The sequence below is a fragment of the Gadus macrocephalus genome, chromosome 11, assembly GCF_031168955.1.
Source record: "Gadus macrocephalus chromosome 11, ASM3116895v1".
Classification (NCBI taxonomy): Eukaryota; Metazoa; Chordata; class Actinopteri; order Gadiformes; family Gadidae; genus Gadus; species Gadus macrocephalus.
Genome location: NC_082392.1, coordinates 10,421,328 through 10,478,913, shown reverse-complemented (window position 1 = coordinate 10,478,913; position 57,586 = coordinate 10,421,328). Strand labels below are relative to the sequence as shown.

At 43.6% G+C, this 57,586-nt stretch overlaps 4 protein-coding genes across 7 annotated transcripts; 2 read left to right on the top strand and 2 right to left on the bottom strand.

Annotated features, from left to right (window-relative positions):
* Positions 1–12,222: 12,222 nt before the first annotated feature.
* On the bottom strand, positions 12,223–30,667 carry LOC132467127 (uncharacterized). 2 transcript variants are annotated; one of them, XM_060064227.1, is made up of 10 exons: positions 30,056–30,667; positions 19,531–19,893; positions 17,222–17,593; positions 16,768–16,830; positions 16,481–16,544; positions 16,354–16,397; positions 15,706–15,853; positions 15,347–15,460; positions 12,698–12,729; positions 12,223–12,429 (listed from the first exon to the last, which is right to left on the bottom strand). In XM_060064227.1, exons 1-10 carry the CDS (start codon positions 30,473–30,475, stop codon positions 12,406–12,408), a joined length of 1,644 nt encoding a protein of 547 aa, XP_059920210.1. In that variant the 5' UTR covers positions 30,476–30,667; the 3' UTR covers positions 12,223–12,405. The 2 variants fall into 2 exon arrangements, with proteins under 2 accessions (XP_059920210.1, XP_059920209.1); XM_060064226.1 differs by having other exon boundaries at positions 16,777–16,830; positions 30,056–30,597.
* A 163-nt stretch (positions 30,668–30,830) lies between these two features.
* Positions 30,831–36,743, bottom strand: sri (sorcin). 2 transcript variants are annotated; one of them, XM_060064233.1, is made up of 8 exons: positions 36,579–36,743; positions 34,166–34,216; positions 33,425–33,494; positions 33,266–33,309; positions 32,769–32,916; positions 32,232–32,345; positions 31,501–31,559; positions 30,831–31,251 (listed from the first exon to the last, which is right to left on the bottom strand). In XM_060064233.1, the coding sequence occupies exons 1-8, from the start codon at positions 36,627–36,629 to the stop codon at positions 31,225–31,227; spliced, it is 564 nt and encodes a 187-aa protein (XP_059920216.1). In that variant the 5' UTR covers positions 36,630–36,743; the 3' UTR covers positions 30,831–31,224. The 2 variants fall into 2 exon arrangements, with proteins under 2 accessions (XP_059920216.1, XP_059920215.1); XM_060064232.1 differs by having other exon boundaries at positions 34,166–34,213; positions 36,579–36,742.
* A 514-nt stretch (positions 36,744–37,257) lies between these two features.
* On the top strand, positions 37,258–41,645 carry snrnp48 (small nuclear ribonucleoprotein 48 (U11/U12)). Of its 2 annotated transcripts, XM_060064230.1 has the most exons (9): positions 37,258–37,527; positions 37,888–38,001; positions 38,275–38,335; positions 38,608–38,688; positions 39,171–39,350; positions 39,604–39,725; positions 40,501–40,658; positions 41,037–41,153; positions 41,282–41,645. In XM_060064230.1, exons 2-9 carry the CDS (start codon positions 37,894–37,896, stop codon positions 41,361–41,363), a joined length of 909 nt encoding a protein of 302 aa, XP_059920213.1. In that variant the 5' UTR covers positions 37,258–37,527; positions 37,888–37,893; the 3' UTR covers positions 41,364–41,645. The 2 variants fall into 2 exon arrangements, with proteins under 2 accessions (XP_059920213.1, XP_059920214.1); XM_060064231.1 differs by lacking the exon at positions 37,888–38,001.
* Positions 41,646–42,996: 1,351 nt separating this feature from the next.
* zgc:113232 (uncharacterized protein LOC541546 homolog) lies at positions 42,997–57,139 on the top strand. Its single transcript, XM_060064938.1, has 26 exons — positions 42,997–43,344; positions 44,877–44,955; positions 45,308–45,373; positions 46,019–46,185; positions 46,484–46,600; positions 46,780–46,833; positions 47,156–47,209; positions 47,398–47,451; positions 47,770–47,823; positions 48,323–48,376; positions 49,044–49,097; positions 49,243–49,296; positions 49,563–49,616; positions 50,042–50,086; positions 50,812–50,865; positions 50,998–51,051; positions 51,609–51,662; positions 52,633–52,704; positions 52,880–52,915; positions 53,718–53,762; positions 53,869–53,901; positions 54,221–54,367; positions 54,624–54,800; positions 55,324–55,414; positions 55,732–55,809; positions 56,256–57,139. Exons 1-26 carry the CDS (start codon positions 43,324–43,326, stop codon positions 56,462–56,464), a joined length of 1,977 nt encoding a protein of 658 aa, XP_059920921.1. The 5' UTR covers positions 42,997–43,323; the 3' UTR covers positions 56,465–57,139.
* Positions 57,140–57,586: the final 447 nt, after the last annotated feature.

Genomic DNA, 57,586 nt, shown 5'->3' with positions numbered 1-57,586 from the left:
ATCATGCACACACTCTTAATCCTTAATTAAGAGCAGTAATGAGTGCTCTGTCTTTGAGACGTGTATGTGTGTGTGTCCGTATTGTGTGTGTGTCTCAGATCTATTTCAGCTAAATGTATTGCTAAAGATTGAGACACAGGAAAATCCTACCTCTGTTTGAATATTAATAGTGTAAATGGGTTTGAATGAAGTGTGTTTTCATTTAAATTAAGTGTGTGTATTTGTGTGTGTGTATCGTGTGTTTGTGTTCGGGGGTTTGTTTGAAGCAAGTACGTGACCTTTACCAGGTAAGAACGAATAAATAAATAAATAAAAATTGCTTGTGTGTGATTTTGCACGTGTGCACAGTGCTGCACGGATGTTTTGTGTTCGTCAATGCCTTGTTCCTGGCAGCATGTCGCCACCTAGTGGCCGAAATTCTTTACTGTTGCCCTCCAATGTCATGGAACTCACCTCTTGGCTATGATGAAAAATAAGGATTAATGAACGATGAAAAACAACAATGAAAACCATACAAATCCTGTAAAAAAAACCTTTACATTCCACATAATCACAGGCTGTTATGTTGTGTTTCTTTCAGTTACCGGTCATTAACTTTCAATGACACTTTCCTCTGAAAAAACGTAATCAGTTCAAATTAGAGAGGTAAAAGCAGTTCATTCCAAGAATAGCTTTTGGCATAATGTTTTGTACGACTGCATGTTTGTTTCGTTTGGGTACCTACACGGAATGTGTCTGAGAATGCGCAAGTGTGCATGACCCTTTTAATTGAATTATGAGTACGTCTGTTTTATTTTGGGGTTTTTCCAAATAAAGAAGAAGAAAAGAGATGATAGGGACGGATTCCAGTCAACGTGATGTCACTGTTGGGAATCTGGGGAGCGCTGAGTTGCATGGCTCTCCAAGACATAACAATGATAGGAGGCCTAATGGTGAAAATGTGTAACTAACAAGAACAGCAAAACAAGTAATGGGGGGAAAACAAGAGGACTCACACTCCTGGTATGTTAGCACACCTGCTCTGCTTGACATAGCTCTATATTATTATATATATATTATATTATTCTGGCCCATGGGCCTTTTTATTTAACCTTTTAAATTATCATACTACACTATCATACGCTACGCATAAAATCTACTATCTAAAAACCCCAAAAAGCATATTTTTAAGAGAAGCAATCATATACAACTACATCTTTGATCCTTTATTTGCATGAGTGACTGAGAGGCATAACAACTAAGGGCAGATCCCCCAGCTCTGTGGAGGTGGCTTGAGACAAGTCATAGTGAGTTTCCAGTTGCATCCAGTCCTTGTAACTGGGGGTTATTTGTATGAATATGAGTTAATATGAGTTAATTTATTTTAACTTTAAAAGATGGGTTTGGGTTTGACTCAGTAAGTTTAGAAAATGTTTTACTGAAATTACATAATTCAGTGTTTGATTAGAGCTGAGTTCCCAAGTAAACCTAATGACTTCCAGACTGTTTCCACAGAAATGGCAAAAAGAAAAATAAATGTACAAACTAACTAATCTACTGTATTTAAGGAACAATCTCAAAAAAGAACTTGGCTACAGTAAATGGCATGATTCAGAGTTCCAGAAAAGACTGATAAAAAAAAAAAACACCACCACTATCCCCACCATCACCTCCGTCACCATGGACACTGCTGTGCCAAAGCTCCCAGAAACCAACCTTCCCATCCAAGCACTGATCCACTGAACCTGACACTAAGCTAAAACATACCGTTTATGGTCCAAAGTGATGCCTGTTTTCTACGGTCTCCAGCTAAACCCTTGTTACCTTTGTGTTTGTCTATTTGCATGCTTTCACCCTCATTCACTTCTTCTTTCCTCTCCTTTGTCTGCCTCCTATCTCTCTGCCTCCCTGTCGCTCCCGCCTTCCTCTTTGTCATAATTCCATAACAAACATAGGGTCCATTATGTGCACTGCCGGGGTTACCAACTGGTCAGTGCAGGGGCCTATCAGTGTGGTCATACATCAAGTCTTTATTAGGAGGAAGTCATTACGTTGCCACTGGGACCCAGCCTTGACCCCCCGCGGGTTAGATTAAACCGCAGCCTCTGAGGTCAGGCAAAGGGGGGCGGGGCATCGCAAAGTTCAACCAATTAGATACTGGTTGTGGAAAACCAACAAGCACTTTGGGACAAGATCCAAGGTTTTTGTAAGGGTGTGTATGTGTGTGTGTGTGTGTGTGTGTGTGTGTGTGTGTGTGTGTGTGTGTGTGTGTGTGTGTGTGTGTGTGTGTCCGATCATGTGGGTGGTGCTAACTTAAGAGTGTGCGCAGAGTGCCATTTGTGTGAGTTTCTGCAGAATATTTAGGCATAAAATGCAGGTAAGAGTGACCCAGGGTGCTTCACTAATGAATTGTTCCATTACACCCATCAGGGGGAATCATGTGAAACGGCATCTGTGAATGATTTCCTAAATTAAAAGTAATAAACTTTCCACTGAGAGAGGGATGGAGGGGAGAGGAGAGAAGGAGAGAGAGTGAAGGAGTCGGAGAGAGAAGGCGCTGGCGAGAGCAAGAGAGGAAGAAAGAAAGGAAGAGAACGTGAGATGAAGAGAAAGAGAGGATTGGAATGAGTGAGACGGACAAAGAGATATAGAGAGTATGAGATCAGTTATTACAGAAATAGACTGAATCTTTTCTTGCTGCTTTTCACAATCATTATTGTAAATATTAATATTGCTCACATTATTATTATTATTATTATTACAATGAATATTATAAAAATAACAATTATTATTAATATGGATTTATTTATTATTATATTCCATGCCATTGCATTAAATTGCAATAAATTGCATTGGACATTGCTAATTTGCAATGAAGACGAAGCCTGTGAGCCCTTACAGTGCACGGCCAGGTCACACAGCCCAGAGGCGTGGCTAACACACAGGTGGTCACACCGGACCGAACAGCGCCAGATAGAACGGTGGCATGGCTCTGGGTTTGGCCCTGGGGAGTGGGGGGGGGCGAGCGACGTGGCCCGTTGAGTGACAGGAGACATAATGCTGGCGCCGTGTGCCCCTTTACACTCTGGCTCCCCTCTTCACCTCTCCACTCAGCCTCCCCTGACCAGATCCCCTTTCTGGGGTGAAGGGTCGATCATTAGGATACCCCCCATCACTGATAATACGCGGGATTGCACACTCACCAACACACACACACACACACACACACATACACACACACACGCAAACAGACACGCACACACACACACACACACAAACACACGCATACACAAACACTCGCACACAGACACGCACACACACACACACGCACACAGACAGGCACACAAGCACACACAGAGACACAAACACACACAAACACACACACACACACACACACACACACACACACCCAAGCAGACACACAGAGACACAAACACACACACACACACAAGCACACACACAGAGATACAAACACACACACACAAATACACACACAGAGGGTCATCGTGCAGGGGTAGAAAATTGACAGACACATCAGTCTTGAATGCCCCCATAACATCTCTTCTTCTCTGACACACCCAGTCACACACACACACACACCCCTGGGGGTATTAGTCTACCCACTTTCCTCTGTAAGGGCCCTGCCTTCCAAGTTGATGAATCACTTGTTAACTATGGTCCCCAAGCGCAGGGCTAACCTGGTTTAGCAGGGCCCCAGGGGCCCCTGTGTTGGGGACATGAATGAGTGTCTTTATACAATGGACTTAATACTCTTATTATCAGAGATCACATATATATACTTACCCAGGCTCTCATAAGTCGCTCAAGTATTATCCTCCCTGTGATTTAGTGGTCTGTGCAGCTTCAGGGGCCCAACCATGACTCTAAGCCAGGGGCCCCTCCTGTTGTTGATGTGAATGGATGGTCTGCTTGTTGTGGCCTGACAGGCCATTGTAGTTTGATCAACTGGAACTACAACTACCATACATATCATTCTACAATGTGATATCAACATATTACTATTGGCATGAAAATGATGAACATCTGAATAAGATTCAGGAACCTGTGTGACGTTTCCTCTGTTTCGTCCAATCTGAAATAGTTGACCTTGTGTAATGTCTTCCCGCCATACGTACAGGGCGCAGTGACATCATTTCCTTTGACGCTCATTAAATAGAATTGACCAACTTTACTTAATGGGTTGGATGGCGAAACAGTATGATTTGTTGTTCCTTGACCGATCTTCAGTTGTGAACAACCAAGCATACGCAAGCGTCTGGTAGCTGTGTTTTTTAACAATGAGTTGGCAATAGTAAATCAGAGTAAGTCTGAAAAACTGTTAGCCAAAAAAGAAAAGTGAGTAAAGGATGTAATGCTTGTTTGGAATGTGTTTGTTGCTCGGAAAACAGATTTTTTTTCAGTGAGTTTAATGTTGTCGTGCTGGGATCGCAGACTCAGAGGCACATGCATGGCCGGGATTCTAAACTGTTTATGTTTTGCTCAATTTCACCCAATAAACAGTTCATTCTTGACTACACAGACGCAGGGGAACACTCAAACACTCACAAGCACACTCTTACGTTCACACACACAAAGACTCACACACGCACGCACGCACGCACGCACGCACGCACGCACGCACGCACACACACACACACACACACACACACACACACACACACACACACACACACACACACACACACACACACACACACACACACACACACACACACACACACACACACACACAGTCATCTACTAATGGTGATGATGGCACTTCTCAGCCAGTGTTATTAAATTGAGCAATCAACAAATTTCCAGGAATCATAGAATAATGCACGGCTGTTTTTAGGATCTCCCAGACAATATGTGCAGAGTTAGGGTTAGGGTTACCTTTATGACTCCTGGAGCCTAGGTTGGTTAACCCCTAACCTGGTCCCTAATGACTGGTTACCATTCACTATGTAAAACTTTACGCTAGAGTACAATAAAATACGACACCTCACTTGTAATATATAACTGGTTAACCCTAACATATGAATAGAGTCTTAGTAAACTGGCTAGCCAGGATGCTGAGTAAACCCTCCTTACCCCCCCTGCCCCCCCCACACACACACACACAAACATCCGCACACAACCACACACACACACACACACACACTTGTGTATGTGTATGTGTGTGTATGTGTGTGTGATGTGTGTGTGTGTGTGTGTGTGACGTGTGTGTGTGTGTGTGTGTGTGTGTGTGTGTGTGTGTGTGTCTGTGTGTGTGTGTGTGTGTGTGTGTGTGTGTGTGTGTGTGTGTGTGTGTGTGTGTGTGTGTGTGTGTGTGTGTGTGTGTGTGTGTGTGTGTGTGTGTGTGTGTGTGGGTGAGAGAGAGAGAACATGTTAATTACAGGACTTCTCTCTACAGGTTTTGTGTCTATTGAGTAATCCTCAGCGATGTCTCATATCCGGCTCTTTAAGTATACTTCTCTAACTCTCTTTCCCTCTCTCTCTCTCTCTCTCTCTCTCTCTCTCTCTCTCTCTCTCTCTCTCTCTCTCTCTCTCTCTCCTTTTCTCTCTTGCTCTCTCTCTCTCTCTCTCTCTCTCCCTCTCTCTCTCTCTCTCTCTCTCTCTCTCCTTTTCTCTCTTGCTCTCTCTCTCTCTCTCTCTCTCTCTCTCTCTCTCTCTCTCTCTCTCTCTCTCTCTCTCTCTCTCTCTCTCTCTCTCTCTCTCTCTCTCTCTCTCTCTCTCTCTCTCCCTCATCTCTTTGTTTAGTAATGGAGTGCTGTGTGTAGAGTCCTGGGCTGGGTGACAGTTTGATGAGGTATTAGTGCATGTAATTTATCTGCAGCACACAGCCCCCCCCCCCCCCCCCCCCAGACTCTCTGTCTCTTGTGGGAAGGACATAATGTTGTCTCAGAGAGAGAGACAGAGGGCTGCACACTCACACATGCATAACAAACACAAACAAATACATAGAAACACACAAACATGATCGCACACACGTACACATGCACATACACACACTCACAGACACACATCACACACATGCACACACACACACACACACACACACATTCACACACCCATGCACGCACAAACCCACACACACACACACACAAACACTAATAAACACACACACGCTATGGAATAATTTGAGACACACAGCTGGTGACACATTGTCGGGTCATGTCATTGCTATATTGTTAGAATAACAGCAGACCGCTCAGGTCTGTAGACATAGCAACACAGAAGGTTACCTGTTAAACACTTACACCAGGTCTGACTGTAGAAGTTACATATTATTATTATTATTAGGTGGGTGTCCCACTTTTTAACAGCATGTAATTGCATGAATTTCCATGGTGCTTGTGTACGGAGCTATGTTACATCACCATGGCATCGCCCATGTGGGTCACCTGGTCTTAGAGGTGATTGAGGTTTGCATGAGTGACATGAAGAGTCTAAGTAAGGCGGGACTCCTGGTGTAAGGCAGGGCCTGGATTGGTGGAGAGGGGCTGGTGTCAGTGATGAATGGATTCGTTGACAGGGGAGTGTCGATTTTTCTACTGGCGGGTGTTTGTGAGTGCTTGTGTATGTGGGGATATGGGTCTGATGTGTGTGTGTGTGTGTGTGTCAGTGTGACTTTTTGTGTATGTGTGTCTATTGGTGTCAGTCGGAAAGTGTATGCGTGCATGTGAGTGAGAGAGAGAGTGACAGAGAGAGAGAGAGAGAGAGAGAGAAAGAGAGAATGTGAGTGTGTTTGTGTGTGTGTGTGTGTGTGTGTGTGTGTGTGTGTGTGTGTGTGTGTGTGTGTGTGTGTGTGTGTGTGTGTGTGTGTGTGTGTGTGTGTGTGTGTGTGTGTGTGTGTGTTTGTGTGTACAGGGGGTCTTGCCAGGGTCAGCAAGGGACACCGGGGTCTTGGCGATGAGAGAAAAGGGGGGGGGGGGGGGAGAGGTCGAAGAAAGCAAGGGAGGGAAAGAGAGAGAGAGGGGGAGAGACGGAGAGATGGGAGTGCCGATGGACAGTGAGAGGCGGCAGAGAGATGGAGGAGAGACAGGGAGTCCCGGGACAGAGGAAGATTAGGGGAGGAACCGAGGGTGCCCCGCACGACCTCTGACCCCTGCTGAGACTACATTTGTGTCAAATAAAGGAAGAGAGAGAGAGAGAGAGAGAGAGAGAGAGAGAGAGAGAGAGAGAGAGAGAGGAAGAGAGAGAGGAAGAGAAAGACAGAGAGAGAGATAAATAAATAGAAAGATTCAAGCTGTGCCTCTGGCTGAGGCTGCAGTCACACACAAAGGTCATGTAAGGTCCCTTCATCTCATCCTTAACTCTGAACTTTAAGCTTGAGTTTAAAACCCATAACTTTTATCCATTGTGTCTCAACTCGACATAAAGAACACACAATACGAGTTAATATATGAGCAGATAACTGGGTCAATAAAACCCTCAACCCACATCCGTTCCATCACTCTTGCGATCGCTTGAGAACAGTTTGTTGAAGAGAGATGTTTAATATGCATGATAATTATCCCATGTTGTTGCCAGTTATTCACTTTACACACTTAATAATAATAATAATAATGATGATAATATTAAAAATATTAATAATAATCTTATTCATAATATTATATTCATAATAATAAGTATAATAGCTGTATTTATAAAGAAACTTTTTAAAACGCAGTGTTTACAGAACAGTATTTATACTGTAAATAGATGCAGGATATACCAATAAGCACACTGGTGAATAGAAAATAAGTGAAAACTATTCGAGTCCTGCATTCGTTTTCACTTCTCTTTCATTTACAAAGTGTATAACAGTAATTATACAACGGGGGGCCTAAATCCAGCGATCTGATTGGTTCCTAATTGTTGTATAATGAGCGTATACATAACTGCTATGACGCCCGATCATTTTGTGAAAGTATCACTCCGCGCCTTGAGGTGGAAACCGTTACAACCGTTCTCTCGGAGGGACGCTAAAGTGTGTTGCATGGCAGCCAGGAGGGACTACTTTTTGGTAGTCTTTAATAAAACGGCTACTTTGACTTTCTTGGTTTCTTTTTAAATGTAGTGTGTCTATGACTTTCGTTTCACCATAACAGTAACCGTTGTATAAAAGCAATAGATCACTTCAGTCAGTGGCATGTGCGCATTATACCACTGTGAAGGGGGTCGCCGGCCCTCCGCTGCGCGTCGGGGCCGGACAACGCCCCTTAACAGTGGTATAATGAGCACATACCACAGCCTGGCGTGATCTATTGCTTAAATATATGAAGGTAACACTAATAAGCACACAGGTCAATAATAGAGAAGTGAAAACAATAAGAATCCTGCATTAGTACAGGAAAATAAAAAATATATATCTGATAACATCTGATCTGTTCAGTGACTCATTTGTGTGTGTGTGAATATTTGAATGTGTGTGTGTATGTTGTTTGTGTGTGTGCATGTGTGTGTGAGTTTGTGTGTGTGCGCGTCTTTCAGTGTGTGTGTGTGTGTGTGTGTGTGTGTGTATACGTGGATGTGTGTGCATGTTACTGTGTTTGTTTGTGTGTATGTGTGTGTGTGCGTGCCTGCGTGGATTTGTGTGTGTGTGTGTTTGTGTGTGTGCTTGTGTGTGTGTATGTGTGTGTGTGTGTGTGTGTGTGTGCTTGTGTATATGGGTGTCTGTGCATGAATGCGTGCGTACATGGAAGTTCCAGTGTGAAGGAGGGCCAAAACAGAAGATGCACGTTCACCTTTGGCTTGAGTCCCCAGCTGCCAGTTCCAGAACACCTGATATGAAACATGGAGAGGGAGCGCAATGAATGCCAGGAGAACCGTTTTGCATTATTGTCACATCTGCACTTGTTGGATAACTGAGAGATCAAATGTGTTTTTATGATCACTTAACCTAGTGTTTTAAGTTCACAGGTGACAGGAAAAGAGATAGGATTGCATGTAGCGTTTTCGCAGAGCCACAGGCTTAAAATATACAACCGTGGAAGTAGACAGCTCTTAATACAATGACACAGTCAAAACTCTCCAAAGCCCCCCTTCCAAAAAAACTTGAGGAGCAGTTATAAAGGAGAAGGCATCTGGCTCAGACCTTTATGTATGCCTGCCTCTGGTACAGGGTCCATTGATTCCCTGCTCCTTAACAAATACACCTGTATCCTAACGACCTCACCTTCTCTGAATGAAGGTGGGAGGTTGGGATGTGCGGGGGGGGAGCCAGGGGGAGTGCCCTGGGGAAGCCAAGGGCCTCATGGGTGTAGGCCCCTCAGGGCAGGCCATAGTGGCCCCCTGGTCGATAAAAGAGGTGAAAGGTAAACATTGACCCTGGTCTCAGAGAGTCTGGATCCATCTTTCAATGGAGAAACCGGGTAAACACTAGAGATCCCCAGATAGCGCTCTTTCACTGCTGATAGTGGTTATGAGTACCGCACATTAAGCTTCACCTGACGACCAGTATCGATCGCCTCTGTTGTGCTAGCAACAAAACATTGACCGTTGTCTTGATTACTTGGCAGCTTGATTAGGAAAAACAGGGTTGTTGTTTTTTCATTGAGTATCCAAATTTCCCAACTGGGTTTATAAATTCATTTAAAGATACTTTTGACTTATCAATGATTCTTCCTCATCCCTTTTCAAACCCTTTGGGTGGTTTACGATCATGTCTGCATGGTTTTCAATGTCAAACATTCACTCTCTTCCTCCGATAATTCCTCAATGTTTTTCCCTAATGATTCTCCAATAGTGGACAGACAGGGAATGTACCATTTTAAGGTAGCAATGCAGCACACAGGCCGTCCATTGTTGGTTGAACAGTGCGGGGCTTTCATGTGCAGGCGTATCGGTGACAGGGAGGGTGTGGGGGGACGAGGAGGAAGAGTGCTTTCAGGAGGCAGGGTTGTAAAAAAAACAAGACTTTTTTTTTTTCTTCAAATCAAACAAGGGAGGTAGGTAATACAAGATGGCCTCTGTGTTAATGGCTAACTGGATTGGTGCGCATGTAGACACACAATCTCGCCTCTCTACACCCACTCCTGCAAACATGTGTATGTAAACACCCATATGTACACACACATACACACACACACACACACCACACAGATACATGCATAAAGACATGCTCTTGAAACACAAAGGCAGGTTCAATTGCACCCACGCATATATGACAACAAATGGGCGCACAAACAGAGGTTTGCGTATCCAACCAAGCATATCCAACACATACACACGCATACACACACACACACACACACACACACACACACACACACACACACACACACACAAACACATACACACTAAAACACACCGATACAGAAGGGATCAGGGTCACCAGTGAGAGTCAGTGAAGTTAAATCTGTTAAATTTTTCAATTAGTTAGTTTTAACGACCCTCTGCTCGTTAAGACTTATCAGAGAGATAATTCACCAGTAAAACCTGTTTCCAGGTTTACCATGACTCAGTCCATAACATCATATCAGTGTGTTATCTATGTATCCATCTGTGCATCTATGTATATATTGTATTTATCCATCTGTCTGTCTATCTATTTATCCATCTGTGTATCTATATATCCATCCATTTATCAATTTGGGTATGTAGGTTTCAACTATTTATCCATATATGTAATTACCTTACCTTACCTTACCTTTATAAGAAGAAGTTTATATTTTTTTTAGCTGCCTACCCCTGAACCCACTGACTTTCCAAAGAACAGAGAGTAGGTAACACAGACCAGATATCAGAGAGTGGACACCAGTACGGCTCAAGCCCTGCGTAAAAGGTGACTAAACTTTACCTCATTAGAGTTTAAGGTTCACTTTATGGCTCTGCTCGTCCCCATGTTGTCACAGTCCCAACAAAAAAAAAAAAACAGGGACGCAAATACACACACATGTTGAAACACACGTGTATATATATGTGTGGGCGTGTTTGTTTTTGCTGTTTGTGTTGAACAAAGCATGGCGCTGTGGTTAGTGAGACCCTTAAGCCTCAAGGGCCAGTGTTATTTGGGTCGTCTCATAGCACTTTATTACAACTCTGACGTCTAAATAGGCCCAATCTATAGAAAACACAATCACCCACCCATCTACCCACACACACACGTATATATATGCACATACACACCTGGATGCATGTACATATTGTATCATACAATAAATCAGCCCCAAAATATATGTGCTCAGGATATTAAGTCTCCTCCCAGCTCATCCTGGTCATAAAGATCGGTTCAGCCTCGCACGATGGTGAGGAAGATGATGATGACGCAGACCTTTAGCGTGTTATGTTTTTGACTCTCTGGATTGATGCCTGTGAGTCCATTTCATCAAATCACAGGTTAATAAAAACATGATTGGTTATAAACTTATGTTAGAAGGGACTCCAGTGTTGCTTGTAAATTTCCATTCCTGGGATTTCCAAGCAACACTGGAGTCCCTTCTAACAGTTTATTGGTCCCTCTTGGTCTTTTCGAAGGTTTGAACCAATCCCTTCAGGTCATGGTGGAGCTGGAAGCCCCCTGGAGGGGAGTACATCAACGTTGAATCATCTTCTATTAAAATCTAAGGAACATACACGGATTATAAAATACAGCGGAAAATATCTTTGATTTGGAGACCCTCTGGAGTTTTTTTTGTTACCAGATTCTTTATAAAATATTGTATATGCAATGCTGGTTGTTCATTATGTAAAGGAAAGTAAGTGTAACTTTTTTCCAATTTTGGTCTCATGTCAAAACCTAACAACACAACCTATGCTTTTGATTGGATTACATTTAATTTGAATGTAATCCACGGATGATATGCAATTTGGTTCGGAGCCATCCGAGGGGCAAAATTAGGTCTCTGGCTCCACCTGTAGGTGAGAAACTACACTGCCTCGGTTTTTGGTTAAATGGGGAAAAAGGTGAGGTCCCTCAATCCTACACAATGGATTATTTAACTTTGATAATTGGGGGCCATATCTGAGGTTATTGTGTGTGTATTAAATATAAATACATGACATGAACGGAAAATTACTATGCAAGCAATGTTATTTGAATTGACATTCAGATGGATTGTTCGTGTTTTGTTTAAATCATTGTGAGCCTTCCAAAAGTTTGACAACACAATTGTAGCCAATGTTCTCGCATTTGATGACAGCAGGCCTACACTAATTACATAAAACATATCGTAATAACTGTGTAACAAGGGAGGTAACCTGTAATATTGTCTAATTAAAATGCTATTGCGTTGTGAGACAAAGACAGGTAAGATGGGTTGTTCAACGTCCACAAAATGTTATTTTATTTGCAAAAGTTGATTATATTGAACGGCTGACCTGTTAGTCAGGTCCGAACAAGTTTCCATGAGCTGATTGAATATTTTTGCTACTCAGAAAACAAATCACACAGCTAAACAAGGTTAAAGAAAGTTCTCTGGGTTGTGGTGGTGGTTGGCTTCACATTATAACGGCCTGGATGAACTGAGGAGAGAGGAGAAACAACATGATCCCTACTGAGCAAGTCAGGTGCAGTTTGTACAGCTATAACAACTACTACACTTTTAGGGTTTATGTACACTTTTAACAAATACGTTAAGGAAAAATACAACACAACAGATAGCTAAACCATTAGGTGAATAATATGCAGTTATTATCTTTTTACATGTGGACAAGGTGAAGGAAGGGCTGTAGTGTGTGGCAACGGGTCAACACAAGTGTGGGGGAGGCTGTTGGATCCCTGTAAACATACCTGATTGAAAGTGAAGCTGGGCTGGTAGTGCTCTGCAAGAGAACAGAGGATAAGTTTACCCCTTCACACTTCACACAATAATAGCAAACACATCAGGGGGAGTTTCCCTTTCGTGATTTCGTCGTCCTTCGACGTGACCACATCGTCACAAACTCGCAATAAAAAAAACACACATGTTCCCCGAAAAAACGGGGAACATAGGACCTTTTTTTTTAAAAAGGGTCCTATGTTCCCCGAGCGGAGAACATTGGACCCGGGGAACATAGGACCCGGGGAACAAAGGGATGACCCCGATCTCGGTTAGCAGGCATGTATCGCGCCTATTTTACACGCGTCACACTTCCGCCCAGGCCAGAGCCTTTTTGTTGCGATCTCTGAAATGAAAAAGGCTTGGATCGTACAACACCGTATTAGCCGCGATTAATTTTTCAGTCTACATTTTGTACAGTCAGACGGAACCAAAAAAGTAGGTAGGAACCAAAGTGCCGGTGTCAGTGTTCCCTGGTATCCACGCAAGAAAAGAGCGTAAATTTTCCGATTGGCTGTCAGTGTTTGGCCGCTGAAACGCGTCATAGTAATTTGCATGAAGTTCAGCCGTCTTCAACTAGCCTCAATGGCGTTACCAGCGAATATTCCGTGTATTGGATGCGTTTTATTAAAACAAATCCAATACCACGGAATGCCCAGCAGGCGCAATTTCGCAACCAAAAACCGTGGTCACCGCCGATATATTACTCAGACTAATGTTAGATTTAAAAAGCAAAGATAGAGACATGTAAGAAGTCAACAACAACATCATTTATTGCAGCAATTAAAAATTCCAAAAATACAAGCGCAGCCGAAATGTACCGATACGTCACAAGGCATATAATAAAATCGAATGATTCCATTGGTCTTATGTGGGAGGTCGCTTTCGAGTTGCACTTGCTGTCATCCTCGGATTTTATTTCAACCATCGTGGTTAAAATGTCCTCAAATTGACCAATGACAGAAGACATAGGCTACTGTAGACTAGACATGCATCATGCTGAGACCAGCGGGTGTTCTGCAGACGTTTTTTGTTGCGATTGTTTGCATTAAGCACTGTAGGTGCTTCGGTGAGGCTGTGATAAGGTTCACTATTTATTGGACCGTGTCTACTCTAAACAGTAACGAACATCACTGACCATTTAATCGCGTTTGTAGTCTACACTCAGACGTGAACTCATTATTGCATTATTCATTCATAAAAAAATTAAAACATTCGGGAGTATGCAATAATACAAATTATTCTAAAGAGGTCAGAGACTCCGTGTGCAGCCCCGCCGTCTCCAGTGAACCAAGAAAGCCTGCGCCGTGATGAACAGGGGATTTGACCCCCTCGGTTTTACACAGGAAACTGGAGATAAGAAGGTGAAATCGCCGGGTGTGCCAAGCTACGACCGAACTGGTTTGGCAGTGTAAAAAGACCTATAGCCTACTTCATCCTGCCCAACAATATGGGCAGGATCTAGACCAAACGCTCCTAATCGGGTCAGCAGTAGCCGTGTGTCAATGGTAGCCTCTGCGTTTGAATTATGGAACGTTGCATTTTCTACAATTATTCTAGAGAGCATGCGCGCCAATCAATGAAACCTTATTTCCTGCTACATTCCTGCGTCTCCCCCTGCGTCATAGCCCGTTTCAGCACCATGTCAGTGGACAGGTACAATCCTACGAACGTCGTGAGTGCAGCGAATGCGCGTTCATGTTCAGAGGAGTTTCGGGAAACGCTCCAAAGAAATGTACGATGGTTCGCAAGATCCATAGTGAGAATGATCGTACGAGCGAAGATCCATCGTTATCGGGAAACTGGACCCTGCAACCAATCAGAGTAACGTAACGGCAGCCATCTTGTTTATGAAAATGCCTAAATGGCCCTCCCATAGGGCACACCTCTAAACCTGACCCATATTAGGTAAGCGGTTGTGATTGGCTCGACCCGGACCGGGTCCGTTTGAAACCTGTCTGAACGACCGAAAGGAAGGACGCATACGGCAGAGAAAAGTTTGCAGATTAGTGGTGGATTTAATGATTCGTTTCCGTGACCCAGTTCGCGTGATTCAGTTCGCCAAGAGGAGTCGTTCGCGAATCGTTCGTTCATTCGTTCAGTCGAGTTTCCGGTAGCACTAACTCCACTGAGTCTGATTGACTCAGCTGAGAACCGTGCAATGGCGTCCATTGGACTCCTCCCAGTTCAGTCGAGTTTCCGGTGAATCGATTCCCCGGAAACTCGGTGGAGGGGTCGTTCGCGAATCATCCTAGTTTCCGGTAGCGGTAGATTGCATCATGGAATGCACGCCTTTGCACGGTTCTCAGCTGAGTCAGTCAGACTCAGTGGAGTTAGTGCTACCGGAAACTCGTTCTTTCGTTCAGTCGAGTTTCCGGTGAATCGAATGGTGAACGAGACGAACGAACGAACGAACGAACGAGAGAGACGAACCGATTCGGTTCGTTCGCACTAAAGACTCGTTCATTCGAACCGGTTCGCGAACGAACGAGCCAACACTATTGCAGATTAGTTCCTAGCATAGCAATGTACCATATTTATATACAAAATTAATTAACTGTTCTCTCTGTTCTCAAACACAATTCATTATTTCACAGCATACGAGACCACATTGTGGCTACCTTTTAGAAGGAGCAGTTTAGTAACCACCTCCATGTAGTTGTCATACATGAGGGCTCCCTTGGAGCCGTAGCGGCGCCACAGAGCCTGGAAGGTCTGCTCATCTACGGCCAGATCTGAAGGACACGTTTAGAACAGTTAGCATGCAACACAAGGGGCTGTACGGTAATACAGAACATCAGTTTATTACTAGTACATAAGCCCTACATCTTGGTTGCACGTTGGGTGTGTGTTTTTCTTATTAAAAGCATGTGTTAAACTTACAATGAGTAAGAATCTGAAATTCCTACTCATTACTGGCCCCTTTCATTGGTAAGTTTACTGCAACCTGCAACCTGTATTATTAAAATAGTCTAATGACCTTTGGCTGCCAGAGTATTATTGAATTGGGCTGAAGAGATGAATCCTAGGTTGGCCTCGGAGCTCTCAGCGAACTCCTTCTTGGTGCCAAGTACATATTTGCTGAGGTTGGAATACTCCAGTATATCAAGGTAGCCAGATTTATCTTTCTTTGGGTTGGTTAAAGCATGTGTACACCAATTTGATTATACACACAAACACACACCGTCTCTCACACATCCATGGGTGCACACTGCACAAGCACACACATTCTCTCTCTCTCTCTCTCTCTCTCTCTCTCTCTCTCTCTCTCTCTCTCTCTCTCTCTCTCTCTCTCTCTCTCTCTCTCTCTCTCTCTCTCTCTCTCTCTCTCTCTCTCTCTCTCTCACACGTACACACACTGACAGTTCTCAGTCACTCAGGGAAATGAATCAGAGAGGTAATATCATACGACTTGTAGGCATATGAATAGTATATAATAGGATCACATACTTAAACAGTATTTCTATATCCTACCTCTGAACATAAAACATTGTATTCCGGCAAAGAAATATCATAATCATATATCTAAAAAATTTACAGTTTGGAATGAAAACATGATACAATAAGTACTAAGTAGAAAGGTATTTATCTGCCTATAACTTAACAATAAATGTACATTCAAGGATACATCTTTGAAGGTCACCAGGAGGTGGGCTGTGTCGAGACTCAGAGCTGTAAGGGAGAACAGGGATTGTTATAGTGACCCCAGGAGGATTATGGGGGACTCTTTCCTGATGAGGGAAGAGAGAGCTCACACTGGCCATGTAGAGCTGACCCCTCCTCCTCCAGCTTGGCCAGCACCTCCTCAGCATTCAGCCTCTGGTGGTAAAACACAGAGACTTCTGTTGAAGTTTGATAGACCACACACATTTGTGTTTGTATACATTGTGGAATGTGTGTCATTAATGGCTGGTTTAAGCAGCCTTGCTTGGCCCGGGTCGGCTTGATTGGCCCCTGGGGCTGGGCGAGGCTGCACCCCTGTGGATCATTAACTAATCAGGGCAAACGGGTTAAACACAGAGAGAGAGAGGCAGCTCATGACAGTATTCACCACCCGCTCAGCAGTGTCTATCAGTGTCCTGGATGTAGGGCTCTGCTCCTCAACCTGAAAAAGAGAAAGCAACCAGATTTAGACATCATTGAGGCCCATGGCTGTTTTTGTTAAAGCTCTACTGTTATTTTCTTAATGAGCACAACCCTGACAAAAGTATGCCGTCTTCAGCTGAACCTGACCAAACAGAGCTTTGGTCCAGACTCTTTATATGGCTACCTCCAAGGTGAAACAAGTTTCCTAGCTCTATATTTGAGCTGAGAATCTTTCCCTAACCTCAAAAGGAATCTGGGGACCTGTCTCAGTTATAAGTACCTTTGGATGAAACTGTCTGCCTGATGACTAAATGCAAATGGATGGTTTACATCTACATCTATGCGGATGGTTGCGGTGCAGTCGCCCCTTTGATTGAGCAATATGTTTACAGTAGTAGTTTAACACTTACGTAACCACAGGACTCCATAGTGAAATTTTCACACTGAAGTGTTATCGGCAATTGAAGGCCAAATTTCTTCATTAGCGGTGTGCAGCCGTCGCGTGCTAGCTCACAGGTAGATAGGCAGGGGGGCCGCGGCCGTCCGTCAACACACTCAGGGGTGTACACAGAGCACAGAAAGCTCCTCAGATGGGCAGAGCATTCAGTTTTGACCAAAGAATCAAATTGATGCATCTCCCGGCCTGCATCCTCCTGGGTGCTGTGGCCCAGAAGGTTTGGATACACTGTTTGATTATATGATACTTCCTTGCACATCGGAACATTGATGGCCTCACATGTTGGCTCTGGCTTTGGCCCTGGCTCTGCTCCCAGATCCACAGGCTGCCAGAGAGAAAAAAACATTATAGAACAGAACAAACAAAGGGTGCCATAAACACTTTTCAGGGTTTTGTCCCCACCTACTATGTTACTTTTCAACCATTCAGTGGAGCCTTTTACATTTTATACTAGACATTGACATTTAATTAGTCTGCTGTTAACACTGCCCATATTCCACCACAGATGGAGAACCCATCTGTTCGGACTTGATTTTGGCCCATAATTTTTTTATCTTATCTTCATTGATGAATACACTTATTTCACTTTGGACAAAGGCGTCAGCAAAGTTGCAAACTTTGAGGCCACCGTAGGTAATGTGGGTGGTCCTGAATGACTTATGGTTCCGGATTCATTATTGTTGCGGCTATTTAAGCGTCCGGACGTCTGCCTGGCACCAAGTTGGGTAGCCGTGCCGGATGGTGTTTGTTTCAGTGCTAGGGAGATTGCAGGGTTGACGGTGGGAGAGCAACGTGAGGGGTACGGCTGGTGGGACTCGAGGTAGGCTACATTGCCAGATCCAAGTTGTAGCCCGTGCTTATTTATGCGACTAAACAGTTGTCTATTCCCCCTTCCCCTAGATCTCGCCACTGGTGCTTTGTTTTGGGTCGTTCTATTTGATTTCCTTTTCTTTTGTGTTTGTTCCTTTTGTCTTTATTTTCTCAAACACTAACCCTGTTTCACCGCTACAGGGGGTTATAGGGCTCCCCATACCACCTATGTGCTGTTCTTTTATTTTGCTTTGTTTGTGTGTATTTTATAGGCCTGGGCGTGTAAAGGGTGAGTAGCCTAGCGAGCTAGCTCCCCCCTCCTGTTCACGGTTGTCGCCACTTGCCAGCCATCTCCTTGGATGACACCTGTTATGACTTGTAACTAAACATAATTGTTTGGGGGAAACTCATCTCTCCGTCTCATTGGCGAAACTGCGTATTTGGGGAACCCAGGTTTAATTTTACACTAAAAACACACTCATTAGTGAGTCCTTGAACATAACATTTTCAAGATGGCGTTGACATCGTTAGTTGCAGCTAAACTCCTTTCCACACCCCGGTTACATAAGTTTGAGAGACATAATATATGTAAAGACTGCTTCCAGTGAAGCACTTATACTCTGTGAAGCTGCGTTTGGATGGCCCTTCTGCGGGCCTCAGACTTTGTCTTCGTGGACACACGCCTTCTTGGGTATTTCATTATGTGTCTATTTTATCTCTCGCGGATGGGGGCTTGTGTCTTTCTATCTAGCCTGGATGGGGGCTTGTGTCTTTTTATCTAGCCTGGATGGGGGCTTGTGTCTTTCTATTTAGCCTGGATGGGAGCTTGTGTCTTTCTATCCAGTCTGGATGATGGGAGTTTGCCTCTTTTTTTCTGAGAGTTGTATTTTGTGCATCTGGGGTGTATCTCCTTATCCCAACATAGCAGCCCATATATAGGACCCCAAGTCGGATATCAAAACCGGGTCCCTAGCGTTTCCCCTTAAGGGTTAGCACTCTAGCAGGTAGAGCAGGGCAACAGGAGAAAAGTATTGGGTACAAGACTGTGCAGCATAACGCGAATCGTACAAGAACTACAATTCCCTTGGTGCACTTCAATCTTACCCTTCTATAGGTTCTGATGATAACCCTAGGTAAATTTAGACAGTGGTGTCTACTGGTTTCTACAAAGGTGATTTCTTTAGTCAATATAAAGTACTGCCTCAATAGTGCTACAGTGCTTTCTAATACGTATATTTCCACAGGCTACAATAGAGTCGCTGTGATGCTTGTTGATAATTTAATGGCGCCAGGAGCTATTCTTCTGTGTCATTGTAGTCCCTGAGTGAATAACAAATGTTCATAATCCCTCGCAATCTCAACAAGTCTTCCTCTGAATTTGAGCAAGGGTACGGGCTATTATATGTGTATTGCTGTACAAAACAGAACAGTAGTTTAACCACAAACACTTACATCACGTTTCTCCATGGTGAATTTTTCACACCGGAGACTTTCCGGCCATTGAAAACCAAATTTATTCATCAGCGTTTCGCAGCCAGCCCGAGCTAGCTCACAGGTAGCTCGGCACGGGGGCCGCGGCCGTCCGTTAACACACTCGGGGGCGAACAAAGAGCACAGAAAGCTCCTCAGATGTGCAGAGCATTCAACTTTGACTAAAGGATAAAATACATGCATCTGAAGGCCTGCATCCTCCTGGTTAGTGTGGCCCAGAAGGTTTGGATACACCGTTTGATTATACGATTCTTCTTTACACATCGGGATATTGATGGCCTCACATGTTGGCTCTGGATTTGGCTGTGCTCCCAGATCCAAAGGCTGCCAGAGAGGAAAACAAACATTTTAGAGAAAAACTGAACAAACCAAGGGTGCAATACAAACTTCATGTTTTGTCCCCACCTCCAACAGACTATATAAGTTTTAAACCATTCAGTGGACCCTTGTACAGTTTATACTGGACAGTGGACATCGACATTTTAGACTGCTGTTAACATGCACTTGTTTGACGTCTTGTACTTTGTACTCTGTTGTCCGTCCAACATGTCTTTGATTCACAATAATCTTGTCCCACACAGACTCTTATCACTTAACGAGAGTCCCACATCAGACTCTTGTTGTACAGTGCATTTAAATACCCCTCCCTCTACTTATTTCCATTGTCTTGTGAATTTTGCATTTGTGTTTCCCGAAAAGCGGTATCGAATTGTGACTCTTAAACCGTGGCTCTGACCACGGTACCCTGTCTCGAAGAAAGCCAACCACCAGCTTAGCTTACTATGTGCTCTCTATAGTACTGCAAAAGTTACTGATGGTAATTCCAGCTCTGAAACAATGATGAATACGCTAGTCCAGCCTTAGCAATGCAACGAGCAAACAGCACGGAGAGAGTGAGTTATCACCTAAACTAAAAACAGTTATCTCTTAGGCAAATTGCTAATCCTCCTGACAAATAATCGCAACATCACACAAGCTGTGTGTGCAGCTTTGGTTTTCAGAACCAATTTAAACTTTGGTGTGGGTCTTCCCATTATTAATTTTAACCTAATAATAAATCAGAAACAATGTCCTCCTCCCTAGCGGTTACGTAACTCACGGTGGCTGCCATCGTGAAGCAAACCAAGTCACGCCCGTAAGCTTATATCTAGTTTATGGATTTGTGACCCTCACAGCGGGCAGAACTTGTCATCAAGTTAGCGACAACAAAGCTCAACCATTTAGAGGGTTGATATGATTGTCATTTGAAATAAGTCACATTGAATTACTACAACTGCAACCAGCAAAATTCTTATGTGCTGACAAAGGGGGTTCTTTCATTTAACCCTTCACGTTACAATACAAATTGAATAGGCCTCTTTGAAGGGTTTATATTCTTTGAAAAAAATATGTTGATGTTGATTGTAAAACAATAACCCTAACCACATTTCACTGAGATATGTGGTGCAAAAGTGTGAGCGTGGGGCATGTGTAATTTGTGAGAAAGAAATGCATTGATACTCTTAGAGAGCGGTTCAAACTGAAAATTGAGGGGATTAGTAAATGAGAGGGGATGAGTAAAATAGGAATTTGTGCACCTGCAATGCATAATTTGAGACGGTGTGTTACTGTGTTGTTTTTTAAAGGATTTTTCTCTGTGACTTCAAATTTACTTATATATAAATTGAAATCATAAATCTAAATGCTAAATCTTGTATCTAAATCTATATCCTAAATACATGCAGCAGATAGTTATCATACTATGGGGTCAGAACAGTCATTAATAATGAATGCACAGAGAAGGATTCACAAATGTATTTTGTGATTTATATATAAATGACTTCTCACAAATACATTTCATACACACACAAATGGATATCGGTATGTATAAATCTAAAATAAATCCATAAACAAAAATAAGTTTCACAAACACAATTCTGATCCACACATAAACGTGTCGTGTTTTAAATATGTAGTATAAATCAATATAATGAATTTAATTTTTTTTTGCAATTTTCATCAAAGAAATATTTGGATGTTGTTACATTTATATACAAACTGTTCAACTTGAATTTATAAGATGCTTTTCATTTGTGAACTTGTTTGCATTTGTCTGAACTGGTCTGTATTTATGTGGTTTTTGACACTCCTGACGTGGCTGGATTCACAAATGCATTTTTTTCAACAAGGAACTCTGTAGCCAATCAGATGCCTCCCTCGGTTTCAACTGGGTTCTTGGATTGTCGGTGCCGTTAAAGTAGTAAACGATTAATAATGCTACTTTAACGGCACAGACAATCCAAAAACCCAGTTGAAACTAGATGGGAAAAGTGTGTAGTTCAAAACATGACAGCTTTTACTTTCTTGCCACCTACAGAGTTTGTTATGTACGATTGGCTGAAAACGAGGGAGGCAACATAAGAGTTGACACTATGCCTCCAGGAAGCAGCCCTTACCAGGAACCGGTGCTTTACCAAGCACACAGGCACTACCCCATGTACAGCACTGACAGGTAAAAAGTGTGATCTAGCCAGGATGCATAAATTCGGGTCAGTGTGCTATGCCTACCAGCAAGACAGCTAGATTCTAGGTGTGAAAGAGGACTTTTTGTAGGACATGACAAGGGAAGTCCCGCCTATCTAGTTTACTATCCCGTTAAAGGGAAGTGCAGAAGCAAAGACTAGTAAAGTTTGTAACCAAGACAACCAGTGAAAACGAGACTGAGCCACAGGAGCTAGGACTAGACCCCAAAGTAGATTGTTACAAGAGAGTAGGGACTCCACAGCCTAGTGTACTTAGCACAGATGTACAGACTGACGGTCCACAGTCAGCACCAGATGATGATGGCGAGAAGCTCCCTAGGGTGACGTCACATGCCTCAGACAGTGGGAGATGTCCCACCAGAGAGCGTCAACCCCTGGGGTATCTGAGAGATTATACTCTGGAAGATACTGATGATGACAGTACACTCACTAATGTAGATTATTACTACAGAGCAGTCTGTGATGTCCTTTAAAGAGGCCATGAAATCAACTGAGAAAGGAAAGTGGAAGAAAGTGATGGACGAGGAGATGAAGTCCCTAGAGGACAACCAGACCTTTACCCTGACTAAGATCCTAGAGGGCAGGAAGACAGTGGGAGGAAGATGGGTATACTCGATCAAGGGTGACATTGACTGACACGATCAGTACAAAGCTAGGTTTGTAGCAAAAGGATACAGTCAGAGAGCAGGGATAGATTATGGCGAGACGTTCTCACCAAGGACCAATCTTACAAGTATACATGTAGTAATGCAGAAGGCAGCCCAAGACGATTTGATCTTGCATCAAATGGATGTGAAAACAGCCTATCTGCACGCCCCCATTGATCGAGATATTTACATGGAACAACCTGGAGGTAACGAAAAAGAGGGAGAGAAGCTAGTGTGTAAAGTAGAGAAGTCAATTTACGGCCTGAAGCAGTCGGGGCGTAATTGGAATGAGATGCTCCACACATGTCTAGAAGATGACCACTTCACTCAGAACCCCGACAGACCACTGCCTCTACCCACAATAGTCTAAAGAGACAGGGAAGGTTATAGTAGTTATCTGGGTGGATCATCTTGTCATCGCAGCCAGCAACAACGAGAGTCTAGAGAAAGTGAAAAACATGCTTTCTACCAGATTTAAGATGAAGGACCTAAGTAGGTTGTAGTACTTTCTGGGCATCGACTTCAGCAACTCTGACGGCTGTGTAAAAGGGTCACAAAAGAGGTATGTTGAAAAGATGCTGCTAACGTTTCGACATGCAGGAGTGTAGAATTGGAGAAACACCATGTGAAGAAGTACAGGGAGGCTGTCGGAAGTCTAATTTCCTTGACCACCTGTACCCGTCCTGACCTATGTTTTGTGGTGATCAAGTTATCACAGCATTTTGCTGACCCTACAGATGAACATTTGGTTACGGTGAAACATGTTTTTCATCATCTCAGAGGTACTGCAGACAAACAGCTCTGCTTCAGAAAGAGCAGCGAGAGTCTAGGCCTACGGGCATATAGTGACGCAGACTGGGCTGCGGACACTAGTGGCAGACGAGCACCACCGGGTATTATATGAGTATGGGTAAAGACAGCTCCTTAGTCTCTTAGAAAACCAAGAAGCAACCCACGATTGCACTGTCCACATGCAAAGCCGAGTACATGGCTCTAGCTCTAACAATACAGGAGTGTATTTATTTGGGGCAACTACTGGGTGGTATAGATACCTCTGTGTTAAAGGAAACTGTTGTTAATGAGGACAACCAAGGGACAATTGCGCTTGTTAGGAACCCTGTGTGTTGACAAAGATGTAAGCATGTGGACATTAAATATCACTTCATTAGGTCTATCATAAGGGAAGATATGATTGCAGATGTTATGACAAAGCCCGCCTCCAGACTTAAGCTGAGGAAATTTGCAGGCGTCATGATTGGAGTGTAAAATGTTAGACCATGCATTGTTTTGTTTTGTTTATTTATGTAAAAGTTGTACAGTTTACACGTCTTTCATAAGTTAAGTGGGAGTGTTGAGACTGGATAAGTGTATGAATGCATGTAACGGTATTTGTTCAGGAGTTGCTGTTGTGTCTTGTGTCATGAGCCACGTGTGACTGATGACACCACTACCTTATAAGGGGGATTTTACCATCCTCTCCCTCGCTGTAGGCCTACCTGACTCTAAAGGTACGGCCACACCAACCGCGTTACTCGCGTTTGGGGCGTCGAAAATCGGCATTTTTGCATAGGGAACCATTTGTAAAGGCACGTAGACGCGTTACAAGCTTTGAAGCGTTGCATTACTGTGTGTTCACACCAAACGCGACGGGGCGACAGGATCCCATACAAAGTGAACGTATAGGTGCGTATCAGGCGAATTTTTCGCGAGAGAAAACCGGCGACAAGTTTTGATTTATCGCGCCACACTTTCGCCGTGCACAGGCGAGCGCGTTCATGAGGATTTGTGGCGCGACAAATTCGCTCGAGTTGAAATATTTGAACTTTGACGCAGATTTCGCGTGATGACAGCCAATCAGCGTTCAACAGCGTGGCCACTGAGTGACATGTGTAACCTAACAGCCAATCAGCGTTCAACCGTCAAACTCAGTGCAGTGCCGTCCGGGGTGAACTGCAGCATGGAGGAGAAAGTGAATGTTGCCGTTTGCGACTCCCGGAGCTCTATATATAATATAATATTTGTATGCATAATATCACGGCCAAAAGCTCTGTGCGCCTCCAGATGGCCGTAGCGCGGGGAGCTCTCATAGGGATTGGGCTTCTCGGGGTTTGTTTACCGGCGTTGCTATGTTTCCGGTCTTGTGTGTTCCAACGGTTTATTAGGTAGGCCTATCTAATAAATCTCTGTCTATTCAATACTTCATTCACTGCCTCTTCCGTGGTCATTACAATATTATGAATATACTGCGTCGGGTCCTCCGACGTCTCTCCCTCTTACACAAAAGGTAAAGACAAGCAATGGTGGTTACCTTGTTGTGGCGCGACAAATTCGACAAAAATTGCACAGCGACAGATTATGATGTGTGGCGCGACAAAACTTCGGCGACAACGCAAACGGGAGAAAATTTTGCGTTTAGGGGCGTTAGACGTGGCAGACGCACGTAATTACGCACGTAAACGCAGTAACGCGGCCAACGCACCAACGCCCGGAGTTCAAAAAATTGAACTTTCAACGCTCCAACGCGTGATGCTTAGCCGCGATAGCCAATCACCTTGGAGCTTGACCCGACGTCACTGGCAGAGAGTAGTGACGCTTGCACAGAAGCATACGGCCGACATCTTTCCTTATTCTGGGTGGAAATAGTAACATAGTTACGCCATTAAATGCGTTTATGTAAACATTTTTAGCGAGAAATGTGCATTTTACTTTCATAATGTTCACTCAGTGAATGTGAAGGATGTTTGGTTTGATAGTTATGACGAAGAGGGAACGCTTCATTCACTTGCATGGACAGCGTCTCTGGTTGCTAAGCAACCTCAACGTCTTGGCGGACTATATCTCTGCTGATCAACACTACGAATGCTGGAAACACACCAGACACACCATGTGAAGTTATTTAACCCGATTATTGTTATTTATATCCGAGATTATTTAATCTAACCCAATCTAGGCTCTATCATGCACCCAAACACGGCGGCGTTTGGGTTTCCTACCTCAGACTCCTAAATCCAGCGCAGCCACAGGCGCGTTAGTCGCGTTGAACCATTTTTGTGACACACAATGATCAAGCGTCAAGTTAGGCACGTTACACGCGTTATCCAACGCGAGTAACGCGTTTTGTGTGGCCGTAGCTACGGCCACACCAAACGCGTTACTCGCATGTTTACATAAACGCATTTAATGGCGTAACTATGTTACTATTTCCACCCAGAATAAAGAAAGATGTCGGCCGTATGCTTCTGTGCAAGCGTCACTACTCTCTGCCAGTGACGTCGGGTCAAGCTCCACGCTGATTGGCTATCGCGGCTAAGCATCACGCGGTGGAGCGTTGAAAGTTAAATTTTTTGAACTCCGGGCGTTGGTGCGTTGGTGCGTGTAACGCGTCTACGCGCCTATACCAATGGTTCCCTATGCAAAAATGCTGATTTTCGACGCCCCAAACGCGAGTGAAGGCCTAAACACACCAGCGCCGAAGCGTCGCGTCAAAAAGTCTGCCCCCATTATGGTACGGCCACACCAACCGCGTTACTCGCGTTGGATAACGCGAGTAACGCGCCTAACCTGACGCTTGATCAGTGTGTGGTGGTTCAACGCTTCCAACGCGTCAACGGGCCAACGCAGCTAGATGAGTCAGTCCATGTCCATGCAAGTGAACGGAGCGTTCCCTCATCGTCATAACTATCAAACCAAACATCCTTCACATTCATCGAGCGAACATTATGAAAGTAAAATGCAAATTTCTCGCTAAAAATGTTTCCATAAACGCATTTAATGGCGTAACTATGTTACTATTTCCACCCAGAATAAAGAAAGATGTCGGCCGTGGCTGCGCTGGAGTCCGAGGTAGGAAACCCAAACGCTGCCGTGTTTGGGTGCATGATAGAGTTTAGATCGGGTTAGATTAAATAATCTCAGATATAAATAACAATAATCGGGTTAAATAACTTCACATGGTGTGTCTGGTGTGTTTCCAGCATTCGTAGTGTTGATCAGCAGATATAGTCCGCCAAGACGTTGAGGTTGCTTAGCAACTAGAGACTCTGTCCATGCAAGTGAACGGAGCGTTCCCTCTTCGTCATAACTATCAAACCAAACATCCTTCATATTCACCGAGCGAACATTATGAAAGTAAAATGCACATTTCTCGCTAAAAATGTTTCCATAAACACATTTAATGGCGTTACTATGTTACTATTTCCACCCAGAATAAAGAAAGATGTCGGCCGTATGCTTCTGTGCAAGCTCACTACTCTCTGCCAGTGACGTCGGGTCAAGCTCCACGCTGATTGGCTATCGCGGCTAAGCGTCACGCGTTGGAGCGTTGAAAGTTCAATTTTCTGAACTCCGGGCGTTGCTGTGTTGGGCGCGTTACGCTACATGCCCACTGCACCGTTAGTCAACGGACGTGGGAAGGCGTGGCTGACTGATGGGGGAGTAGTCTTTGCAGAGGCATCCGTCAGCCAATCAAATCGCTTCGCCGGGTTCTTCCCGCTTCTTCCTGCTTGTTGCGAGGCAAGATTACCCGATTTCCCGCTTTCCAGTATCGTCAGAGCCCGAGTCGCGTCACAGTGCTTACATTTGCATACGTGATCTGATTGGATGACGGATCCGTCGCTGCCGAAAAAGTTGAACATTTTTCAACTTCTTGACGGAGCCGAAGAATCCAACGGAACGGTCGGATCCACAATGCATTGCGCGTCCGTCCCCATTCAAAGTCAATGGGGATCAGTCAACGGAAAGAGGTAGTGGGCACGAGGCGTTACTGCGTTTACGTGCGTAATTACGTGCAACTGCCGCGTCCAACGCCCCTAACGCAACGCAACGCCTAATGCGAGTAACGCGGTTGGTGTGGCCGTACCGGATTTACTAGCCCACACCGGCGCTGACCAGCCGCGCGGCAGCGTTCCGCGCCGAGCCGCCCAACTAGTCTTCGAGCCAATGTTCTATTCCCTATTCCCTGAAAAAGCCCTTTTTAAAAGCTGGTTTGTACATCCCGGGTCCCGTAGGCCCCTCCATATCTACTCCTCACCACTGGATGTCGCCCTCTTTCGTTTGTGAGAAACAATTACGAGAATGGACGATGAGAGACTGGTCGTCGAGGTGGAAAAATATGTTGAATTGTATTACCAAAGTTCCCGTCATTACAAAGAGAACTCCAAAAAGGACATTGCCTGGCGAGCCATAGCTCTGGAGATTAGCTCTTCAGGTGGAAATCAACAATGGTGGACTAAGCACCCAAACCATTAACCATAATGCCCACGAAATCAAGTCACACCATGTAGAAACCAGATTACTTGTAATATATATATTTTTATTTAAGGCAAGGCAACTTCATTTATATAGCACTTTTCATGCATGAAGCAGACTCAAAGTGCTTCACATAGAAACATTCTCATACAATAAAATAGATAAGTAAAAGAAAACACAGGCAAAGTTCAAAAATGCATTGTCATGTATTAACTGTCTCTCTGGTATCAGATCATGTATTAACTGTCTCTCTGGATTTAAGGAAAAATAACATTTAGTGTCTCGAGCCCTCAAATAAAATACACTGGCTACTGAATCCAGCACAGCAATAACATCACTGTATTTATCCCGAGGGATAAAAAAAAAGTATATATATATATATTTATATATGCAAAAGAGTATACCAGAGAGGGATAATAACTAGATTATAGGTCATCATGACTAGGCTACTCCATACGGTTCTGCCATTGCACACTTCTTAGTGGCGAATTGAAATATTGGCGTGCCTCTCAGGATCTCCACGATGCTTCTGGACCAGTTTGTGGTATACCTCCTGTTCTTGTCTCCGTTCATTGATGGGGTGCACCCAAACCATTCGTCTTCTCCTTGCCCGCCTACGATCAACCCTCCTGCTCCTACGGCGCAGCAGAAGAAGCGCAGCCACCCTCTGTCTGGCGACAATTGTTCTGTTGAAATAAAAAAAACTCAATAAAATATAAAATAGCTTGTGTTCAATTAAAATTGATAACTACTGGCTGCATATATGTAAATGTGTGGCTATGTTAAGGTTATATAGATGGATAGATAGATACAGTGCCGCCGCTCCCATAACGCGCACTACGCGTAGGGCCTCAAGTCCTGAGGGGCCCCCCAAAAAACAAAAACAAAAAAAATCGTACTTGTATACTTCTGGTTTTAAGTTTGTATTTATGGATAACTATTTAATTTAAAAGATTTTGGACATTCCAATACTTGTGTGTACTGTATGTATATTTTGGCTGTTCTGTGAACTGTGTTTACAAAGTAGATTTAACTTTTGAGTTTTAATAAAATGTTAAACTGGCAGAAACCAATTCTTTTTTTCGGGGGGGGGGGCCCATAAAGGAGTTATGCTTAGGGCCCCAAAATAGCTAGCAGCGGCACTGGATAGATAGCTACTTTATTGGTCCCAATGGGGACCAATAAAGCCGTAGCTCAATACAATAAATACACACAATATCAATTGGCCTTAAAAGGTGACTGCACTAAAAAGGCTTAATGGAAGGTCCTGCAATTATTGAGATTGTTAATGCAGTAGATGAATAATTGCAAAATATAAAATAAATAAGAAATGACAAGTGCCTTGTCAAGTGCCCTACAAACTATAAGTTGATCTGCTGCTTGGAAACATACTTTCACTGCGCAGATTATACATTTTTCAAATTATTCAGCCAAAAAGATGGAAAATAAATAAACTACAATACAATAGGCTACTCACCCATTGCGTTTCGTCTCTTTGTTGCGGTTGATTGACAGGTGACTTCCTGTTTTTATACTGCAGCGCGACCGTCGCACCGCTTCCAGTTGGTGCTATAGGGGCGGCTTTTGACGCGCGTGAAATGCGCGTCGGCGGCGGTGTGTGAAGGCCTTCACGCGGTTGGTGTGGCCGTACCTTAATGGAGAGCAGCTTGTAGTGCACATTTTCCCCAATAAACAATGTCACGCTATTGATGGCTGAAGAAACAAACGTCTGAACGTCTTTAGTTTAGATAAACAATACTTAATATTGATGGATATTATTTTGGATTCAGATTGAGGATTTAGATTTAGCCTTTAGATATAAAGATGTACACGATTTAGCTTGAGTTTTAATATTTACATTTTAGATTTAGAAATAAGAGTTGGATTTATATAATGAATATAGATTTAGTTTTAAGATCGACCTATATTTCTAATTTTCTTTGATAAATCATATCACGTTAAGAACGTTTTTGAGCATTAGGCCTAAAAGTTTACAAACGGCACCGCATACAATACTTTCTAGTCTCTATTGCAAATTAAAAGAGAGGCAAAGATAAACACTGTGTTCACCTTCACACAGGCGGTGTGACGGTGATTGATAGTTGGTAAAGCTGAGCATCTGATCCGCGGCGGCCAGGGGATATCTCGCTCTCTCGCCACCTGCTCGCAGTCCTTCTGTACCCTCGTGCAGAGCGCACGGCACGGCGTGGTGTAGTCTCCGGTTTGCGGGTCCCCTTGTGGCGCGACCACACGACACATCAACTCGGCTGTATAGGGCGAACATTGCGTGTCGATGAGCCGTTTCATCAATTCAGCGCCGCCGTCCTTCATGTACATGCGCATCCCGCGGGGATTGTGGCACGTTATGTTGTAGCTCACATTTCGACAAAAGTCGATTTTCAGAGGCTTGCAGTGCTCTCCGCTTGCTGCCACAGAAGAACTCAGTCCCAGAACCAAGATGGTCCACAGTTCCACCATGACGCTAAACATTTCAGATAATTATCAACTTTCGGGAGATTTTGGAGTAGCCTGTCTGCGCATTGAATACAGCGGGCGATACAGTTCGAATGGGGGCTCAAATATAGGTATTTCGTTTCGTTACGCAAACTAAATATCTAGGGGATAACACTGTCCTACCAGCCAATCCGGGGAGGGAACGCGCAATCGATTTAGAATACGACTCTTGGACTGCATTCCAATGTTTGGGTTACATAAGTGTGGACAAAACGTAGAATAAAAACTCCAATCGCATCGATCGATCAATTTCAAGATGATAAAACAGCAATATTAATGCTTGGAAGAAAGACCCAGCCGCTATTCATTTGTTTAAAGAGGGACCGACCAGTTTTTGAGTATATTTGGTTGTTTATTAATTCATAACATGTAGAAAATAACAGTTTTTGCATTTTATGAATTGTGTATTAAATGGAGAGATTTATGTAAAGTTTGATACAATATATTGAACCGAAAAGTGGTTGGCCCTAATTTATTTAAAATCGAACACTTCCATTCCATTAAAAGACACAAACTAACACAAACTAACACAAACAATGACAGTGGTTATAGTGTAGTCCATCTGGACATTGGTCAGCACCCCTTACTTACCATGTTATCGTTTTAACATTAAACTGGAATGTGGTTTCAAGTGAAAGATATGGCTGCTGTAAGAACAAAATAAAAAATCAAGACATGTTATGAATGGAGTGTGCGTGAGGCAGACCATCGCTCTCTCCTCTTCCTCATGAACTCATGGTAACCTGTATGAACTGGGAAGAACACAATTGCAAGGGGTGATTAGTATGACAGCACACATCTACAGGAAGTATCTGGATGGGGACACAATTATGCACATAATTTTGGTGGGGCCAGCCTGTTTAGGCTTGTCAAACCTGAGGTGTTTAATGTCTTAAAGGATGCATGATTGATAGGATGTTGTCTTAGTCTCTTGTTGCAAGAAAAAATGCCAACGGATGTGCAAAACACATTGTAAATATAATATATAAACAAATACTCACATCATCATACTGAAAGGCGGCCGTGCCTTGTTGTGAACTGTCTCTCCTCCGGAAGTGATCTGGAACACACACAGACAATTGGAGTTCTAGGTAGGTGTATGTATGTATGTATGCAAGAGAGAGAGAGAGAGAGAGAGAGAGAGAGAGAGAGAGAGAGAGAGAGAGAGAGAGAGAGAGAGAGAGAGAGAGAGAGAGAGAGAGAGAGAGAGAGAGAGAGAGAGAGAGAGAGAGAGAGAGAGAGAGAGAGAGAGAGAGAGAGAGAGAGAGAGAGAGAGAGAGAGAGAGAGAGAGAGAGAGAGAGAGAGAGAGAGAGAGAGAGAGAGAGAGAGAGAGAGAGATTCTCGGTAACGTATATGAAAACGGCACGGCCTATGTCAAATTCTTTTGATTGAATAAAAAGCGCTATCTCTCTAGAGCCGTTGGTCGTTGCGGAATACTGTAGCAACATGGCGGCCCGGACGCCAGTAGCGCCGCTCCCTATGTGAATATAAAGTGCTCATTCTCAGGTTACAAATACACAAAGTATCTTACATTCAGAGGATTATACACTAATTACAACATACTTATGAACTTGATATTATATTTCTGGTAATTACGTTCTGCTCAGTGCCCCTACATTTTCACGCACAATGCATCTTTAAAACTCAGTTTGTTGTTCACCAACTGCTACAATACACATACATAGCCTATAATAGTATATTTGGAGATGTTTGAGTGTGAAGGCAGCTCACCAGTGAGGCTGCGTAGCCGAACACAACAGGCCACGTAGTCATCGAAGGCTATCCGCCCGTGGGTGCTGTGGCGTCGAAGTACGACCCCCAAACTCTGGGGGCTGAAGTTATAACCTGCCTCCGCCAGCAAAACAAACACAACACGTTCAACAAACAATACACATGCAGCATGGCAATTATTTATAAACAGCTGTGTTAATTTAAAATAAGGGGACATATTGCAGGCATAGAGACTTGCTATATCTGTACGCTTGTCCATAAAATTCATCCTATATGTTTGGAGATATAATTCTGATCAAGACACAACCAAACGATCAGAGACGACATGAGAAACTTTACACTTGTTGGGTTTGAGTCTTATTTCTGATGGAGGATTAGGGTTTCAAAATGCAGAAGTTACATTTGTTCTCGTTTTAATTCCCAAACAGAAAAAATAGTAAACTTGAAAGAGAATGCATGCTTTTTTCTGAAGTTCGAAAGTTTCTCAAATTAGTTTGCTCGACCACCGCTGAATGAGGATAAAGTCCTTGTTCCTACCCATGCTGCCTAGGGCCTGCTGCATCTCTTGGGCCTCGATGGTCCCGCTGCGGTCCCGATCCATGGTCACAAAGTTCTGCTTCCAGCCGTTCAGGGCCCCCGCTAGCTCCTTGAACTCAGTAAAACCCATGGAGCCCGACATGTCCCGCTGACACAACCTTCGGTTAAAGAATGAATGCCTTTTCTTCTTTTTAGGAAGACACATACACTATGAGCAGCCGTATTATTGGCAAAGTTATATCTTTGTGATGAATCAAAGTGACATCAGAAGTTGTAAAGGAGATATCGTTGTTGCTATTGTTTGTCACTGTTTATTTGACACCTTATATAATTGGAAGGAGTGAACAGACATACATTCTTTAAGTAGGTCGCTTTATGTTGCACTTTAACTAGACACCAACCTAACTCCTAAATTCTCAAACACACACACACACACGCACACGCACACACACACACACACACACACACACACACACACACACACACGATGAGGATACGTCCAGCATGTTGATCATGAGTCTGCAGGTCTCCAGGTTAAAAGCTGTAAGAGAGGAAACATTCAAACAGTTCAACAGTTCAAAAACGAGGCCGGAGCGATCCCAGAGCGCATCCTCCTTCATGATGGGACAGCAGTATGATGCTAAACATGCACTTACGCTTGTAGGAGCCAGCCATTCCACACTGTGTGAGACACCTCTGAAGCTCCTCTGCAGAGATCTGGCCATCCTGTTGATGGTCGCAAACAAACAGTGGTGAGGAAACACTGTCAGAAGGGTGTTACACACATTCCACAGTGGCTGATATGGAGACTATCTGAAACAAGGGTAGGATTGTGTAGGCCCACTCTCTGGTACGCAGAGAACACCAACATAGGTCTGATTGTTGGCTTATGGGTCGCTGCATGTTATTGTTAGGTAAGGTATCTTCGAGCAGCACTGAATTGTGAACTGTATGGTGTGAATACTGTGTGGTATCGTTTAGGGATCGACCGATACCGATTTTTTTTAGGGCCGATACCGATACCGATATTTTTTCATCAGCCTTAGCCGATACGCCGATACGCCGATACCGACTTTCTTGAGGCGTTTTTTTTTTTTTTTTTTTTTTTAAAGAAACATTTATTGAACTTATTTAACAAATAGTAAAAACAGGTGAAGTAGAACAAGTAAGAACAAGTAGATGAACAATATTTAACAAATAGTAAAAACAGGTGAGGTAGAACAAGTAAGAACAAGTAGATGAACAATATTTAACAAATATTAAAAACAGGTGAGGTAGAACAAGTAAAAAAAAAAATAATCAGCCGCGTATCGGCCGATACGATACACGTAAAAAACGCGAATATCGGCCGATAATATCGGCCGACCGATATATCGGTCGATCCCTAGTATCGTTACCTGTCCGGCAACAGATGAAAAGAATCCGTAGAGAGGATCCTGCTGCTGCTGCTAGAGATATATTGGAAGAGAGCGAACCAGAGATAGAACAAGAGTTAGTATTGCGTTTTTTTGTTAATGTAAAGAAAAGACTTGGGTACACTTTAAAGGTCCCATGGCATGCTACTTTATGGATGCTTTAATATAGATATTAGTGGGCCCCAAACACAGTATTTGAAGACGTTCCCGAAATTCAGCCGTGGTGCAGAATTACAGCCACTACGAGCCAGTCGCACATTGAGCTTTCCCTAAACGCGCCGTTTCGGTGTCTGTAGCTTTAAAGCAAATGAGGAGGAGAGAGGCGGGTCAAGGAGGAGGGGGGGGGTGTGGCTATCATATAATATACATTATCACGGCCAAAAGCTGTGTGAGCCTCCAGACGATATTATGAATCTCAATAATATCGGGTTCTCCGAAGTCTCTGGTTCTTCCACGTCCACATCAATCTGAAGTAGACTGAACCACGACATGGAGGAGAAAGGGATTGTTGCCTGTGATTGTTTACCGCGGGTGTCTCCCGCCGGCGCCTCGCTGCCGAGGGACCACCGCCTCGGCAGCGGGCAGCACTTTGGCACCACCGCCTCCTGCAGCGGTCACCGCCGAAGCGGTGGTCCCTCGGCGGCGGGAAGCGGGGCTCAAGCGGGAGACATTTGCGGGCAACAATCCCTTTCTCCTCCATGTCGTGGTTCATGTACTTCAGGGAGTCAAAGCCAAAGTTCCTTTCCCCCAATTCCTTCTCAACCATGGCTGAGATAACCCCCACTACGAGTCTCGTTGTGGAAATACCGAGAGTCTGACGTGTTATGCGCCATATCACCAACAGCAGAACGGTTGTCCAAATAACAAAGAAGTGTACACACACACTTGCGTTAAAGTGTGTGTAATCACACACACACACACACACACACACACACACACACACACACACACACACACACACACACACACACACACACACACACACACACACACACACACACACACACACACACACACACACACACACACACCTCATCGGGGGGCCAAATTCTCTGGACTGGCAAGGCAGAGAAGGGGAGGTGGCATCTCCCCTTATTTTGGATGGAATGGAGGAAGTTCTCCTCAACAGTTTTTTAAAGAGCATATTACGGTGTGGCAGGATCCTCTGAACAAACTCCAGAAATCATCTTCTGATCAGCCTATTGTTATTAATCAATATTATCATCATATATACACACATTATATATTAATGTGTTAATGGCCGTTAGTCTAGCCCTTATTTTCTCTCTATGAATCCCATGTCAACATTTTAGGCACCGTAATCGTTGTTGTTGTGTGGTTGTTTTGGTCAAAGGATGGGTAGGAGCATTCAATGGGATCCAGTCATCCAGTTGTTCTGGATGAACAATGCATTCGAGGGCGTAGCTTGGCAGGACGTCACCATTCTTAAGATCCCGTGTTGGGTAACCGCTCCAACCGGTGGACGTAGCATGGTTAAGCGACTGCACGTTGACCCCAGGAGAGACTAGTCGAAGTTATCCGTTTACTTAACCACAGTAAAGTGTAGGCCTATTTTCCTTTCGGAGTAAATTTAAGCATGTGGACTAAAGCCAACAACAACTTCCCCCCCGCCCCACCGCTTGCTTTTCAGAGAAAACCATCCCATACCTTATTACACCCCTCTTTGTAAACGACCCCTTTCCCTCATTTGCATATTTCACAAACTCTTGCTTAATGAAACCGTTTACTGACATGCACTGCTTCCTATTGCTGAACGAAGGGGCTTGAACTTAGGTATAGCCACCATATGCTAGTTTTATCTAAAGTCTCGTTTCTTAAGCAAATTGAGACCTCTTTTTATTATATTTATTTATTTAAATCGTGCCGCTGTTGGTTTTTATAGAAGTAAATATGAAAAAAATCTTCGAGTTGGACCCCTTTAGTTAGCCTAAGTCTTTTCTGTGATAACTTGCGTATCAATCACTTAATTATCGGTTAAGAGTAGCCTACAAAGATGTACATGAACATAAATTATGCCTATAATAACATGGCCAGATTTCTGAAAGGAAAAACGTGGAAATTTGTGTCGGAGAACAAAAAGGGACGTAACTATACACATTTTCCCTATTATCATGATACATGTTGCCTACTGAAGTGAAGGATTGAGCAACATGCCCAACGGTTTAGCCTACTATAAGCATGTGGTTTAACTTTTGGTAAACCAGCCCAAAACAAGCCAAAGTAGGCACTTCGGATAAGGAATCGCTGTTAATTATTGCCATATGATCAGGGTCGGTCATGTCTGCAGAAACAGGGACCATTTCCGGGGACATATTCGGACGCTACGCCAACTTACAATATCGCCTATAAATTGCGCATCATTTCTTTAACTTACCCCCATCGCATATCCCGCTTGCGGGGGAGCGCCATATCCCGGATAAGCCATCGCTTATTGCTTTCAGATATCGTGAGCCTGTTTTTAATATAATTGAGAGCGCTCTGCTCGTCGGTGTCCGTGTGTTCAGGCTCGGTTTGATCTACTGATAGGCGTGTCATCCCCAAACTGCGTTGTATATGCAACTAAGTAACGAAGTGTTGATACATTATTTATAATTATTTAATAGACCTAACAAGCGGAGGCTTAATTTTTTTTGTAAGACGCTGCATACTCTGTATTTTTATTGTATTTATTGGGCAAAGCAGGGGAGACCAGGAACCATTCAGATCAGATGTTGGAATGCGGGACGTCATCAGGTTTTACATAGGGTTATTACTATGTAGGCCTATAACACACAGGCACCCCCTCCCTATTTAGATAGGTGAAATAATGCTAAGCAATGCATTTAATCTGCCCCCTGGACCACCCCCAGTAGCCCGATAAACGCGATAGAATATGTACACTAGCATGGTTTTCTTTTAGTGGTTGTTGTTGTTGTTGTTGTTGTTGTTGTTGTTGTTGTTGTTGATGATTTTGAGTCTGATATTTTATGTTTTTACTTTTTTATAGCGTAGAGTAGACCGAAAATATAGTTTTAATGAGCAAATATAAAAAATAAAAAACACAATCTGCCGTGACGTCATCTCTTTGCGCCAGCTGCACGGGTGGACCGGCCACAACATCGCAGGGATGTGAGGGCAAATTGAACAGAAATTTAATTCAATCAAATAGTCCAGTAATCTAGATTTAATACAAATATGACCGAGACACTTCGGGAACCCAAACCGTTGAGGAGCGACTAGGCTGTCTACAAGAGTTGACCAAGTTCACAGAAAACTGTCAAAAACAGTTGAACGACATACTTGAAACGCTGGGATGGTCTCCTGAATATGATGGCTCCGCTCAGGTTATCCAAAGCCCGCCGGATATTTACGTGTCTTAAATATGCTATAGCGTTCATTCAGCTTAAAAAACATACTTCTGTACTACATTGTGTGAAATATATGGATCTGTATATGCCTTGTACGATTTGTTGAATCAATCATTTTATGAAGCCCCTGTTCATTTGCGATTATTAAATCATTAAACTGGTAAAATTGTAATCATACAGTGGTCTGTGTTAAATACACATCTATAAGATGAAGTATCATGACTAAATTATACTGTGACTGAAATATACTAAGAACTGTGCCTCATAGTAGTCCGTGTGGTTTCCCAAAGTGGTTCTGTATCTTGATGCATCCCAATGTGTTGATCACGTCCGTAGGAGACGATGGTCCAGTGTCCCTTCGACCCAAACCATCGCATCCCGGTCAGATCCCTGGAGAGACACAAATCCTCCTGTAGCCTCAGTAAAATGGGCTACTCTGCTGAGGAGCAGGTACTGCACACATTGGAATACTGAACAGAACGCTGTAGGAATGCACATGTAGTTGTGTTGCTTGTCAACACCACAAGCTGCTGAAAATGAATTGTAATATTGTATCACCATGGTGATTAACTAATACAACTTGCAAGTAAACCGGAGATCAATAGAAAATATTTTGAAAGTTGTTGTGGTTGTGATCTCACCATTGGCCCAGGGTCATCCCATAGGTAGGAGATTCAACTAAACACTTTATTAGAGTTTCAGACTGTTTTATTTGTTTTGCAGGAAGGGATGTACGACTCTTCAGTTTGTTATGAGAAGTCAAACATAAGAAGTGTCAAAATGGGTGAGTGAGGGTGATCTTATTCGATACATCTCAATCAAATCCTGGCCTTTTAGAATTTGATATAAATACTTTCCTGAGTTATATTTAATTTGCCTTCTTATAATTTTTTTTTTTTCATAAATCACTTGGCAAACTAAATCCATGTCATGCTACACATTGATCTACTTATCAATCACCCTTAATCAACCAACACATTACTGCTGCTCACTGGATGCTATGGTTTGCAATTGATCCTTCCCCACTCAACTCAATGGTGCCGGGTCTCCATACAGATGAAGCTACGCAGCAACAGGTGATCCTCAAGGCAAGAGCTGCTGCTCCGTTGATGAGGATGGAGGGAGTGTTCTGGCAAGGTAAACAACTGGATCAGCTGAAACCTCTAATTATTCAGACACTGTAGCAAGGAGCCCTTGTTTTAGTCTGTGTTGGCTGGATTACCCAGTCAAGTAGAGTCAAAAAAGTGTTGAAAGTATACAATTTTGAGGGTGAACCTTTTGTATCTGAAACCTGTCAATATGTATTTAAATAATATTCTCAGCTAACATCCAGTTTTTCTGCAGCACCAGAATTTTGCACACACCATTTAATATCTGTTACAAAATTTACATAAAAAATGCTTCTACCATATAAAGGCCTAATGTGTGACCTTTTTAGAGCTAGATTGACCTCAGTGATCTGCATGTACATTGATCTGATATGATACAATTCAATTATTAGAAGTAGTTACATCTTGCTAGACTTATTATTGAACACCCATGTTATTCGTGGCCAGAACAGCGGTAGGTGTCTGTTGAGCTGGCAGACTGTGAGTGAATGAGATTGTGGGGTCCTTCAGGTGAGTACACTAGCCAGCCCTTGGACGTGCCCCAGAACCACAAGCGGGCGCTCTGTGACCTCACGGTGGCCGACCGGTTGGCTCTGTACGACCACGTGACCGGTGAGCTCAACCAACAGCAGCAAGAGGCCGCCGCCAACGAGGACCTCTACGTTGATCTGGTGGCCAAACTCAAGAGGGGTAGGTCATCATGGGAATCCTATCGTTTGTTACACACCGTCGTTATTACTATCCCTATACGTTCACTGCGTCAGGTTTAATTTTTTTCATGTACCTCCGAACGTTTTGGGGGACAAAAAAACATTTTTTGTCCCATTATTCCAAAAATTACGAGGAGTAAATATTATTGAGTCGTAATCTGATTAGCATATTGACTACGAGTCTTTGATCCGCGGTGACGTTGTTTCTTTCCTCCTCTGGGGTTGTGTTGCAGACGAACAGCAGGGAGAGCCCAAGTCGCACCTGGAGCTGATGGCCGAGAAGAGAGACTACAAGAGGAGGCGGCAGTCCTACCGCGCCAAGAACGTCCACATCACCAAGAAGTCCTACACAGAGGTGGGACCCCCTAGTCCGCTACCAGACCCACCAGACATCCTGAATGGGCTACCGCAGTGGAAGCACGATAGATGTCTGGGCCCCGTATTGAATTGTTTTAGCGAACACCGTTGGGATCACCGGGTTGAATCCCTAGTGTCCTAGCGAAGGATCATTCACTCCCATTGGTAAAACCGCAGGACACTTCTGACTAGTTGCATCCAGGCCTGATAGAGTTTAGGCGTGGTGCCTGAATTCAGACTTGAGCTCGGCCATTTATGTTGTCAAGAAAAGTGAAAATAGGTGAGTGGTGCCTTTTTAAGATGTCTAGTCAACACATCAACTTACCTGACCTTTTGATTGACATGTCTGCCACCAACTAGGGGTAGTCTATATAAGGAAGTCTTTTACCTTTGTACGTTTGCACTGAGGATGGTCTGAATGGGACTGAAAACATTTTGCACGCACTTTACTGGGTAGCACTGGGTAGCACTTTACACTTTTATGCAATAAAAACTGCATCGGCTACATGGTGTGCGAGTTCCGCTACTTTTATTGTTGTCAAGAAAGGCAATTCTCTATGGTATCTTCGAATGTATTTGATAATTTCAGGCACAGATAATTTCACTTCCCATCAGCCCTGTGCATGTGCATCCATACTGGGTATCTGGCTGGTGGAAGACTGTTGCTTCACTGGGCATTTTGAGGACTGTAGGGAGGAGAATAAACGAGGCCCACTGCAGGGGTGGTGGTGGTGAGGACGGGTTGGGTAATGTGTTGGTCCTCGACTCTGCAGGTCATCAGGGAGGTGATAAAAGTGCACTCTGGGGTGCTGGCCCGAGAGTGGAAAGAGGAGAGCTGCGAAGAGGAGAAGGAGAAGGCTGAGAAGAAGGAAAAGGAGCAGGTGAAGGAGAAGGAGGAGGAGGAGAGGGGCTCAATAAGCTCCTCAAAGAGGTACTGCACCCGACTTACACGCACAGAACACAACAAATGGAGTATATCCCAACATGAAACGCTTAATGTCTCAGATATGACATTGATGAGCCCTGTGAGGTAACAAACCTCCCAATGCTGTATCTTTGTTGTTTACATTATTGAGGGACAAACACTAAAAATGACTTGGCAGATGCTGCCACAAACAACATGTTGTGCAGCAGCTTTTATAGTATAGTGTTGACAACTCCCTTTGTTTTGTTATCCCACACAGATACTAACACAGCAGTTGCTCTCCAATCCATCCATCGTGTTACTTCATCCAGTGTTTGGTTCCAGGTTGGTGCTCACGGGGTCGCTCAGTGATCATGTGTTTGTTTGTCTGCGTGCGTGAGTCAGGCGGAGGTCAGACGACGAGTGTTCGGAGTCGCGGGAGTCGCAGGCGTCCCACGACAGGAGGCGGCAGCGCAGCCGGAAGCACAGCCCGGAGCGAGAGGACAGGAAGAGGAAGAAGAGGTGAGAGAACGCTGGGGGAGGAAGACGGGCGGCCGGGGTTAAAAGTGTGTTCTGTGTCCCTCAGGAATGTGCTTTCAAATGTTAAAGACGTTTCTCAATTCAAAGTTGTTTTTATTTTCATTCGGTAGAGATTCAGGTTCTCCAGACGAGCGGCATCACGAGCGGAAGAAGAAAAAGAAGAAGAAGAAAAAAGATGAGAAGGAGAAGTAATGCGGTGATCATCTTTCAAGAAACACAAACCAGAGCGGCTTCATGCTGTGGGACAAACATCACGCTCAAGGATTACAAATTATGGACTCAAGGCTGTCAATTGCATTTATCTTTTTTATTTCTGTTCCTTTCTTTCTAATTTCTGTTTCTTCCTTTACATTTATGTTTGTATTATTTTCAGACACCGCTTTTCAAAAGGGTGCTTTGAATCTTGAGTTGTTGTTGACACAAGGTCGTCAAACGACCCCATGACAAATAAAGTTGTTATCTCGTCACAGGTCATCAGGTTTACAGCATCCCTCATTCTAGATCTGCAATTTAAATCAACATATTTTTAGATAACTTATATATATACAATATGGTCGGGTTTTCTTTACTCTACAATAATTACAAAATGACAGTTCAAACACCTTCAGTGCGATATTTATTTCAACTAAATTGTTCTGTCTATCTGGTAAGTGGGCGCCGCATAACCATATTAGGCTGATACAGATTTAATAATTAAAAAAATAAGTCAGAAGTCTGTTGAAACACATTAGGTTTAGGTTCCTGCAGTGAGCCAGTGTCCATGAACATCCATTTCCTTTTCTCCTCGCTTCTTAAGAATATCTGGAACCATCTTAGCACCATTGCTCAAATGTCTTTCCATTCCCTGCTGCAGAATACTTTCTGAATCGTGTTAATATTGTCAATTAAAAATGACAGTAAAATATACAATATCCCATGTAATCTTCTTTACGCATAGTTTACATCCCATCCAAACTTATTGTGAATAATTAACTTCATTAAGGACAGACAACTCACATCTCTCAGATGATTGGCTGAGCCCCCAAGCAGGCCGGCTTGGAGTATAGAACTGTGGAATGTAGAACAGGAGTGAAAGAGCTGGCATAGTTTAACAACTGGGTCAAGAGGTCAATGGAGGTAGAGCGCCCTACTTTGATGCATACGTTAACACGTAGACATGTAATGTATGGGGATTATGATGGATGGCTAAATTATTACACCTATTAAAAATGTCTTGCTCTTACAAATTGAATCTTGAATTGTACTGCATTCCAACATTCCCTAGGATTTTATTGATTTAAATTGAAAAATGTGTTCATTTTTAGATAACTTATATATATTCAATATGGTCAGGTTTACTTCACTCTACAATAATTACAAAATTACAGTTCAAACACCTTCAGTGCGAAATTTATTTCAACTAAATTGTTCTGTCTATCTGGTAAGTGGGCGCCGCATAACCATATTAGACTGATACAGATTTAATAATTAAAAAAATAAATCAGAAGATTACACGGTTTATATACAGCATTCATTTGATTCCCAAATTAAGTCAGAGTTACTTTTTGAGCAAGAACATGTCTTCAGAACATGCAGTCCTTAAATTATAAGATAGATGAAATGCCTGAATGCCATTATATAAATATAATAATCAATGGACTCCCATCTTTCGTGGATACCTATTTGCATATTTTGATAAGCTTCTATGATAAGAAGTTTTTAGTGAGTTCTTCACTCCTTTAACTAAGTTCACATGAAAAATATATATCTTAATTGCTCTCTCTCTCTCTCTCTGTCTCTCTCTCTCTCCTGGTGATGTGGAGTGAGGAGTAGCTTCAGGTATTTCTCACCCTGACGAGGAGGAGAGGGAGAGAAAGAGAAAAAGAGAGAGAGGGAAAGGAGAAGAGGCAAGGAGAGCCTGTCAGATCCTGGGAACCTGGAGAAACACTTGAGGACCTGGAGAGAAACGAAAAGCGAGTGCGAGCGAGAGAGAGGGAAGAAAGGGGACAGGGAGGCCGTTGGAAGAGAATAAGGAGGGAGAATGCTGTAAAGTAACAGCCTGACTGAAGAAACTCTTTCACTCTGAGCTGTGTGTTTCATCAGGGCCTGTGCAGCCTGTTTCCCAGGTAGTCAGGCTTACTCGGCTGCTCTGACTGGATTCTACTGCAGCATCATGGTGGCCTCAGACATCCAGGTAGGAGAGAAATGGTGGAGGGCTACATTGGGCTTGGGTCATTTAACCCGGAGGGCTTGTTGGTGGCAGGTACATTAGTGGGTCGGGTTGGAAGTGTTGGAGTTGAGAGTGGTTTTGAATGGAGGTGGGGAATGCTCTGGGCAACTTTGGAGATCTTTAGTAGTGGATTTCTCTTTCACTCACCTCCACAAACATAATGATCCATATTATGATATATGTATCTATGTATTTTTTGGATTTTTACTAACGCTAAAATCATATGAAGAGTTTTTGATCAAAGACAGCGTTCCCCTGTCTGTCCTGGGGGACCAGAAGGTTAAGGTGGGGTTACCATCTCACCACTAGGGGGCGCCACCCTGGGAATATATACAGAGTTGAGTTTATGTGCTTGCACATGACGACAGACTGAGTACAGTGTATTATATATGACCCACTTTAACAATTGTACTTATTAAAAGGATATAAGTTCAGCAACATTAACTGAAACAAAATATTTTTAAATACATTAAATTAATTCCTTACCAGTTAAAAACAAAAGGACATATGCATAGTTTTTCATTTTTTTAAGCAACTGTATACTGTTTGTGATCATCGATAATTCATTAACAAACAAGACAATATCTCAACTCATTTACATTAAATCATCAAAGATTTATTGCTCAGAAACGCGCTTTTAATACATCACATAAAAATTTTCAGTATCACCGAGATTCACAGAAGCATATTCCCAAGTTGCAGAGATGAACCCTCAGACCTAATGATCAAACGTTATCTAAAGAAGGCCTCCAATTCATCCAAACCATCCCAATGACTTTATTCAAAGAACCAAGCACACCCGTGTCACTCCACTATTCTGGTGAGTGTGTGTGTGTGTGTGTGTGTGTGTGTGTGTGTGTGTGTGTGTGTGTGTGTGTGTGTGTGTGTGTGTGTGTGTGTGTGTGTGTGTGTGTGTGTGTGTGTGTGTGTGTGTGTATGTGTGTGTGTGTGTGAGTGTGTGTGTGTGTGTGTGTGTGTGTGTGTGTGTGCGTGTGTGTCTTTTGGATTATTCAACAGGCAGTGCTGGAATGTGAGATGAGTCTGAGAAGTGCCTTTGCCTTTGCTCTGAGGTCTGAGGCTCACAAAGAGCCCTCTGAGCTCAACCCCTCAGCTGTCACTGGCTTGCTGTAGACTCTGTCCTGAGTGACACCAGACCCCCACTGTGGGAGGAGCTACTGTCCCTCACTTGACGTCCCTGTATGAAATCTGATTTATGAATGCTCCCAGGTCATTTATTACAGGGCGTATCTTCCCTGATTTGATTGGGGAATCCATCTAACCTGTCACCTGTGATGGAAATGGAACAGTTCTCAATGAGGGAGGGAGGGAGCAGAGAGGGAGCATGAGTTTTTTGTGTTACTCTCTGAAATAGCAGGATTGACAGGTAGAGTAACGCTAACCCTATAGGACCAATAAATAAAAAAAATAATAAAAAACCTCAAATAGATGGCGCTGATTGTGGTTCACGTCTGTGCTGTTTTCTGTGTGTGTTTCAGGTGGCGGTTGTGTGGTTGTGTTTCCTGTTGAGGGCCGTCTCGTGTCAGGGCCAGGAGGAATACTCTGGCTACCACTCAGGTCAGTCACGTCATGATTTACAATATGCAGATAAAGGCTTTTAAATCAACCTTACCCTTAAGCAAGCATTAAAGCAGCGCTATGCAACTTCTTCACCGCAGCCGCCGCTGTTGATCAACCATTTTCTCCACACACCATATTGATTTAGAGAGACATTACGTCTGGCTTGAATTAAATATGGACGGTTGGGTTCTTATTCTCTGCAGACACATCACTTCAAACACACATTTTAAACAAAATTGGTGACTGCAGTGAAAAAGGTAGAGGTAATAAACATAAATAAGGGAAACAGGTCATTCCCCTAACAGGAATACTGCTCACAATAGATGATTGTCTGATGCTTGATGTCCAGGTGAAGACCACACGTACGAGGGGTCGTTGGTGGACCACTATGAGAACTCAGCTTATCCACAACCAGGTCAGGAGGGCTTCAGTGAAACTAAGTTTTTAATGCTAGGATTGTAGATAACATTAGCATTGCACCTATTGATGTATTTTGGATTTCAGGAATATAATGTTATGCGTTCAGGTTCCACGATCGTAATCTTTGTGCACAATTTAGTTGTTTCTGAAATTCTCCTTGTATTGCCAATTGTTCTCTGTATAAATATAATTTTAGATATCATGTGGTATATAGTAACAAATTTTACCTTGAATAAAGTATTGTACATTACTGAGTGTCGTAAGAGGATGGGATCAGTCAAGGGGGGAATTCCTGTGAGATAATTACAGCTTTGTTGGCTTTGACTTGGCTTTGACTATACAATGATATGAAAGCATCTGCTGAATTACTTTATGATTAACATTTTAATTGCCATTGGACTGGATTCCCCCAAACAAAAACAAGTGAACATTTAAAAAAAAAAGATTATAGAATGAAGAATGAATGAATGAATGAATGAATGAATGAATGAATGAATGACTGAGTGAATAAATACACAAGGTGTAGTAGATATAATACTGTGGAGGAGCTGAGGCTCCTGTATGAGCAGTATAGAGCTGCGCATGGACCATGTCTCTTCCTCTCCACAACACCCTCTGCTGTCCCCCTGCCCCCGACCAGAGTACCCCCCCGAGCCCACCCCCGGGTACGGGGAGGAGCAGCACCCTGACCAGGACCCCTACGGCCAGGGGCCCGACCAGGTCACCATGATCACAGAGGACAGCTACCCCTACGCCACCACCAGCCAGCCCTACTACGCCAAGGAGGACCACACCATCAGCACACGGGTGCGTACACACACACACACACACGGACACCGACATACACATACACACACACACACACACACACACACACACACACGTCACACACACACACACACACACACACACACACACACACACACACACGTCACACATACACAAAAACACCAATACTGCTTAAGTTATAACATGAGCAGACCCATGCCACATAGAGACAGACACACACAAACACATGAATACTGCGCCTACACACACACACTGCACAGTAATTATACTTGAGTTACACTTGGAGTGGAGGATGGTAACCATGGTGCTGCTGCAGGTCCCGTACGGGCCCGGGGGGGACTCGTCTGAGGAGGCGGGCCTGGTGGACGAGAAGCCAACCGACTGTGACTGTGAACCGGGACAGCCTGGCTTTGCTGGCTTCGCAGGACCCAAGGTGAACCACGACTTACTATCTGTCTGTCGGTCTGTCCCTCCGTCCGTCCGTCTGTCTGTCTGTCTGTCTGTATCCGTCTGTCTGTCCATCTGTCCGTCCGTCTGCATGTCTGCATCTACCTGTCTGTCTGCATGTCCTTGTATTTGTGATGGGTGTAACCTTTTGTCTGACCTACGCAGGGCTCCAAAGGCTTGCAGGGTAAGACTGGTTCTCCAGGACCGCAGGGCAGAGAGGTGAGCTCCCATCCAATCCCATCCGTCATATCATGTGTTCGCCCGGTATTTGGATAAGTTAACTAAAAAATGATTGGTGCTTCATCACTTATTTTTAGATATATTCACGCAATAGGCCTTAATCACCACATCTTGGTTCTGAACACTTGCAGGCTGATCACCATAATTTGTGTGTGTGTCTGCATGTTGGGATATGTGTGTTTTTGTACTTGTGCACGTTTGTGTGTGCGTGTGTGTGTGTGCGTGTGCGTGTGCGTGTGCGTGTGTGTGTGTGTGTGTGTGTGTGTGTGTGTGTGTGTGTGTGTGTTACTCTTGTTCTCAGGGATATAGAGGATTTAAAGGTGTTCGGGGAAGAGGTGGAGATGTTGGACCAGTGGTGAGGAACCTTTAGTCATAATATTTATTTTATTATTGTATATATTTATATATATTACATTTAATTATTATATCATATGCTTTTTATTTCATAGCATGATATGAGTATATACTGTTCATAGTAATCCAGATGCAATGACCTGATTCTGAAGTACCAATTAATTTGACCTTTGACCTTTACCACGGCAGGGTGACCCTGGGCTGGATGGGGAGGAGGGGGCGTCTGGTTTCTCTGGATCGTTGGTGAGTTTATCACCAGTCCATGTAGATCTCTGAAACATAGTTGCTTTCTTTTATGGTGGTTATATTTTGTAAATAACGTTTTTTCTATAATAATAGATCTAATGAGTAATAATTTATTTGCCATTTAGAACAGCTGACTATCATTTTATACAGATAAAGCTCTGGTGAATAGTACCGGGCAAGAAAAACAATACTTCTTAATGACCCGTGGAGGGCAGCCTTTGCCTCCTCAATTGTTTACAAAATGTATTATTTTTCTGCGTATTGTTAACTTCAAACAGCTCATAGATTTATTCACTATCTCCTTCCTGATGACAGGGAGAGCCAGGTCTACCAGGAGACCCAGGGGACTTCGGGGTGCTGGGTGAAAAGGTAAAGCAATCTGAATAACACTTGACCATCAGAGCTAGGAGCAACCTCTGAAAACAGAATGCCAGCACAGGCATTCACCCACACATGCCACAGACACACAGAAGACGAAAGTTGGGGGATAAATAGATGTATCCTGTATAATTCATATCCTAGAGCAGGTAGAATGAGGGACGCCCTATGAAAACAACTGGGCTAACATCCCATTCACTGACTGTATACATTAGAGTTTGTCCCCCCCCCCTGTATAGCGTCCTCTCAAGCAGACTCTGATATAAACAAAAACAGACATTCCATTGGAATATTGCCATGCATATACAGTACAAACTTTGTCAAGAAGAATGACATAATGAGATTATATGTATCTTGTGTTTTTCATGGCTCAGAACTTCCCTGTTATTTTACGGTGCATTTGATAACTTTCACTCTTGAATCATCAATGCTTGTCAGTCCGCACGCCAGAGGATGTATCAAACGCTATGTGTTGTTATCTGGTCCACAGGGTGCCGTGGGTATGGAAGGACCACGTGGCGGAGTGGGTGACCGCGGAGCCACGGTAGGAAACTAAAGGCTCCACTGTGGCATCGCTAAGACCAGTGTTTACCTGAACTGAAAGGGGATAGAATCCCCCTCCGTATCTGTCTCATGCTCCCCCTGTCTGCTTGGTCAGGCCTGGTCATTACCTGGAAGACCCCGCAGAGGCCTGGGGACAAAGGGGGGAGTCCAAGATTAGCAGGAGCTATGGTCATAGAGTGGGTGTCTCATTAATGGGATCTTTTAAGGGATTTTGATCCACCAAACGCCAAACGCTTATTTCGTTGGGAGGCCACCTGCAATCGACAAATAATGAGGTGAAGTACCCACAAGTCTCTGATCCATCAGTCCTTCTATAAGAGCAGAACTTCTGGGGGAAGACAACGCAGGGCCTGTGCTGGAAACCACCTGCTGGCCATATTTGTGTTTGCAAATGATGCGTTTACATACATTTATGATTCAAACAAATAGGAACCGAAAGAGGAACTTCCCATTCAGCCAGATGGTGCTCGTCTGCCATCAGTCTTTAAATGTTTGGCCTAACCTAGAGACCTATGTGTGATTATTATTCTAATGTTACACGATAGTAAGTGCACAATGTTTTAGTACACGTGACATGTGCGTGTCAAGTGTTATTTAGTGTATTTTTCCTGTAAGCACAATGTAAGTTGTAAGATGTCTTTCTTCAGGGTTCCCATGGAGACACTGGACTCCCTGGTCCAAAAGGGGGTAAAGGTTTCAAGGTAAATGCTACTCAACTACTCTAAACCGCACTATGCTACACTACGGACACAAACACGCGCATACACACGCACGCATCTACAAATGCAACCGCACATACTCAAACATAGTCTTGAACCTGCTGTCGTTGTGTGTGTGTCTCTGCAGGGACAACAAGGAGAAGAGGGGAAGCAAGGCACGGAAGGGCAACAGGGAAAGAAGGTACTGGGATGATGTCAACATCAACAACAGCAACAACAACAGCAACAAAGTGAAACCGTCAATTGGACTTTGTCTAAAAATGCTAAATGTTTCCATGCCTTAAATTGCACCAATCCAGTGGTTATAAATTGATTTTGGAGTCTTCTGTTGGTTTACTGAAGGCTGGAGTCAGATGATGTCACATCCAAACTCGGAGTTACAGACTGACCCCGAGACACAATGAGTCATCTTCCTTTTCTTCCTCTTCTTCTTCTGTGGTTCTGCAGGGTCAGACAGGAGCGCCAGGCTTCTCTGGGGACTTTGGGGAGAGAGGCTACATCGTAAGACCGCCTTTCACCTCTACATATCCTCCACACACAGACACAAACACACTCACACATCATTCTTTCATCTCCTTTTTAGATTTTAGATCCCCAATGTCCAAAGTATACTTGAAGGCATCCTTGAGCAAGAAGACCGTACCTCTTCATAGCCATTAATGACACGTGTCTGAATTCACAGGGAGTAACTATTGATGAAAGGGAACACTCAGAAAAATGAAATTGAGAGACAGTGAAAAGTAATTACATTTTGTTAGAATGTATTCTTTATTCATTTTCGTTGTCTCCGTGCACACCTTCCCTCTGTCGTTCCGTTGACTTAACTTCAACTTCAACTTAACTTCATCTCAACCTGCACCACCACCCACCAAGACCACCATCATCTTCACTCTACTGACAATTCTACTCCTGTCTCATGTTCGCAGGGTTATCCTGGGCAAGCGGGAGGAAGAGGAGAGCTCGGTTTGAAGGTACGCACACACTCAGACCTAGTCTGTGTAAGGAACTCCGAAAATCCTGCCTTCAGTTCGGTACACAGACCCACAGCACATTTAGTTGACATTCAAAATCCAAGTTGCATGAGACCGGCAATGGAAAAAAACATATAATTACCGTAGTAGAGTATAAATAAATGCTACATAATGTATCATTAATGTCAAACATACAATGGAATACAACCAGCACAGTTCATTTCTATAGTCTTACACATTAACCAGTATGCTACGCTAATGCTAACGCTAACACACAAGTGTAACTGCTGGCTGTGGTGAGGAAGTGGAGATGCAGGAAAAGCAGACACCAAAGAGTCTAGTGATGTCTCACAGAGCAAAGGTACAGCTCACTAATGCAGAGACAAGATGGAGGATGGATAAGCACAGATAAGCACAGTTCAAAGGGAGGTAAAGTTAGGTTATCCTTCTTCGTCATTTCAGTCCTCTGCATACGAGTCCTTCAACTCATTACAGTGCGCCAACAAGCAATTCAAACCTATATTACAATATAGGCCTCGAGCAGTAATGGAAAAGGGACCTTTGATATGACATTTAAAGGACAAGCAATACTGACGACTGCAAAAGGTGAAACCCAAAATCAAAGAGAGTAAACAGACCATAATAATGAGATAATATGAGATGAGATAATGAGATAATATGACCTTGTGATAATCTGGGGATCTATTGTGTCATGTGACCCCCAGGGCACTAAAGGTCAGGACGGGTTGCCAGGCAGTGACGGAGAGCCCGGCGAGGATGTGGGTAGACAAAAAAAAACAGGAACCCCAGAGATCTTATCTCCCATTGGATAAAAACGAATCATGAACTTCCCCCCACACAGTTTGAACAGTTTGTAATAATCTCTGTGATGGTTTGTTGAATCATTTCAGGGCCTGATTGGAGTCCCAGGGTTGGCAGGAGAGCCTGGTCAATTTGGTCCCAAGGTATAGTGCACCACACAATCATAGAGGCTAGTGCATTATGGGAAATTGTGTTATTCTGAATGTAGTCCAGTATGTTCAGCCACAGATGATTCAGCGGTCAACAGTATCGTTTTAATTCATAGTGTAGTAGTGAAGTGTTTTCTGTTTCTTGTTCAGTTTTATACTAAACAGAACACGCCAGAAGCACATGGACGTAAATAGGAATAAACTGTTAGGGGACTGCTTAGTCCCATATTCTTCTCCTTCTCCCTGATTTCCTCAGAAATGAAAAGACTGATTAGCTGAATGTATACAAATTCTCAGAATATGAATGAACCTAATAAGCATAATTGCTCATACTGAATCAACATTATCTTATTTGCATTTAAATCCTTAGTATTTCAAAAAAAGTCTTGGTATCAACGTTTTTTACTTAAGTCTTCCTATATTCGACATCTCTGTGTAAAAAATGAATGCTGTTGAAGTTGGATAAATAGTAAGTCAGTATGGTGTAAGGAATAAGTTATAAATAACCTTAATTGTGCTTTGTGGATGATGACATTGCTCTCCTCCTCCAGGGCAGCAAGGGAGACGTTGGCTTGAGGGGACCCCGAGGGAGAGTGGGACTTGTGGTGAGTACACCAGAATCCCCCTGCAAGTACCCTCACTCACTTCAACCAGCTAACCCCAAACTAGTACCACCAATCCCATGAACCCTGACCCCTAACTAGTTCCACCAAGAATTGTAGCCCATTTCTCTTCTAATGCTATCACATCACCTGACCCATGACCCCTTACAACCGCCGGGCCCCGCGTCAGGGACCACAGAGCCAACATCGCTCTGTAGACCCAGCCATGGGGTTAATAAAATGAGACGGGTTAGGGTTTGTCTTGGTCTTTCACAGTGGCTCCCAAAGCTAACCTGTCCATTGAAAGCTCCTGCAGCAGCTCGACGGGACTCCTAAAAAGCCCTCGGAAGACCGCTAAACCTGTACTCGTGTATATAAAGTAAGTTCTAGAAAAACAACGCAATAAAACCAACTGGAGAGGAAAAATCAAGTCAAAATAAATCCAGCAAAGCTTTGAAACGAAAAAGAAAGAGGGTAGAACATCGACCCTCCTTAACATCTCCCTATGCTCATAGCCTGCTCCACTCTCTTCTACCCTCCCTGTTTCTCTGTCTTACATTTTCTAACCTTGTCTTTTAACCTGATTCCCATCACCTTATAAACTTCTTGTGTCTTTCTAAGAATGTGGTGTCTCTGCAAACACATCGTGCTTTTATGAACCTGTGGTGTGTCTGTAAATACATCGTGTCTTTATAAACCTGTGGTGTCTCTGTAAACACATTGTGTCTTTATAAACCTGTGGTGTCTCTGTAAACACATTGTGTCTTTATAAACCTGTGGTGTCTCTGTAAACACATTGTGTCTTTATAAACCTGTGGTGTGTCTGTAAACACATTGTGTCTTTATAAACCTGTGGTGTGTCTGTAAACACATTGTGTCTTTAGAAACCTGTGGTGTGTCTGTAAACACATTGTGTCTTTAGAAACTTGTTGTGTCTCTATTAACGTTCAGCGTCTCTTTAAACCTTTACCAGGGGTCACAAGGAGAGCAGGGAGACGCCGGTGTTCCAGGAAAACATGGACCCAAGGGACTCCAAGGCCAGCCTGTGTGTAAACGTCCACCTTCATCCTACATCAGCGATGAAGTCTTAAGTTAGGCTTCAAGGGATCACAGTGGGAAGGAATACCTCTTCTGGGTTCCTCCTCAATGTATCGTCTCTGTTCCGACCGCGTTTTGGGGCAGTTTTTACATGCTCAGATGTCTTTTCCTTTGTGTTGCAGGGGGCCAAAGGTGAGCTCGGGACCGACGGCGAGAAGGTAAGGTCTTAGGATGTTGTGAGGGGACTTAGGCGGCCATGAGTGTTTGGTTCAAGGGACACTAGCAGGACAATAACATGAGCGAAGAACAAAAAAAGTCTCCTCCATTAAACCAAGTGATTGAGAGAGACTGAGAGATTGAACATCATGTGACTCAGCATGTCCACCCTTATCGGTGGTCTGTTGTTGTTCTGTAGTACAATTTAACGTTTTACTCATTCCACCCGTTGCCTCTCTGTTCATTCTATTGAGTCCATGGGCCTGTCTCCTTCAGCGTTCCCATCTGTACTTGTGTGCTTGTGGACTTTTGAGACACTTATTGTTTGGCCCACAGCACACTTTTGTGTACTGTGGCATCATCAGTCCCTGCCCAAATAGTGGTCCATTCATGTCTGCCTCTAACCCAGTGCACTCCAAATGCCCGGATGTGTTCTCACATTTTATCGAGGATGAATCAGGAGGGGACTTTTGTAGGAATTTGTAGTTTCCCAGAATGCATTTTGCAACAACGAGTGGCACTGCGTCCTCCCGTCCTCTGGAGTTTGTAGTCCCGAGTCGTACCTCACAAGTCCTAACTTGGTGCACTTGCTATTGAGAAAGGCCCCGTGTTTGGTGACTAAGTGTAGGTTTAGATTAGATTGAGGCAGCTGTTGGGGATTTGGTGAAAAGATTAGGTCAGGTTGCACCCAATACAATTATACTGTGATATTATAGTCAAGATTGTGTTCCTGTAAGAAATGAACTCAAGACAACTTCTGTTTCCCCTCTACTGTTCTGCATGTTGGGCTTTCCTTTTCTACAGGGCAATACTGGCAAGAAGGGAATCAAGGGTGGGAAAGGAGCGAAGGTAATTACGTATTTTCCATCAGAAGATCCAGTTATTTGTGCGGACCTCACTTCCTCCTTGACCTGCACTGTAACTTGATGACCGTTTCCTGGTTCCTTTGTTGCAGGGGGGCAAAGGCAGTCGTGGGGATAAGGGACAGGTAATACAAACACACACACACACACACACACACACACACAATTAACACACAAACCAACCAAACCAAACGAATGATAAACTGTATCTTGATATCAACATGTTTTCTTCATTACAAAATTAGATATATTATAATATAATGTTAACTTTTAAAGAACCAGATGTTTTTAAACAAGAACCAAATATTTATATTTCATACCACCTGCAATGGCTGAGAAGTCAGTTCATTATGATGCTACGCACTTTGGAAGACATTTTTATCAGTAGCCTGTTCCTTCAGGTGAGTTAAGTTAAGTTAATTTTCATTCTCACGGTCTCCCCAGCGTGCAGAGAAAGGTTCCTTGGGTCCGGACGGCGTACCTGGACCCGTTGGACCCCCCGGGATCCCAGGGTCCAGAGGGGATCTGGGACCCTCAGGCGACCTGGGGGTCAAAGGTCGAGCAGGACCCAAGGGAGTGGCCGGTCCAGCTGTGAGGAACTGCTGTTTGTTATTTCCATGACTGTTTAAGAGCCTGAATAAGAGGAGGCTGTAAATACATAAATATAACACACACACGCACACACACACACACACACACACACACACACACACACACACACACACACACACACACACACACACACACACACACACACACACACACACACACACTCACACACACACACACACACACACACAGACTGTGGGGTAGATGAGTCTGACAGGAGCTTCCTCCTACCCGGCAGGGCCCTGGTCTGACTGACGAGCAGGTCTTGCAGCTGTGCAGGGGTGTGGTGACGGCCCAGATCTCCCAGTACGCCTCCTCCATCAGGGGCAAGTGCTCCCAAGGGTGTCCCATCAACAACAGAACCCTCATCGGACCCCCGGGGGCCGGGGGCCCGTCTGGATCACCGGGGAAAACTGTGAGTCAAACAGCTGTGATTTTAGGGCAGAGGTATCTGAGCTGAACCCTTGGACCAGGGTTGAGTGATGGAATACCGAGAAACAGAGTTTAACATCCTTGTTTGGACTACAGCAGAAATCAAAGTTTTTAAACAAAATCTTAAAACAAACTTTTCAGCGAACTATCTTCTTGTTGAATACTGTGATCTACTCTATTCATATTCTATATATGTTTTTCACTACTTTCAAAGCTGTATACTTTCTAAATCTGTTATAAATAAAGCTTGATTGATTTATGAAAATAAAGTCTTATTCCACCTAGGTAACTAGGTTTGAGAGCCTAGTTCATCAACCACAAGTACATTTTCTGTCAGTACATGAGTCAACGATACAGGAGCCGCCTCTTGCTTCCTGCTATATAAGCTTACTGAATCTTTTCAGATATGTTTCACAGACATATATCTGAATCCAAACTGAGAAACCCATTTCCTTGTGTTTGTATTTACCGACCTTTGATGCCCTTCTGCTCTCTCCGTCCCCCAGGGCAAGTCAGGGAAGGCTGGAGCCAAGGGAGCCCGGGGCCCCCAGGGAGACCGGGGACTGGGGGGTCAGAAAGGAGGGGAGGGGGAAAGAGGTACGGCCCAACCTGGAGACTCCCTGATGATGACACTCCTGTCTCCATGCTCTCCTCCTTGTGAAGGCAGCGTAGCGACTGCACAGGATGCTTAACTCCACACTATAGTTGCTATAGTAGAATATTATAGTAGAATAGTAGCAATAAAATCAAATACATGAAAAACATTAACAAATCTAGTTTTGGGATAAAAATGTCTGCGAAATGACTCAATGTGTAGGTAATTCCAAATACACTAGGATGAATCGATCTTGGAAAAGAAGTATGTCTTAATTCTCAGATATTATTTTGTAACCTGAGTGTTTTTGTCGTAATAGGTTCAAAGGGACCCAAAGGATCCGTGGGGGTCACTGGTAAAGGCCTTCCAGGACATGATGGACCCCAGGGCCAAACAGGTAGGACCGGTTGTCATGGCTCCTTGGATAGCACCAGCAGCTGGACGCTGTAATATTGTGTTGAGCACAGCTATATTGTAGTGTTCAGTTTCCAGTGTGAGTGACAAGATAAATGCAAGGTGGGGTGGTTGTTCTGTAACGAATATCAAAGTGGTACGTCTGCCATACACCACCGACCATCAACACCATGCCTACTGGCATATGCACACCCAGAGAAATCCCAAGGCTGTTGGGCAGAGAGCGGGTCTCCTTAAGAGTCTATGCGCAGAAGAACTTATGTACGTTGTATTCCATAGCTGCTGAAAAACAGCAGGCCTGTTATGAATAAAGATACAGCTCCCATGGCAAACAAACAGTTATTTTTTTGCCATGGTTTGTTTTTGTTTCATGAATGGAAACTTGTCATAAACAGAGTCATAAATCATTCCCTGTTCACGCTGTTCCAGGATTTCCGGGTCACCCTGGAGAACCCAAGATCGGCATGGACGGCCCCCGGGGCTCCAGGGGATTCCCCGGCCCGGTGGGTCCACCTGGAGGCCTGGGACAGGCAGGAGTGTCTGGGTTCTGCGAGGCACGTGACTGCAGCATCCATGCACCAGTGATGCGCAAAGAGCAGGGGCTGGTGAAGAGAGGACCCCACAGCAGTAAGATGTAGCCCCCCAGCCCCCCTGTGGAGCATGCCTAGCCCTGCATTGGTCACCCTGAGAACCTCCTCATAACCGTATTCTTATGGTTTGTTTTCTTGGAAGGCCGGTTGATTTACCTTGCCCTTAGGTTTGGATAGATACATACCCATAAGGACCAGCATTATGGGAGCAGCCTGTTTCAAGGCCTTGTTCAATTCAGTTCTCTGGTTGAGATGGGGCCAAGAATAGTGCCCTCTGTTGGGCTGAGACATGGACTCAATCCAGAGAGGAAGCCAAAAAAAGGACAAATCATAACAGATCAAGAATGTGGACATTAAACACTCTTAACTCTTTTTTTCTTAATTCATAAAGACTCTTCTCCCATTTTCATGTCAGAGGGTCCTAATAATATGAATTCATAATTTAGATTTTTTTTAACTGAAAATAAAAAATGCAATGTAAATATGATTGTAATGTATTTGAAATACAGTATATGTATGTATGTGTTCTAAAATTTCCTCTCCTACTTTTTTCTTAATGAGGCTTACGTTGATTAGTTGACAAGAGTAAGACAAATGCTAATATAATGCATAATATGATAAAAATATCACATTTAGGATATAATTTGGTGTTTTGTGTAGAGAAGAGGACTTTGAAGCCATTTTCATATTGTTATTACAAAATAAAAGTATACTCAAGGTCAAGTCATGAGTCACAATAAATGTATCACCCAAGTGGGCCAGTCTTGTCTCTCCTTAATAGTCAGGTCAGCTCTAATTCTCAATTACAGTCTCAAAGGTTTTCAAATAATAAAAGATAAAAGAAGAAAAGAGAAAGCAGAAAAAAGGCAGTGCACGCCTTTGAACAAACGTTATGCAACGTAAAACAAAATGTGGCTTACAAAATCACTAACAAATGTAAATTCACACTTTGAAACATAAGTTTGCATAACAGCACCATACCAAACAGTCTACTCTCATTGCAGTCCTTGGAAGTTAATTCTGACTATATATACTGTTATCTTCCAAAGCACATGCCACATCTCATGAAGTGGTGGTGCTCCACTTTGTTGGAGAATCTCCATACTGAAGGGTATAGTTCTTCTGAAGCAGATGTGCTGTGTATTCCAATATTAACACAACTGTAACAAT

Coding starts and splice junctions, on each gene's coding strand:
- LOC132467127 (XM_060064227.1), bottom strand. CDS start 30,475: ATGTTTAGCGTCATGGTGGAACTGTGGACCATCTTGGTTCTGGGACTG. Junction 17,594..19,530: donor TCACCATGGAGAAACGTGAT/GTAAGTGTTTGT, acceptor TCTCTCTGGCAG/CCTGTGGATCTGGGAGCAGA. Junction 12,730..15,346: donor TAAACTGCTCCTTCTAAAAG/GTAGCCACAATG, acceptor GTTCTCTTGCAG/AGCACTACCAGCCCAGCTTC.
- snrnp48 (XM_060064230.1), top strand. CDS start 37,894: ATGGTCCAGTGTCCCTTCGACCCAAACCATCGCATCCCGGTCAGATCC. Junction 38,689..39,170: donor GGAGGGAGTGTTCTGGCAAG/GTAAACAACTGG, acceptor GGGGTCCTTCAG/GTGAGTACACTAGCCAGCCC. Junction 39,726..40,500: donor CCAAGAAGTCCTACACAGAG/GTGGGACCCCCT, acceptor TCGACTCTGCAG/GTCATCAGGGAGGTGATAAA.
- zgc:113232 (XM_060064938.1), top strand. CDS start 43,324: ATGGTGGCCTCAGACATCCAG. Junction 47,824..48,322: donor TCGGGGTGCTGGGTGAAAAG/GTAAAGCAATCT, acceptor TCTGGTCCACAG/GGTGCCGTGGGTATGGAAGG. Junction 55,810..56,255: donor TGGACCCCAGGGCCAAACAG/GTAGGACCGGTT, acceptor ACGCTGTTCCAG/GATTTCCGGGTCACCCTGGA.
- sri (XM_060064233.1), bottom strand. CDS start 36,629: ATGGCTTATCCGGGATATGGCGCTCCCCCGCAAGCGGGATATGCGATG. Junction 33,310..33,424: donor AATGGCTGGCTCCTACAAGC/GTAAGTGCATGT, acceptor CCTCTCTTACAG/CTTTTAACCTGGAGACCTGC. Junction 31,252..31,500: donor CCGCCTTTCAGTATGATGAT/GTGAGTATTTGT, acceptor TGTTCTTCCCAG/TTCATACAGGTTACCATGAG.